The 67,805-nt window shown below is 41.8% G+C and overlaps 1 protein-coding gene across 2 annotated transcripts; it reads left to right on the top strand.

The window, feature by feature from the left end:
- The first annotated feature begins 7,182 nt into the window (after window positions 1-7,182).
- DRD1 (dopamine receptor D1) lies at window positions 7,183-13,588 on the top strand. 2 transcript variants are annotated; one of them, XM_019478339.2, is made up of 3 exons: window positions 7,183-7,299; window positions 8,165-9,096; window positions 9,643-13,588. In XM_019478339.2, exon 3 carries the CDS (start codon window positions 9,846-9,848, stop codon window positions 11,199-11,201), a length of 1,356 nt encoding a protein of 451 aa, XP_019333884.1. In that variant the 5' UTR covers window positions 7,183-7,299; window positions 8,165-9,096; window positions 9,643-9,845; the 3' UTR covers window positions 11,202-13,588. The 2 variants fall into 2 exon arrangements, with proteins under 2 accessions (XP_019333884.1, XP_019333882.1); XM_019478337.2 differs by having other exon boundaries at window positions 8,165-9,103.
- The last annotated feature ends 54,217 nt before the right edge of the window (window positions 13,589-67,805 follow it).

Raw genomic sequence — 67,805 nt, 5'->3', positions numbered from 1 at the left:
AGGTAGGCAGAAGTGTCTATGGTTTAATGTTTCATTCAGAAAATGGCTGCTTCTGTCAATTGGAACAGGGGCAAAATTACCTCACTCACTGAAGGTTAGGAACAGATAGGTGAAACGGTTATATTTGGTTCAGCTGCACTGTAGCAGGCCTCCCTATTTTACAATATGTTTCATATCTCTATGCTCTTAAACATCTAGTACCTAGGGGCATCTTTATTAGAGCCGCTCTAATTAAGGTACCTGTAGCATCTGGGGTACTCAGCATCCCACATTTCAAAGTGGCAGTGGGGGCCCTTTAACTAAATTTGTTCAATAAGCTTTAGTTATAGTGCGCCCGCTGCTATTTTGAAGTATGGGGGATGCAGAATACATGAGATGCGGAGGCTGCTGGAGCACACTAATTGGCACACTCCAGCAGACTTGATTAATTGAGTCTGCACTGACACGCTGTAATTACAGCGCGTTGGAGCAGCCTCCCCACATGTCTACAGGCACCCGTGTTCTTATCAAAAACCCCAGTGTGCTCTGTCCTGGGCTCATTCCTTGAGGCAAAACAGAAGAACAGCTTCTGTAGGGTGAGGCAGGGGAGGCAGAGGAGGGAGGGAAAGGGGTAATAGCTACAGATTTCTCTAATCTTTATTCAGCAGATCCTGGCCCCAAGAGCACTTATAGTCTTTGTTACAAAGGGGTTACAGATATTTCATACTGGCAAATGCCAGAGGTTTGATATTGGAGCCACTATGGTCATTCTCTGCCATTTGAGGATCCCTCTACATAGACTATGTTCTTCAGAGGTTGGAGGGATCCACTAGGTTTAAATTCCATTTTGTGTTGGATCCATCATCCATTTCCTACTCCATTTTCCCAGCAATGGAAACAATTACTAGCAATTTCAAAAGGTGCTCTTTCTGGAATCAGAAAATGGCTAGAGTACTGCTTAGGATAGGGGTAAAACATCACCTCTGGTGTTCAGAGTGCTACCTACAGTGCCATTTTTGGCAAATTGTGTTACTGCCAGATAGTCCATCCGCTGTGGCTAGGAATCAATAGGATACTCATCCACATAAGAAGGGGATCCTTACAAAACACCTATGTATTTGTATTCCATCTTTATCGGTCTGCTCATGCCTCTAATTAATTTCATTCTAATGAATTATCCTGTACCTTTGGCTTTGTTTCATTTCATATATACTAATGAATATCCCAGAGACAGCTTTACAAGAAGTGTCTGACATTTGATCAATTACTTTCTCTTGATTCATGTTTCCACCTTTCACTTCTCAGAGGGCACAACAGCATCACCCAGCTGAGGTGAAAGCAACAGAGAATCCCACAACAACTGCAGGCAATAAAATAAATCAATAATATTACTCTTGGTCCTAAATCTATCCACATGAGGAAGGCACTGGAACCCGTTCAGTATTTGTTTTCTGATGTGCTAGTTGATTTGCCAGTTACACAGTAAACACGGTATCAACGGTATAGCCTGTCATTTGCAAATGTGCATCTGTATAAATGAATGGATGGTTTTCTTCCTTTTTTATTGTTTTATTTTATTTTTACTATTAAAGAAGGGTTGTAGGCTGTTGGATTTCTGGGTGTGGTTTTGTATCGCGCTGCAGACAGAGGTCAGGAACCAGAGGACTGGGGTATAGGGAACGCTGGAGGAACGTTGCACTGTTGTACTATTTTCCTCCCAACAGTGCTCTGACTATTAATGGGTAAGACAATGCTCTTCCTATCAGCTTTTATTCATTCAGGTTCCCCTCTGCAGGTTGATATCCCCCTTTACGTCCTTCAGGAGCTGGGGTGGAAGCAGGACAGTCCTGGTTGGAAAACTTCTGTAGATCTATTGGTAGGGGAGTGAGGATAGGCAGGGACCAGGTGATTCCCCAGGGCCACCCTATGGATGCCTCCGGCTTCCACTGATTTCAGAAGACCCAATATTTTTAAGGGCCAAACCCTATCTTTACTCCCTGATGTAGGGAGTAAGTGGAGCCTCTCATCCACTTAGGAGTGATAGCATGGAAATTCCCGTAAGGTAGCTTTATGGAGTTACATGAGGAGTTTCCAGGGCGGTTTAGGTTCTAGCCCAGAGCAATTTTCTCTGATTTGACTGGGTGGGATAAACCTTAATCTTAGTTTCAAAGAGTTCATTATGAAGGTTTTCTCTGTCTCTATAACTGGGAAAGGGGTGAATGAAACCTAATAATGACCAGAAAAGTCACAGTGTACAACCTGCAAGCTAAGTAGCATCATTCTCTTTGTGTTGATTTGGGCTTCCAAGGGCAGGAAGGATGGCAAATTGTTTTGGTGGCATTGACTCCTCAAGAGTGCAATACATGGGCTCTGTTGTTTCGGAAGTGCTTTTCTCCAGTGTGTTGATCTTAGAAAAAAATCAATCTGTTATAAAGCACAGCTCATCCTCTGTTTGTGTTTATCTGAAAATGTGGAATGTGGCCGTTGGCACTTTCTTTTCCATGAATCTCTTTCACAGATTAGCAAGCTGATACGCACATTTAAAATAAAAAGAATAGAATATTAATTTTGGTCTCTGAGCTGTAGCACATCTGCAGTGCTCTGAAATTGTGAACTATCACTTGTATATACAAGAGAATTAGGGCTTTCCACATGTAAATCATTTTGCCATGTCATGCCAACAAATAGGTCACGTTCTGAAAATCTGTAGCTAAATCTTCAAATAATTGAAGATCCCATTAAATAAAGAAATAAATGCAGATGGCATAGGAGGAATTTACAACCTGAGAAGTAGAAATGCTGTATATTGATTAGAACTGAGTCTGGTGAGTTATACCTCAGTTCTCCCACTGCCTCGGACAAGTTTGGGGGGTTTTTTGCTCAAATTTTCATAAAAGCCTTCTATTTTCTAGTGCTCAAATATAGATGGGAGTGCTGAACACATGCTTTATGAAGTAGCATGATTCCTACAGGTATTTCAGCTACCAGAAATACAGGCCCCCTTTTAAAATAGGAACACTGCATGCTGAACCTCTCTAAAAATCAGATCCTAAACATCTATAGGTAGGCACTCAGAAATGGAGACAACCACAATTAGATGACTTCCACATGTATGTACATCTCTCTGAATTCCAGATAAACTTCTGGCATAACATCCATGTAACATCCACTATTGTGAGTTATTGTAGGAATCCTTGGATGCAAGATGCTTTATAACTGCAAAGCAACAACTTTCTGTCTCTGTCATACATGATCCATTATTCTTCATTGTGTTCTCTTGCATTGTTTCCTACCACTTTTGCTTTTGAACATCTGAACAGGATAATGTCAATTTAAACAATGTAGCTCATGGGTCTTTAAGTGAGTTCAAAGCATTTGTTCGATGTGCAACAGTCATTGATTTTCAAGTAGGGTAACTCAAACTAAGGTTGTTTGAGCGTATTAATATAACCATTTTTTAGGAACTTGACAGCTTGTTTAGACATTATCTCTGCTAACAATCCCAAGCTGATTTCATGTCTAATAAATTTTATGCACATGGCTTCAAATAGTTATCCCCAGAGTGACATGAGCACAATATTTAGCTACACACTGTAAATAATCTTTGTAAATTAAGCTGCTTTTTCTCCAGTGTTAGTATGTGTGTGGCTCTGTAGATAAGAGCACATTTATCTCTGGATGAGAAATTCAGACCTCATTCAACCCTGACTTGGCCTTCCAAATGCAATCCTGGATTGAGACCATTTACGCCAAGGTGCTAGACAGTATGGGCAGAAATGTCTCTTTAACTCTTCATATGTTCCATCAAATAAGAGTTTCTTTTTTTGGAGTATATGGGAGGTTGCTTTTTCAGGGATTTGGTAATAAAAATATAAAAGATTTTACCTCCTGGGCACTGATTTGATTCTGGAGTATGGCAAGCCAAACAGCTGTTACACTGAGTAGCCTAAGTGAAACGAATATGGTGATCCTTGTGTTTGTTGCTGAATCTCAGGAAACACTATCACAGCTCCCTCCTTGTTTGCTGTTTCACTACGTCTGGAGCTATAGGAGAGAGAGGCTTCTTCCATAACTGGATAATGGCACATGGGGGTGGGGGAGAGGGAAATAACATAAGAAAATTCAGCCCATGCTGTGGACAAATGGTTTCCAGGGTCATGTCAATCCACTACCTTCCACCTGCACTACATTTACTTAAGTTATAATAATGGGGTTTTAATGGCTTTCATTTTTATTCCTCACCTGGGTAAAGTACTATTCAGTCATAAAGGTTTTAAAAGCCTGCAAATTAGCCACTGAGATTTATGAGTATCACAGAGCTCCTGGTATAAAATGCTAGAAGTTAAAACCTACTTTGCTATTTACAGGGCTTTGTAACTCCATTCCAGCCTCCACTAAACCAAGCATAATTTTCATCCATCCACTGGCCTCTCAAGAGCATTTGGGCCTCCACTGCACATAGGAGAGAGAATTTCTGCACTGAAAATCATACCGAGTCTGGCTTCTGAAACCAACTGCTGAATCACAAAGCAGGCAGGGGATGTCACAGTTTTCACTGTTGTTGCTAGCAGGAGGTTAAGAAGCTTATTGTTTTAGATTTAAATAAAATGCACAGCTTTAGGCATCCTACCAATCAATTAGACTTCTCATCTCAAGTGAAGACCACTCAGCAGCAACAAATATTCACCCACAAATAAAAAATGAACTCAGGCAGCCAATAAAATAGAGCAATAAAACAGTCCCTTTCACCTCTGCAAGAATATGCCCTCATCTTTTCCCCCAAATCCTGTCAAATAAATGTCTTCTACAGAATGCTTAGGAGGGCAATGAGTTTTGACTGTTTGGGATTTATGCTGACTTCTGGAATAATCAAGGGCTGAAGGGTGACTGTGGTAGCATGTCCAACTGGGTGAACTACTCCAGATTTACACTAATTTGGCCCCTACATTCATGGTTTCCTGTAGCAATCATATTGTTCCAGATCTTCTGCTACAAGATAGGATTTAGAAATTTTAAGGAGATATGAAAGGTTAAATATTATAATAATAGAAAAATAGGGGTGGGAGGGAATTCCAGAGCATGTACAAGTGGACCTTGTGTAGCAAATATTTTGAGTTTGGTGCTTTGAAAAAAAGAACGCACGTTTTAAAAGGAAAAAAAGCACGCACAAGGAGTTTCAGTACAGAAGCTTTGATTACCAAACAGCACAGATTTTTTTCTTGTCTCTCTTATCTCTTTTTCGAGGATGAGCGATGATTAGAGGACAGGATAATAAGAAGTGGGAATAAAGCTTGTGAAAAATCAATTTAAGGAAGAGAGGGAGAGAAAGAGACCAGGAGAAATAAAATAGACATTCCAGTCAGCTAGTCAAGGTTAGCTTAGATTTATCTGTTTTAACTGACATTATGAAAAATTATAGATGTCATGAAAGCAACTTCACTAATGGTAAAACCCTAGGAAAATTTATCTTTGATTGTGCTTGGCAGTGCAGTGATTTTACTTGTTCTTTTATAATATTTTAACTTCCTCATCTCTGATGTTGTATATCTTCACTTATGGACTTTGACGAATTAGATTGTTTTACAAAAGAGATCAAATTGCAAAGGAACGTTTTTACCGTCTTTCACTGCATAAATTATGGCTAAACTAAAAAGATACTAATCCTAGGGCAAGGGGGGCTCCAGCTGTAATACCGTTCTGTTCTTGGGCAGAGCTCTGCCTTCTGAGAGCCATCCTACTTTGTGTTTTCTCCCTGGGAGCTTTTTGCAGGGGAAGATGTGGTGGACAGCAATGGCAGATTCTTACACGAAGGAAAATGAAATCCATTGGATTTTTTTTTTAAAACTGATATTAAAGTAAATGACCAAAATTCAACCATTTGGATGATGTTGACAGTTGGAGAAGGGGGCCATTGTGTTTAAGACAGTGTGAATTGAGACTCAGGGGATCTGGGTTCAGTTCTTGGCTGTGTCACAACTTTTCTGTCTGAGTTGAAGCAAATCCCTTAGATTTAGATCCTCGAAGAGATTAGGCACAACTGGAGGGAGATGCTGAAATGCCTTTGAAAATCTCAGCCTTAATGTTTCTTGTTTGTTCCTATCTGTAAACAGGTGGAAGGAAATCAGCACGAGCCATTTCCTTTCAGCTGTCCTCTGTATTCAGATCCAAGCAGGGCAAGGGCTGCCTCTTACTACTTGTCTGTACTGCTTGCTGTGCTCCCGGGCTCCAGAAGCAACAGTGTGGGGCACGGGAATGGAATCTGCCTTAATGCAACTGCTCCATTCAGTAACAGCGAACACATTCAAAAGGGCTGGATACCATAAGAAGAGTCAGATGCAATATTATGAGGAGTCAGATGCAATATTTTGAGGAGGTTTGGGAAACAAAGTCATTGGCTTTCATACCCAGCAAATGCCAGCTTTGATTGCAAGGGACCTTGCAAGTACCACCCAGCTCACCACTGCCCCACGAGGCCTGCGGGTCAGTATCAGAGCTGTTGGGAAGATAAGGAGAAAAAAAAAAAAGGAAGATTGATTTTAAATGGTAGAAAAACTGCGCACATGTGTGGGTTAATCTTGCATGTGTTTTAACCTATAAATACAAGCAGGTTCCTCGCAGGCTTCCTTGCTGTGATAGGGTAAATCTGTGTTTGCTTGCAGTGAACCCTGTGTCACTGTATGTCCCTGGGCTATGACCCTGGCCTCCTGCTGTATTTTGGCAGTGGAGTGCAAGGGGACATTTAGGCCAAAGCGTTCTAATGACTGGCCTGATGCTCCCATTTACCCTGGAAACACCTGGACCGAGCCAGTTTCTCAGTCTCTTTTGCATGCCAGTCTCCAGCAAGCAGGTAAAGCTGTGCAGAGCTAGAAAAAGGAATTCACTTGCCTTGGGAGAAGGTGGTCTACATGGTAGTCTTGATCTGTCATACCTGGCCTGATTGTTTAACTAGCTCTTAGATTAAAGTCCTTCTCCTGCCATAAGGTTCTTGGAACCAAGGAAAAATCAGCATCCTCCCTCTCAGTTCTCCTTTTCATTGCATGTTCCCCTCTGCACTTCGCCCACACACGAAGTGCTTGCTGTCAAGTGATGTGCAGTGCACAAGGCTGGGCTCACCCAGTAGAGGGAGCCAAGCTCCTACTGGCTGTGGAGCTGTTGGAAGTTGGTGAACAATGAACTGCAAAGGGAGAAAGTGAAGGGGGAGAGGGGGGAAGAAACGAAACAAACCAGCAGCAAAAGATGAGTGTGGTTCCAGCTGGATCTCCGTCTTACCTGCACCCAGGACACTAAGCCTGTGGGATAAATGACTTCTCCCTTGTGTTGGTAAGTACATGCCACATGGGGAAGAAACATGGGGGTCAAGTCCAGTGGGATGTGTATGTTCTGTGTGTTTTGTGTACTTCCAAGGCTGGTGAGCGTGAGCGTGTGTGTGTATGTGGTTTGTACGTGTATGCACGCCTTGTTCATAGATGGTTCATTTGTTCCTGGGGTTTGTGTTTTTCTGTGACGGCATGTGTCTTCTTGTGCATCTTCAGGGATGTTTGAGTCTCAGATCCAGTTCTGTTCCTACCTGTGTTTTTCTGACTGTTTGATATGTGTATCCCGTTCTGTGCATGTGTGAATATTGTGGCTGTTTGATACCCACCTCTATTTCTTTCCATGTGTGTCCGTACTTTTTTGTAGCTCTGCAGCACTGGTGTGTGCGTGTGTGTTTTGTGTGTTTGATTATGGGTTTTGGTGTAATTATGTATCATCTTTATTTGTGCTATGTATGTGGCTGGATGTTATCATTTACATTTTAGGAACTTTTCACAATGACAGGTTAATTGCATGCATTTACTTGTCATGTAAATTAATTGACCCTGTCTAGTTTTAAATAGTGAGATACTTTATGTTATCCCACGTGTCACTGAGATAAATGTGGTTTAGGACAGTTTATATTAATACTGTTTGCTCAAACTCGATGCTAGCATTTATTCCCCTTTCTGTGTCTCCCTGAGTATTCACCCACTAAACTACATAAAAATACCAGGGACAGTGAAACGGGATATAGCCCTTCAGGTTGTCCTGGAAATGCTTCTCTCTGGAAGAGTTTCTTAGATGGAGGGGATGAACAGGGTTGCTTATGCTGCTGAGCTTGCCCACTGCATGGTCCCATGTCTGCTTTTCCTTTTTCTTAATCCTTTAGGAAGGAGATTCGAGTCAACCAGACCCTTCTTGGAGAGGCGATGTTGCCAACTCCTGCCCCAGGCAGAAAGAAGCTTTTGGTACTAGGGACCCCCTCTGAGCAAGACGGAGGGAAAGTCACTGGGATTGGAGATGTAAATCTCAGGGCAGGGTGCAGGAGCCCCTGAAGAGCCTGTTGTACCTGGACTTTTGTCAGAGGGAGAGACGTGTCTGAGCTGGACCTGATTCCTGGAATGCAACTGTAATGAGCCGTAGCTGGAATTATTCCTCAAGAATTATGGAGAGTTAGCATGGCAGCAAAGTATTAAAGCAAACTCTACCCCTTGGGAACAGGAACACACTCCCACTGCTTCTGGTAGCCACTGGCCTCAGAAGGACTGGCTGAAGGGAGCTCCACTCAGGTCTTTCCCATTTCCTCCTTCTCCTCTTCCGCTTCTTTCTTCTTCCAGCAACGATCAAAAGATAGCAACATCACTCAGATCCTGCTAGAGTGTTGGAAATACCGTGCCTTGGTTTGGGATGATTTGTACTGAAGTGCCACTTCAATGGGATATACTCAATGGGATATATAAGGTCCGACTTGGGTGATGACCACTCAGCTGGGACTGACTTGGTTAACAAAGTTTGCAGGCTGCTTGCAAGGACCAGGTGGAATGGAATTGCTGTGCTCTTATAGGACTCTAGTGTTAAACAAGGGATCTTCATGCAGTGTTTGAAAACCAGAGCTATTGCTCATTTGAAAACTAACTCTTGCTGATCAAGCTACTGGCTTTTATTTTTTCCCCACCTGCACCTTCACGAAAAAAATACACCCGATGCAATCGGTGCAATTGTTTCTAGGTTGGTGTCATGTTTATGATTTGCTATGCAATTCAAATGCTAAATAAGGAAGAATCACAAATCTTCATCCCAGGACAAACAGAGAATCAAAAGGTAAAAGGTAGGAAGCAGAATTTCTCATTTAAGTAGAAGTAAACCTGAGCCATTCCTTTCTGAAAATCTGTAGACACACACACACACAGACACTGTATATTTATTTTCTTGTCCCTAGGACTGTGAGAGTTAAACAATGTGGAATTGGTCTCTGAGGCTGCCCATACGCAGAGAGCTGATGTATTTTGGAGCAGAAATGCACTCATTGTGAAAGGGGGGGGGAAGGGGGACAAATGTCTCATTTGTTGGAGATTTGAGAAATTAAATTAGAAACAAGAGTACCTAATGTAATATGCTTCACTAGATCTGAAGGGCTAGTCAAATCGGCACTGGAAACACTAGATCAATAGCTGATTTTAGGGGGAATATATGCAAACTTAAAAAAGTCACTGCATTTCTGTTTGTCGGGTATATTGGCAGGGGACTCGAGCAGGACAGTTGCAGGTGGCCTGTTTCAATTAAGCTATTTTCTGCTTGAGCAGGACCGGGTAGTTGAGAAGGGATGGCTAAAATGAATCTATAGTTGACTGTGTTTGTAACTTTCAGCTATTGCCACAGAGCTGTTGATACCTCTTAATGAGAGTCTTGAGGATGGCGTCGACCCAGGGATGAAGAGACTGTAGCACAAACCTTGGGTTTTTGTTTGGTGATGAGTAATTAATGGACGCCTGATATATCTGTAATCTCTGCAAGGCAAGGAGCTGATGTCATCATGAAAATCATGATATGATTTCCCCCCAGGAGAAACTATGACTTGGAACGACACCACAATGGATGGGGAAGGGTTGCTTGTGGAAAGGGACTCCTCCTTTCGAATCCTCACCGGCTGCTTCCTTTCTTTGTTGATACTCTCCACGCTTCTGGGGAACACGCTGGTCTGTGCAGCTGTCATTAGATTTCGCCATCTGAGGTCCAAGGTGACCAACTTCTTTGTGATCTCCTTGGCAGTGTCAGATCTTTTGGTGGCGGTCTTGGTCATGCCTTGGAAAGCTGTTGCTGAGATAGCTGGTTTTTGGCCTTTTGGTTCATTCTGCAACATATGGGTGGCATTTGATATTATGTGTTCCACAGCCTCAATCTTAAACCTGTGTGTCATTAGTGTGGACAGATACTGGGCCATTTCCAGCCCATTTAGGTATGAGAGGAAAATGACTCCCAGGGCAGCCTTCATCATGATCAGTGTGGCATGGACCTTGTCTGTGCTGATTTCTTTCATTCCGGTGCAGCTGAACTGGCACAAGGCTAAAACAACAAGCTTTTTAGACTTAAATGTCAGTTTTCAAGGTATGACCATGGAAAACTGTGATTCCAGTCTAAACAGGATGTATGCCATTTCCTCTTCTCTAATTAGCTTTTACATACCGGTGGCCATCATGATAGTGACCTACACAAGGATATACAGGATTGCTCAAAAACAGATAAGGCGAATCTCAGCTCTGGAAAGAGCAGCAGTGCATGCCAAGAACTGCCAAAACTCCACTGGTAACAGAAACAGTATTGACTGCCAACAGCCAGAGAGCAACTTCAAAATGTCTTTCAAGAGGGAAACAAAAGTTTTAAAGACTCTGTCAGTGATCATGGGGGTGTTCGTATGCTGCTGGTTACCCTTTTTCATATTGAACTGCATGGTGCCCTTCTGCGAACCTACTGTACCATCACGGGGAGCAGAACCCTTTTGCATTAGTTCTACCACCTTTGATGTTTTTGTTTGGTTTGGATGGGCTAATTCCTCACTGAACCCCATCATTTATGCCTTCAATGCTGATTTCCGCAAGGCGTTTTCAACTCTATTAGGATGCTACAGACTCTGCCCCACCTCCAACAATGCGATAGAGACTGTTAGTATCAACAACAATGGAGCAGTTGTTTTTTCAAGTCATCAGGAACCCAAAGGATCCAGCCCAAAAGAGTGTAACCTGGTGTATCTGATCCCACATGCTATTATCTGTCCAGAAGAAGAACTTCTGAAAAAGGAAGAAGAGAGTGAACTATCTAAGACCTTGGAGAAAATGTCTCCAGCACTGTCGGGAATCTTGGATTATGAAGCTGATGTGTCTTTGGAAAAGATCAACCCCATTACTCAAAACGGGCAACATAAAACCTGAACAGCAAGGTTAGCTCAGTAAAATTGAATCGTCAAAAAAGATATACAAGATTTTTTAGTAAGAAACTAAGCTATAGTGAGAATTATACCACCACACGAAGTCCAGAGTTGATTATTTTCTCTTCAGTCAAACATAGCGTTTAAAAACAAAGAAAGAAAAAAGAAACAATTAAAACCTAAAAGGTATTTTTGTATTGTTCATACTGAATAAAACTGAGATGCAAGTTTAGGTAGTGTAATGACAAGAAAAATGTTTCTTCTTCTCTGTAAGGACTTAGAGTTCATCTGGATGCTTGCTTAAAATGAAGCAAGCTATAAACCACGAACCATTTAATGATTAACCCTTACTAGCAGAAAAATGAAGTTCTGTTTGTCATTTCTAGTGCTAGTGGGTGCTAATTGGTTCTCAATAAAGTGTGAGGGATTGTAAAGCTGGGTAGATGCCTTCATAAATTATTTCTGAAAAATAATTGAGCCTTATAATGAGAATGGGTATTTTTAAAGATTTTGGAGGTAATAAGTTGATGCTGGCTTTATTTATTTATTGTTTTAAATGGATATTTTTCATATGTTATAACAGATCTAGCTTTATTTATCTTATTTAAAATGTCTAAATAATGGGATATTTGTAGGGTCTCACAACTACTTTTTGACCAGTCAACTTGTCAGCACTTTATAAATGACTATTAAAAATTCTGTTAGCCTGGATAACCAATGAGGTAAATAAAGATAATATAACTTTTAAAGTATAGCAAAAGGTGTAGGGGAGTCAGTGAAACTGAAATTGCAGAATTTTTTTGTGGGTTTCTTTAAAAATAGGACCAGAGTTGACTGATTGATGAGTTGTGAAAGCTCTTCCCTTTATAGAAATAAAAGGACTTGCTGCTATTTATTTTAAAGTTTCATGTTACAAAGACTTTGCTAGAATGTCAGTTTGTGGATCTGTAAATACCTTAAATATGACTACAACCTTAAGAAAAATCCTATTTGAGAAGAAAAAGCTTCTTAGAAAACAATCATTAGTATATACTGTTTTGTATTTATGTAAGATAAACAGTTTTCTCAGACCTTTCTTATTTCAAGTCTTGGATATCTTTTCTGAAGAAACACACCTGATTATAATGGTAGTAAATATGACAAATCTTGTTACCATCTGTATTACTGCAGCCACACCAGTAGTCAAAAATCATGTTGTTTGTCTGCTGCTGTATCACAGTCTCAATTAACTTTACAAGTGAGGTACTTTATTTAGTGCTTTACCTTGGAAGCTAGAAGGACAGTAATTTTAGTCTTTAATATGTTAATAGTACATTGAATAATGAATAGTGCCTCATTTCCATTTTGGATTAAGACATTTCTAAACATGTACGGAGCTGCAGTCCCCATTTCCAAATGTCCTGTGAGCTCCAAGAAAAGTTGCCAATGTTTGTTTTCACAACTGCTACTTTTTCATTGTACTCGGAAACCAAAATCCTTGCTGCTTTCCCTTTGTAATGTAAAAAGCAGTTAGTGAACATTAGCAACACTCGTCAATATTAATATACAGCCACATTCCAAGAAAACCCTTTGTTTTTCGGAATGTTACCAAAATACCCTTTGGAGAATCCCTTCACCACATTTATCACAGGGTATTATCAGGAAAAGAAAAGTGAAGGAGTAATTAGAAGTCGAAAGACATATACATCCTGCATCAGGTCTGTGTTATATATGTATTGTGAATGTTTTCATAATTTTATTGCCTGTATGCTGCTTTCATACATATAATAAAATTATTTTGTGAACAGAAGGTCAAATAAAACAATCTACATTGCATTTATTAAATAGATTCTGGACTTTGTTTGTTGTACCAGTAAAATTAAAGACAAACACATGCTAATGGTTTTCCACTTGCCCTAATTTGGAACCACGCCACAGAGGTTAATAGGAATTTTCAATACGAGCAGGAGAGCTTTGTATCAGGATAGCAGCACGTCCCTGTTTAGATTTGCGACTCTCTCCATTCTGGGCTAAAATTTGAAAGGAATAAAATGTCTGTTCTGGAAATGGCTGCATTCTGCGTATAAATGTCTAAGCTGTTTAAATACATGGGTCCTGCTTCATAACTGATTTTGGGTTCAGTGTTGTTGCACTGGTTTAACTCTGAGTTAACGCAGCGGAGACCGAGGCCCACCGTGTTTGTGGAAGGGGAGGCATTTAGTGCAGTGCTACTTTTTCAGTGATGTTATAAAAATAGCATACACGGATTTCATCATTAATGTCTCCCAGTGTGTTGCAGAACAAAAACGCTTGCTTTACAACTTCAAAAGACGGTGGACTGGCTTCTCAGCTGGTGTAGAACAGGACATGCTATTACTGCAGTAGAGCAATGTGGAGTCATACCAGCTAAGGGGCCACCTTTCTATAGTTTTTATTGTAACCAGTGTCAGACATTAAAACCAGCTGATATGATTCTGAATTCACCTACAGTCTCATCTTTTAAATTGCCTTTAGCTAATAGGCCAAATATTTCTTTTGGATTTGGGGTTGTGCCTGCCTTGGGCCCGACAACTTGAGGAATGGAAAGGTTTGGCTTCCCTTTCAAAGAGTACACAGACAAAAGACCAACTGCTGTGGTTTAAGCAAACCTCCCCTTAAGAATTCATCCCCTTGGTCTCAAAACTCCCAGCTGTGGAATAATTTGGACTGGTATGGAAAGGCAAAATGCAAGTTCAAATACTCAAAATAACCCCATTCATTGTTGTTTTAATGGTTAAAAAACAGTATCTTGAAGCCCCAGCATTTTCTCTGGATACGAGAACCCAGACCCATTCCAATTCCTTCTGGACTGCAGACTAACCACATTTTCTGCCTAAAAATTGAGGCCCCTGGTGGCTTGTTCTAGGCAATGCCCACCTTGTCTCTGAATTGGATTCCCACTTTCATCAGGGTAACCTTGCAAAAGGTGTAATAGTGGGCATATTTCTCCTGAGTCTTACTTATGTTTTTACTTACTTTCCTGGTTCCCTCCATCCAGATAACCTCTTTATTGAACACTGCCATTTTCTCCATTCCTCTCATTGACCAGCTTAGTTCGTCCTCTTTTGTTCATTTGCCAGTCTAACTTCTGCCCCTCCTAGCTCTCAATATCCCTGGCCAGCCTACCTCCATTAAACCCAGGTCCTCAGAAACTCCTTCTCTCTAACACCAATGTTTTCTCAAATGCTATTATAATTTATGTAGTTTCTCAGTGCCTTCTATTGTAGTAGGCTTAGGTCAAAACTCTCCCCTACCCCAATCTTTAAAAAAAAAGACAAAAACAAAAAACAGACAAAATTACCCTTTCACTGAGCAAAGAAATATCCCTCTTACTTTTTGCAAAGCCTGGAGAATAGGAGTAGAGGTAGTTACAACAGGCAGTGATAAGTACTCTGCCTTTGTGAAGATAATCTGAATTAGCTTCTCAGAAGCCCGTACCACCTTCTCCTTAGCTGCAAAAAATGAATGTTTTTCAGACTGCACGTGCTTTAAAGCTGTTGATCCCTGCAGGCACTGGAGAAGTTCCAGCCTTGCACAGGTGAAATATTACTCATAAGGCTCTGACTAGTTATGCCCCGCCAGATGCATCTTTATTGACTTCAATGAAATGCTAATGGATAGCAGAAGCTTGGTATATTAGAGGACTAGGTTTAAAAAGTTATCTTCTGAATACCATAAAGCACACAGCACAGGACAGTTTTTAAGTTTCCTTTGCCTTGACTGTTATTATGACATGTAGTAAATCCAGTCTTCTATGTGAAATAAAGCATTTAACTGCATTTGAAATGTCCTACAGGAATGCCTAACCTGGTGGTAGTATTCTTCATTGTTTCATTGTCCCTGAACGTAAGAGGTTAAAATTATCATAGTGGCCTTGAAACTAGATGAAGTGAGTATGCAGTTGAGAAAACCTGCCCTTGAATGATCAGTATTCATTTTTCTGCTGAAGACTAAACCATGAATACATTTGTGCATTCTTCTGAAGATTGAGAGCACCACACTGAGCTGGATATGTCATCCAGCAATACATATTAAAGATAGGGGGCAGAATACTGTCTTTTGTTTATATGTAGTGTTAATAACATCATTTTTGGGTCCTTTTGCCCTGATTTTCAGAAATACCAAGCACCTACAAAGCCTACTGAACTCTTTTCAACAACCCTTGAAAATCAGGCAGCTTTAAATGTCTTGTCATGGACTACAATGAGATGGGAGTTTGTTGCTGTAGATAGCATTGATGGGGTTATACAAAGAGGTTAATTTCTAATTACATGGCAAAACTATGCCACCTCCTTTATAAGTCTTGAGCTAAAAATATCACAATAACATTTTTTGTAATTGTGTAAAGACAGAGATGGGCTCAGCAATACAAGTGGGCTCAGACTCCAGGATCTGGTTGCAATAGGGCTAATTCATCTTTAGAAATGGATAATTCTGGCCAAAAATTTGCCTCTCATTTTCTATGTCCCCATTTGGGTGTCTTGAATTGCACGCTTTGAAAATGAAAAAACTTGCTATTTTCTAAAAAGTTTATGCTTTGCAATGTCTCAAAGGATGCACAGCTAGGCAGGTATGGGACCCAGGAGTCCTGTCCGCTGGACACCCTGCTCTCACAGGAATATTTCCTCCTAGAACATCATACTACTATAGTTAAAACTTTATTTTCCAGAAGTCTGATGATGCATGTTTTATGCATATCTGTGCATTTTACTAATGAGCATCTCAGTTGTAATTAGGATGAGAGTGAGATGATAAAAACGTACTTAACAATGTCACATTCATTTTCAGCTGGAATCTCTGGGTGACATGTATCTGAGTGTCGGTTGTGTTGGTAGTCTGATGGCTTTGGTTTTTCTCTTTTGAAGACATTTCCCTTTAAGGTCTGGTCAGGTTGTAGCATTTGCAGTCCAGAAGAAAAGTTTCTAATACTCTGTTCTTTTGCAAAATAGCTGGTGAGTTTCTCATAACCAGCATTATGTCAATAGTGATGGATGATGTGGGCTGTATGGGGCAACAACTATTACATGTAAAGCAGGAACAATAAACCATGGCTCTAGCCTTCTCAAAAAACTATGGTTGCTTGCAGATATTACTCCCTCCCCCCCCTCCCCCCCATTGCACTTTATTTTAACTCAGTTTGCTCTCGTGCTGAGCCTAGCACATGTCCAGAAGAGGCAGCAGCATGTTAGTTGGACCTGGCTCGCCCAAGATCTGCACTTTAGTTGGGCTTTTTGGAGGCTTTTAGTTTTAGATAAAAGCACCAAAAAGCCCCACGAAAGCATCCAATCTATACAGATGCTACAGAGCTGGGTCAAATTAATGCACTGCTTCTTCCCTTAAACCACATCTTTTTTAAACATCTGTAAGCAGCCTTATAGTGACCAGATGGGGTGTTTTTGTTCTGGTTCATTTGAAAGGGGTTGTGACAGTGTAAGTAACTACAGGAGTGGCTGGATAACTGTCAAGGCAGCCAAAACTGGGTATGGTTGGTACGGATACAATGTACTAAAATGTTCTAGGATGAGATCATCATTTTAAAGGGGATGTAGGAGAAGGGTAGGCCTTCCCCCCGCCCGAATGTTTGTGGGGCTTGTATTGCAGACAGCAGAGTTAGATCCATGAATGTTTGCAGAGGAAACATTCCTGAGCTGGCTGGGGACGGAGGAGGAACCGCGCCAGTTTGGGAGATGAAGGTGATGTGTTCTGAGCCCCTGTGTGCTCAGTAGGCCTGTGAAAAGCAGCTAGTATTCGCTTTGGATTTGGATTTGGATGATTCAGGGGACAGAGATTTGATTCGATGATTCGAATCACTGTCCCGAATTGATTCAGAGATTTGGCCATGGCCGAATTGGCCGAATCTTCAAATCAGACAGGCCCCATCCCCTGCCCGCTCTCCCACCCACCCTGGCCTTTTTATTGGTCTCCTGATTCAGTTTGGATTTGGAGATTCGGCCACTGAATCAGGCCGAATCTCCTCCAAATTGAATCAGCACCCGGAGCTTCACACAGCCCTAGTGCTCAGTTATTTTGCTTCTCTGCTACACACCCCAGTAGCCAGTGGAGCAGGCACATAAAGCAGAGCAGCTATCAGACCTGTGCTAGCCTGGACCAGGTGCAAAGTTACCTCCACTCTGTCCCTTCAGCAGTGCTTATGCTCTAATTGCATAAACCTGAGACTGGCCCCCTCTTACTGTGGGCCCAATCCTACTGAAACTTAATAGGGCTGAGCACCATCAGAAGCAGGGTTGCCAACCCAAGAATTGTTGGGGTTATTTAACTGCAAACTTTTTACAGACAATGAAACTTCCTACTGATCTGTGTTTTTACTGACATGTTTAACATATTATAAATGTAACCCTTCTGTTAGGCCTTCCCTGGATGTCAGTGAAAAGGGCCAGATTCAGATTTAGGGGCTTAACACCAACTGGCTTGAGTCCCAACCCAGAATAATGTCTTACTTCACTTTTGCAATGGTTTAACACTGTGCTGCCCCCACCTCAGGGGTCCCCTACGCATCTCCACACCCTGGTACCCCCATTGCACCCCACAGTGTGCTGCTCCCCCCCCAGCCTGCTTCCTAACCTGACCCCCACAGGTCCTATTACTCCCATCCTGGCCCTTCAGGTCTGTCCCGGCTGCACTGCCCCCCGCCCCTTGTCTCACTATGTGCCTCAGACTGTCTGAAGCCACATGGCCCTGCCTACCGTCCAGCAGCCATTACAGGCAGGTGATGGGATAGAGCAGCAGCAAGTAGCTGGAGGTGGGTGGGGGGTAGCTCCCATGAGCTACAAAGCTCTGACAGAGAGTTCCCTGAAGGATGCCGAGCTGTACTTCTGCTCAGACACAAGGTGGTGCTGCTCTGCTCTGTCTATCAACACTTCCATCCAGCCGCAATTGAGCTCACTTTTCTAAAGTGTTTATGGAAGCTCAATTTTTTTAAATCAATTTTATGGATGAGTGTTTTTAGCCTTATTTTTTATGGACTGTCTGTAAATTTGCCTTGATCACGAGACACTCAGCACAAGTCCAGCAATAGTCCTGAAGCTAAGGCAAATTTGGGGAATGCCAGGATTCTAAGACTAGACCCTGCCGAGAACCATGTAGCTTGCCTGGACTTAATGGCCAGATCCAGACATGACAGCACATGTGATTTGTGGTGCCACAAACCTCTTTGCAGGGCCACAAATGGCATGCCTGGCGTGTTAAAATGTGCCCAGCACTGCAAATTTGCAGCATGGGGGCAAAATTTGCTGCCAGGAAATGCTGGTAGCAAAAAAATATGCCCCCCCCCAAAAAGTGGCATGGAGTATGCCGCAGGAGTGCGTGCTGGCAGACAGAGGCTGGGTCCTTCTGGGAGATGTTCTGGCCAGAGCGTCTCCCCTCCTCTAGTTGTGCCTCAGCTCTTCCATCAAGCCAGGAGCTGGGAGGAGCAGGGAAATGGCAATTTCCCTGAAGCAGGGCATTTTGCCCTGTGCCAAAGTACATGTGCAGGGGCATGCATAGCAACAAAAGGTAGTGGCACAAATTTGTGCCACTACTTTTTTTGCGACTGAGAGCGCATATTGCTGCATGTGGGGATGTGCTCAATAGGAATTGAAAGTTCTTACAGAACCGTGCATTTACTTGGTTACTTCTGCAGTCTGAAAGGAGGGGCCAAAACATTTTTTTCTTGGTATCAGGGGATTTTTGCTACTTAGTTCAAGACAAAAAGAATCAAGTGAGACCGATGAAAACAGATTCTTTACAAATGCTAAAACTTCTGTAGAAGATAGTGGTCACAGAGATACAAATGGATAATTTTCATCAATTCCCTAAAAATCAGTTATACAAAGTCATTACGCCAGGGTCTCTTAAGGTAGTAGCTAATATTATTATTATTATCACTGTAGCACATAAGGTCCCACTTAGGATTGAGGCATCACTGTTTTAGGCTCTTTATGAACACACAGGGAAATGGACTCAGTGCTAACAAATCATCTTACAATTTACTTTAAAATCCAGATACTGTTTATATTGGGAAAATGTGTAGTTTGTACAATCAATGGTGAGTTTTTTCTTTCATTTTCATTCTTCTCTGAAAATGTTTTCTTATATCTTTTATATTAGTTATCCCAGAAGTGTTTCCTTTCACTGAAGTTAGTAGGAAGTCCAAGCGTCTCATTATAGCTGCCTGATAATTTTTTGAAAACCTTTCTTTCAAGAGAAAATGTAAATCTATGAAAACCAATACTGTTTGGAGAAAAGATTTCCCATTTTGAAAACAAATGGGAAAAAAGTGTCTGTCTTGTAATTATTTTTATATTTTCAAAATGAAAATACTACTGTTTTTCAAATAAAACAGTCTTTTCATGTAAAATTTAAAGTTATTTTCTGGTAAAAAAGTAAAAAAAGTTAAAGTCAGAGGAAAAATTTGACCTCACCCAAGAGAGATATTTAGATTAACCAGGTGCTTCTTTTCCCTGAGATTTTTGGTTTACGAAAATTTTAGAGATTTCATATTTTCTCATGATTTTAGACAGGAAGAAAATTGAAATCTTGAAAACTCCCATGGAATGGAAAAAATATTTCCTGAAGAGCTCTGTTTTTCACTGGAGTGAGTACAGGGGGCCTATAGTCATCTTACTGAAATCAAGAGCGAAACAGCAAATCTTCTACAAGTGGAGACTCTCAGAAACATGCATAGAAATATTTTCTTTAGCTCACAACGTTTCTATCATTAGCAAGTTTATGAGAATGTTATGTCCCCCTACGTTCTTCATTATTAACAATTAAATATTTAAGAGGTTGTTAATGAAAAGCGTCAGAGAGCATGCTAGAAAAATTAAAGGAAAATATTCAGTGATGGGTAGAAATTAAATTTTTAGTACTCTATGATAGAGGGGAAAAAAAGCTTCAGCAAATAAAGTAAGAACACAGGAACTACCTCACAAGGGCAAATTTGTCAGGACTGGTAAGTCTTTAAATTTATAAATCCTTTGTATGGGATCCAGTACTATGAGAGTGCTACAATAACAAATTAATTAATGCAGTCCAGCACCCACAACTACCTGTGCCGCAATAACTATTAAAATGTGTATCTGAACAAGTATTCATTACCATCGCACAATAAAAAATATGTGGGTTTGTGATGACAGAAACCAAAACCGGTAAAGAAAACAGTCATCAATAACATGCCTTGAAATGTTTCTATGAAGAGTTCTATGTAAGTACAAAGGATTGTTATATTTATTGGCTACTTATTCTTACGATTTCAGCTTTCAGGTTTAACAAGGTTTATAACAAACAGTAAATAAAATGATTTTGAACACACAAATAATAGCTTAGTATTTTCAGTGATCTTTACACTTCTATAGTTCTTTAAGGATTTTATAGCTATTCCTATAAATACATATCGTGGTTATAAATTCTTATAAATATATGTGCTTAACAGACTTGCTGGAGCAGAATTCTTCTCAACACACGTCTAGAACCTGATCCTGAATTCTTTGTGTACCTCAAGCTCCATGCAAATTTGTAAGGGAAAGTACTAGAAGGTTGAGTCCGTAAAAATGCTGTTGCTATATAAAACATGGGGAAATGGTTTTATGAATAAAAAATCAAATTTCAAACTTCTTCCTTTTGCAGGATGCAAAATGAATACATGTTTTCATATTTTTTCTTGATATATTGTACAACATTTTCATTTTTTAAATTAAAATAATCTTCTAAATGCTTGGTTTAATGAAAATACCAATAAGTGTTTGGTCATTTAAAAATCATTTTAAAATTATTTCAAGTTATATGATTAAGATTTCCCCATAAAATTGTAATTAAAATAGTAGAACATTCTCAGAAAAATAGAAAATTTCTATTAATGTTAACAATTTCTTTTGCAAAAGAAATCTTTAGAAAGTAAAAATTAGCCAAAAAGAGTCTGTACAAATACATTCAATGGTCTCCTCAGTATTGTCTTGGAAGAACAAACTATTGCTGATATGTGACAATATATAGAATGGAAGTACAAAACGAGGAGCAGTTGGTTTGGGACAATAGTAAGAATCACAGGAAGAGTTGTTCCCCCTAAACCTAAACAGGGAATACTTTTACTAAACTATTGTAAACTGAATTATCCCCAAAACTAATTCCCTCAAAAGTTTTAGAAACATTCACTCAGAATCTTTGGTTAACAATGTACCCCAGTTTTCTTTTTGTTTATTAGCAAAACAGCATTTTTTCCCCACAGGACTTTAAGAATATGTGCCCCTTTCCAGGAGACTATTTGCTAGGATTTTCTGGATTTTGGTCCTCTCTTCCAGGAAAATCATGTAACATACCTATGACTGATTTTCTCCATCTGTAAAATGGGGCTAAATGTATGAACTCTTGGGGGTGCTGTGAGAATTCAAATCAAGTTTAGAAAGTAATCTGCAAAATAAATGACAACTGTTATTGTTATGACTACCCTAAATGTATGAAATATTCTGCATTACTGATTTTCACTTGGCTTTTTTGCATGTCATCTGGGTTTACAGGGCATGTAATAATACAAATTGCATTATTCAGTACAATTTTCTGTCAGGGGAGATCTTAAAATGCTAACTTAATTTTAAGAAGTGACTGAACTAATAAACATATCCAGTAGCTTTCACCGTAATAAATAGCATTAATTGGCCCCTGGCTGGGAGTCTCAAAAAAACTGGCAAAGAGTGGAACATCAACAACTAAGTTGTATTCTTGGGCTAAGGACAGACATTCAAAAAGCCTGAACTGATTCAATCTTTGCAGGTTAGTCTAACCTGGCTAGGCTGAACTGGTTTGTAAATGCACAGACATCCACCTCTGGACAGAAAAAAATGCAGGCACATGCCTGCAGTGGCTCAGGCTAGAAGCCAAGGGGTGGTAGAGCACCCCTCCCTTCCCTTCCACATTACTGAGCTGAGGGGGAGGGGGGGGGGCATGGCCAGACTATGGCAGGATGCTCTCATTAGGGAGGGTGTCCCCCCACTCGCTGTTGATAACAGAGCATTGAGTTACATAGCATGGAGTTGCACAGGGAATTGTTAGCATTTATCAGCCCATCAAACAAAAAAAAACCCTTTAATCTCTTCTTACACAACTTTTTCAAGGAAGGAACAAAGGGACATTACCAGCTACCTGTTGATTAGCTCCAAAAAGCCCTAAATCAACAATGTCTTATCTGCCTTTGTCCCCTCTCCCACAGCATGGACCATAGCCAGCATGTGTTCTGCTAGCTAATGTTGAGAGATGTCTGTGTGAGGCAGAGGGGAGGGGGGAATCCCTGATTGAGCAGAGAGGGGGTGGAGGGAGCAGGAGGAAGCCAGGCAGATACCGCTGTACCTGTAGTCTCTGCTGGAGCTCCAGCCAGGGAGCAGAGGGGCAGGACCCTGGAGCAGAGAGCAGAGCCCCAGCCAGGGTTAAAAGGCATCTGGGATGCTGGGGGACTCTTGTTTAACTTAAACCAGGAGGGGGTCTGGGGCAGACATTGTATAAACCAGTTTGACCCAAATCAGTTAAGTCTGATACTACATTTAATCAGGTTTATCTCAAACTGGTTCAGCCATTTTCAAACTGGTTTATGTGCACTGCACATCTGTTCTGTTACAGGTTTAAACCAGTTTCTGATAATTTAAACTAGTTTATGTGTAATGTCTGTCCTTAGTATTTGTCCTATACATTGCATCTTCACATCATGTGTAGGAAATACACCAGATTTCATGGAGGAAGTTTCCATTGTTGCTGCCCAAGTCTGGTCTTGTCACCTTGTGCTAGCACTAACCCTTTCTTTCCTTCCTCAAAAAAAAGAACATTAATGTACTCTGTGAATGCTGACTCCTCCTTTTAAATATTTTTTAACAATGAGGAAGTAAATGGATGTAAATTTGATTTAAATGTTGTGTCCACACACAGAGTGCCCTGAAAATCACATCAGTTTCAACAGTCCTAGTTTGCTTCTACATTTTGCAGGCACTTTGAACATCTTCCCTTTAACCAACAAAGGAGTATTTCTGGAATTTATTTTATTTGCAATATTTATACAGTGCACACACAGATTTTAACTCTATCAGTGCAAAACTGCACCTTTAGTTAAACTGGCAAAGTTTGGGTGTATTGATAAACCCAAGGCCCTAGTTTAAAATTTGTCTCTAGAATTCCTTCTGGTAACCTCAGTTGCTAGAATGCTCATAAACACACACACACACATGCACGCACACACACATGCATAAATAAGCAATGTTTAAAAAGGTGAGAACATAGCCAAAGAAACTCTATTATGAAGATATTTGTTATAAATGTCTGAGGAGTTTAGACATACAAAAAACTAGAACCCTTCCCTTCAAACCATGAAAGAATATTTCTGGAATTTATTTTATTTGCAATATATATACAATGCATACACTTAAGACAAAGTTATTCGGTACAAATGAAGCAGAAAATAGCTTGTTACTAAGCCTGGCACTTGAAAAAGTAATCATGAGATATAGGGCCTGGTTTTCTTCCCCTGCATGCTGATGTAAACCTGCAGTAATGACACTAAAAGATACTCTGACCTGATAATGGTATAAATGCAGAATCAGGCTCAAAGTGCCTTCTGTGCTATAATGTTACAGATCATTTGCAATGGGTATGTATTTAAAAAGATAAAGGAAAAGATAAAGGAAACTCTTTGTGTTACAAGTCACAATCAATGGAACATTCAAAATTTCAGTTATTTCCGCTTCCCAAATTACTAGTATTTCCCCCCAAATGACTAGTGTTTCCTAAGTATAAGACCTGTCAGATTTACAACACAGTTGAACTAATTATGGAGCATGTGGGATAGGAATATTTCTCTGAAGAGCTTAACAAAATGCAGATTTCTTCAGTTGATCTGTTTGAGTTTCAAGGATTCGGGAGGAGGGTGGAAAAACAGTTCTTGGTTTTCTTTGAATCATTAATTCTCTCAAGTTCTGTGTAACCTTTACAAATGCGTGTATGTGTGGTATTCACTCATTTGTGGCTTAAGTGGAAAGAGAATATACAAAAATGCTGTAATAGACTGTCCTTGCTGTTAAAATAAAGAAATGGCTAGAAAAAAGGGAGATGAGTATTACCAGCATCACATGATCAGCCCGTTTTCTGTAGTCTATGAAGTGCTCTGTTGACCACCAATGACCTAAGTCATTCAGCCTTTTTTCTGCATTGTACAAAATGCCATGCTCTGAGAAGAATCACGGTCAGGAATAAAAGGAGTGCTACGATTTAGACCTTGATATGAAGATGAAATAGAATGAGTGAAGCCTTGGCTTTCTTTATCTTTGTGAACAACCAACTGGGACTCTAATGTAAGCTAGACCCTCTTCTTCTAGGGCTGAATTTATGATTTACAGCAGCGTTTCTCAACCTGTGGGTTGCGACCCAAAAGTGGGTTGCAAGACTACATGAAAGGGTTGTGAACAAACTTTAAAAATGGATTCTCCTTTAAAGGAGAAAAACGTGGGAACCTGTGGGTTCTTCCTTGCAGGCCAGCAGAGTGCCAGCCTGCAAGGGGCTGCTTGGGACCTGCCATGCCCCACACACACCCACCCCTGCTCCACACACTGAGGGGCTGGGGCCTGGGTTGGGAGTAAGGGGCACTGGATCAGGACTGGCCATCGATGTATACAAATGCGTCTTGGTACAAAAAAGTTGAGAACCACTGATTTAAAGCATGAGATTCTGTTGCTTTGCCTCTACATCATTCAAACATTTTTTTGCTGTCATTCTGATTTCCTCTAGCCTCTCTGGCCTGATGCAGGCAATTTTATAACTTAGTTATAATGCTACCTTCTTTAATGCGTGCCAGTGGATTTACAATTCTATCTAGAATTCAGGTGCACACAAATTAAATAGACCACAGTCATTCATAAATAGTGACATGGGATTTATTCCATCAAAATGGCCTCTATATTTTTATTTCTTAAGAAACAAAAATGATGTGACTTAGTATTAGCTACTTAGTGAGCATGTCTATGCGAGGTGTTACTGCGCAGTAGCGTTGGCAGGCACTAACTGTGATGCAAAGCTACTGTGCAGCAGTTCGTTGCCACTGCCCAGTTGTGTCTGAAAAAAAATGTGCAGCGATGCTATTGCACAGTTGTGCTGGTTACTATGCAGTCATTTAGTAATTGGTTACGCAAGTACTAAATGACTGCATAGTAAAAACTGCGCAAACCACCACTCGTGTAGACGTGGCCAGTGTATAATAGATTCTTGGAGTTTTGACTTTAGCTGTTAAGTACCTATGAGTTATAACTTGCAATCTGAAATGTGGTACATAATTTTAGCATGACTTGTCAGCAAGTAGGTGCAGACAGAGGCTGTCAAAGATCTGTTTAGAAAAATGTAATAAATAAACAGACCTTATAAAATACAGTTCTGCTTCATTGCAGACAAATTTGAGGATATTTATAGTGCTAAGATGTACCTAAGCATAATGATTCCCATAATCATTACTTGAGCCAAGAGACTGAATAGGATATAGAGTCCATTGCTCAAAATGTCAAGAAAGACATATTTATTGTTTGTTAGAGGAGGTTCAGGGAGCAATGTCACTTTATACATTTAATTCTACTTTGTTCAGATCTATCACAGCATGTGCCAGCTGAGCTAGGCATAGGAAGGAGCACAGAGAGATTTTTTGTTTTTCTCCTTTGCCACTACTCTGTGGACCTCTTGGGAGAATTTTAGTTAATATTACCACAGCATAACCTTTTGGTGCAAATGGAGTTCACTAGGCATGGGAATTATGCCCATCCTCTTGTCCTCAGGTATATAGGACACTCGCCTTTCATCAGAACGGTGATGTTTTCTGCCCTGTTTTCATGCATCAAGTCATATGTTCCTCTTTTTTTTTAACTCAGTCCCAAAATCTCAACCTTATCTGGGATGCTCAAAATAAGGGGGTCACTTGTAAAACTTTCTCAGTGAACGCCACAGAGATTTAGATGTTTCTGTGAGACTTTCCTCCCAAGGCTGTCAGAAGGCTATTTTCTCTCATTGTAAAACTTTCTCAGTGAACTCCATAGAGATTTAAATTAAGTGTTTCTGTGGGACTTTCCTCCCAAGGTTCTCAGAAGACTATTTTCTCTCATTGCTGAGGAGTTTTTTATTTGGTTCCACTAACGTCAGCGGGACTGTTTATTATGTTAGTAACTGCTCACCAGTATAAATAAATGGTTCAGTTCATGGTCCAGGGCATGTGATTTGGACACCCTGGGCATGCCTACATGAGATGTTGCGTAATTAGCTCCACAGTAAATGTCTCAGCGTCTACACATGCAGCCCTATTAGGCTGCAGTAAACTAATAAACTCCACTGCAGGACAGTACTTGTAAATACCTATGGTGGAGTTTTTTTAGTATGCAGCAATGTATGTGTAGACGTTGACCTGGCTGGCTGGGGTATGAGGGTGCTTCAGCATTATTAATCCTATTTTATACATGAAGAAACTGTAACCTGGAGAGATAAAGGCTGGGATGTTCAAAGAAACCTAAGAGAGTTTGTCATCCAAATCCCATTTAGGGATTCTTAAACCCTTTAAATTTTTTAGAAAATCCCTGCCTGTGTATCTTGCTTGATGTTGTACAATAATTTGGTGGCAGAGATAAAGCACATAGCAAAAGTCCTGACTCCCGAGTGGCTGTTTGAGTCACTGGTCTACGTTGCATTCGTGACCATCGGACCTCCTCATTGGAGACATAACAGGAATTAAAACTGGAGATAGATTTTTGGCATAAGCTCTGACTTTATTTATTCTGTGAGCTGAAATCAGGCCATTAATGCTGCCAGGAGGCTTTATTTTTGGTTTGATACACAGAAAATACATTTTTAATGCTGTAAGTGCTGTTCTCCAGCAGAGCCTCCCCCCGTGTGATAGATAGCGGCAGACAGAGCCTCTCAGTAATGCACTTTCACTCAAGGCAGACAGATAAAGGAACAACAAAGAACATTCTTTCATTGAAAGAGAAAACACAGGAGCAAAAAAATAAAGTTCTAAAAGGCCAATCTTTGCCTTTTCTCAGCTGTAAGCCACTGTCTGCTAATACTGCCCTTTTAGGCCTACCGCTGAAGAAATATCTATCTCAGGGGTGGGCAAAATGCTGGCTGGGGGCCAGATGTGGCCCACCAGGCCATTCTATCTGGCCTGCAGGGCCCCTAAAAGATTTAGAAAATTAATATTAATCTGCCCTGAGCTGCCTGTCATGCGGCCCTTGATGGCTTGCCAAAACTCAGTAAGCGGCCCTCTGCCCAAAATAATTTCTTGCTTCTGGTCTATCTTATAACAGTAAAAGAAAAAACATCATGGCAAAGTTAAGATGCCTAAACATTGGCCCAGATCTTCAGCTGCAGGTAAGGAGCATTTGGCAAAGCTGAAGAGGGAGAACACTCTTCTTAATCTTGAGCTGTGCATTTGCTAGGCTCCTCTCCCCTTTCATATGGGACGAATAGGAAGGTTACATTAGCACTCAGGTTTCATAGCACCAGACACTTCTACATGTGTCCCTATGGTGCCTTTGTTACTACACTGTCCTAGAGTACTTCCATTTAGTACATTTTGGAAGTATTGAATAATGGTGCGCCAGGTGCAGTAACAGCCTGTACTGCGCTGTGCACGGTTATTTTTAGCTGCTACATCGCCATAGCAGTATGCTATAATGAGCGAGTGCATTGCTATGGCGACATAGCTGCGGAGTCATGGTTTGTGACTGCCAATGCTACGTCATCGTAGCACATTGCTATGGCGACGTAGCATCCCATGTAGATATGCCTACTGAGTCCCAAGGCTTTTAGTTGATTAGCGCCAAAAAAATGTGCTAATCAACTGAAAAAAGTAGCAAAAAACCCCTCTATTTAGAAACATTTGTCAGAGTAAACTCCTCGTCTTTGCTTGCGTTGTGTTCATAATTGCTTTTCCATGCTTCCTGTGAAAATATGTGCAGTTCAAATCCTGTTGACAAAAATGTTAATGGAAGGCAGTGGCAGGTTTGTTCTTGCCAATAGGTAGTCATATTCGCTAAGGGCTCTGTTGTGAGCGTGACTGAAGGCCGAGGTGAGAAACAAGGTAGTGTAAAACATCCCTTGTTACACTGCACAGGTTACCCACATAAACAGAGTCCTTGTGGGATGGGAGCACAGTGACAAAGAGTAGGTGGAACCTTTCGCCGTCTTCCTTTCCCAACATACCAGTGCATCTGAATTGATAGCATAGCACTAAGATATGCCGAAAAAGGACCTATGGTGATTGCTTCTCCCATGGAGAAACAGAAAGAAGGGCCAAATGGTGATGCTAAATCACAAGTGTATCCTCTCCTTGCTCCTGGGGTAACACATCTATGTGCTGTTCCTTCATCGGGCTGGATTCAAGTGTGTCAATACTCCAGTCCTCTGGAAGTGGCTCACAGAAGACCTATGTGTGGGCAAGGGAGCCACCCAGTCAGGGAAAAGAAACATTTCTGTGCAATTTAAACAACAAATCGTGCACCCCAAATGGCAAATTCTCAAAGCAAGATTCATTCCAAACAGTTTGTGAGCAGCTTGTAGGTTGTAATACAGTAACATAAACATTACGGTGAATAAGAAACACTTAAAAACCTCAGTCTGTTCATAGAGTATTTGTGAGCAAAAAACACAAAACAAAATAAAACTCCCTGTAATAAAAATGGCTAAACTCTCTGAATACATTCCTCTCTGAAGAGAATTCACTCAGCTGTGCTTCTGTATATCATTTCAATGAGCAGCACCTGGGAGCAACTTCTGGCTGAGAAAGTGTTAGGACAGAGCATCTAGAAGCCTCTCTTCTTTGAGTAACAGTGCTGTAGATTACAAGTGTTTTGATTCAGTGTGAAGCCTTGCCCAGGTATGGTCCCCATATATGAAATGCTACTAGTTAACTCCACTGTGGATGTGGGCACATCTATACGTGTGTATTGAGGTGAAGCAATAAACTCCGGCGCATATCAGAGTTTACACATGCTCCTGGGACCACAGCATGTTGAGCTGGGTCAGAGCAGCCCAAGTTGGCAGAGGGCCCAGGGGGTCAGCCTGCCAGCCCAGGGCTGCTCCGACCTGGCTCAGTGTGCTGTGGAGGGGCTGGCTTGTGAACGAGGGTGCTCCAATGCATGGCTAGCTGGCAGACAGCCCCGGCACTGAAGCACCCTTGAGCCCCAGACAGCTGAGTCAGCGTCTACACATGTGTTGGTGCACACAAAAGAACTCTGCAGCAGGAGAGTATTTGTATTTACAGGTACTAACCTGCTGCAGAGTTTATTAGTTTCCTGTGGCCTAATATGGCCACATGTGTAGATGCTGAGACATTCACTGTGGAACTAATTTGTCTACTCTGCAGTAAACATCTTGTGTAGACATGTCCAGTGAGATCTACATAATTGATAGCAACAGGATTAGAAGCAACTTGATGGCAGGCCCAACCTTGCCTGAGAATACTTTTTAATCAGCCAAGTCAGGAAGAGAGTTTGGGGCAGATGAAGGGAACAAGTGATTGTCTTCTGATGCAACTGGGTATGTTTGAGGGAACCTGGGGCTAATGATCTTGCTTTGGTTGAAGATGCCATCAGAACTTGTCTTTCCAGGAGACAGCCTCGAGTGTGAACTGCCATGAACTTTGAGGAAGATGAGATCCAAAGCTTTGCAGCATGTGCCTGTTACTGATTTCTAGCAGCATATCTTTGGCAGGGTGGGGAAGGCACAGATCTGAATCCATCTAAGACATGAAGCTTATGTTTTAAGTGTTCAAAATGCTCCTGCAAAGAAAATGCAATTTGTTGCATCCCCTGTTGTCTGTTTAAAACAAAAACTGCTCCTTCCCCTGGGGATGCAGAGGAGGGGAGAGCCTGCTCACATAGGATAGAACTTCTGGAGTCATTCTGGGACAAAGTCTGAGCTCAGTTATACTTGGATAAATCCAGACTAATATAATTTATTTCATTGCTCTAGATTTACACTGATGGATGCGAGTTCAAAATTAGCCCTGTTTCCCTGCCCCTCATAGTGCAATACGATGCAGATGAAAATACAATCCAATATTAAAAGTTGGGATAGGAGCACTGTATATCACTAAAGTTGCCTGACACTTCCCATCAAATGACCCTATTTTCAGTTAGGTATAACATTGCCATACTCTAGCCATTAAGACGGAAATTCTCCATGCTGAATATCTGCCTCAGGCTGATTTTTTTTTAAGTTTCATCTAAAAAAAGTGAAGCTGTTTCAGTGGACAAGATTAGGGGAAAATATGTTTCATCTACTTTAAAAATCCTGATGGTTAGTTTGTTGAGAAGCTCTAATGTTTCTATTCTTTGGAGCAAGGGCTTAATATTTTGCAGAGGCAAAGCACTCTCTGTGCCTTTGCTGGGATGTGCTCTTTAGGGCTATGCGAAGCTTTGGTCCCTGATTCGATATGGCTGAGATTTGGCTTGATTTGGTGGCCAAATCTGAATCAAATCAAAAGACCCTTTAATCTCTCCAAATTGAATTGGAGCCCTCCAAATCAATTTGGCAAGATTTGGTGATTTGGACATAGACACAGCTTTAAAAGTTTTTCTACATACCTCAAGGCACTGGGCAGCTCATGAATGCTCTGATGATGGGGTGGATGGAGTGTCCCATAGGGGCTCCCCAGTGTGCTCGGCAGCAGACCTGGAAGTGGACCAGAAGCACTTCTGGTCCACTTATGGGTTTGCCAGGGAGGACGTGTGGGCTCCACCCCTGGCTTGGTGCATGGTGCCTCCTAGGTCTGGGGGGACACTTGGGCTAATCTCCATGGCTGATCGCCAAGCTGGGGGGGCATGGGAGGCCACCCCTGTGCATTTAGTGGCAGACCTGGAAGTGGAGTGGAAGTACTTCTGGTCCACTTCCGGGTTCACTGCTGAGCACACAGGGGGCCACTCCATACTCCTGTGGGATGCTCCATCTGCCCCAGCATTGCAACATTCAATGAGCCGGGCCTGGTACCTCAAGGTATGTAGAAAAAACATTTTCATCTGTGTCTATGGCTGAATCGCTGATTCTCTGAATCAGCATCAAATCTTCAGATTTGGATTCGGCCAGAATGAATCGAATCACTTTTCCTGATTTGAGTCGAATCCAAATTGAATACGACCCGTTTCGCATACCCGTAGTGGTCTTTGCTGTGCAAAGACCAGTCTAGCCCAGGGCAAGGGTGAGCCCTTGGAAAATTTTGCTTTGCATACTCAGTAGTATATCTAAATTTCATCTATGCTGTGTATGTTTCAACTGTCAACAGAGCTATGCATGTCTCAGCCTCACAGAGCTACTGAGCATGCTTCAAGGCCAGAGCTGCAGGATAAAGCAGGAAGTTCCCTTCAGTTACCCTTCCGGGGTGTGATAGACCATTCCAGAGTGGAGACCATGGGAGCATGCCTCCTGTAATCCAACCCTGCTAGCATGCACACAAGTGTCATGGAAAAACAAATTGCCTTTCCAAATACAGAGAGAATCAGAATTGCTGTGTGCATTGAGGGGATAAGAACTGCTATTTACATTGACATTTAAATGAGCAACTTTAAAGGAGAAAAGTCTGGAATATAGTTTTAGAATTATGCTCCACAGATTACTGATACTAAGTCTGGAATTGACCAGCTGCTGTCAGATTCAAGACCCAAACAATTGCAGCCCTGATCAGGATGCTGACTGAGGCTCATCCAGAACCAATTTTTCAAATTGGGAGAAAAAGTGCCATTTCCAAGAAACCTTGGGGATACCAGGACACAGCCCCAAAGAGTTGGCTGTTTTAATTGTGCTACACCTTATTCTGCAGGAAATAGAAAGGAAATCAATTAAATAATTTTTAAGAGAATAGACCACAGCAGGGGTACACATCTATACTCATGTGAAACCAAAAATAGCAGGCTAAATGAACAAAGAGGTAGTGAATTGCACTCTCTGAATGACTCCTGAACTCCCTTCTTATGTGTGCAGCCTCTTCCCTATTAATGCATCCCATGGGAAGGAACATTTTTGTGTTAGACAACACAGGGAGCAACACGCTGAATTCTGCCTGAAAGAAACATTTTGAGCACTTAAAGCTTGTTTAACACAATTACTTTAAAAGGGCTTCCTGTCTCATGTGGGTTCAGGTTTGTCCCCACCGCCCTCCCCCCAGGATATATGGCTGGAAATCAGTCACGGGCTCAAGTGGCAATAGGCTGAATCTGAACTTGAGTAGCTGCTCATGAGGGCTCACACCTGTACCTTTTAGTTGCAGTAGCTATAAGTTCCCTTATATCCACCTGGTCACCACTGCCCCAGGAAATATTGGGCTATTTACTTCCTCTAGCTGCAGCCCCTCTCCTTGACTTTCCTAATTAAAGTACTCTTAGGCTGAGCTGACATTGCCATAAAGTCCCTCCCCCCAGTTTCTATGGCATGATGTTTAAATTGAAGTAGTATATAGTATGCAGAGCTAGCCATAGGGGTGGGTAACCACCCAAGGCACCATGGTCAGAGGGGTACCAACACACACATGAGCAGCCTGTATTCACAGCAGCGCTCTCCCCACCCCTGACTAATCTCTGCCCCAGGCAGGAGGTGCAGTGCCCAGCCCAGTCCACCCTCCACCTTCAGCACCTGCTCCAGTCCACCTGCCTTGCTCCTGCATAGTAGCAGTGGTGCCTGCTCGCCCACCTGCCTGATGCGCCATGTTGTCCTGCTTCCCCACTGGATTGTGTCCTGTGCCCCTGCCCTCCTGCCTCTGCCTGCAGCAATGCTGCTGACTTGGTGGCAAGAAGTGGGGAGCGGGAATGTGGGGGGGGGGGGACGGGTGCCAAAATGCAAGTTCTCTCAGGGCACCATTTTCCCTAATGCCAACTCTGATTTGTATGCTTCAGACTGGTAGAAACAAGTCCAATAGGAGGATGGAAACTACAAAGATATTGAATTGCCTGTTCTTGTTATGATAGTACTTATAATGAAAATGAAGCTTCATTACCTGCCTCTGAGGTACTGTTATCCTCTTCAATAACTGGAAAAATGAGACATGTAGTATTTAAGTGGCTTTCATAAACTCCCATGGCATGGCAGCTACTGAATCAAGAAGGGGAATATGGAACCCAAGAGCCTTGACTTCCAGTCCCTTGCATTAATTATTATTACCACATTATTTTCCTTCTCTCAGAAGCCATTAAATAAGTAATCATGTACAAAAAGCAATTTCTTTAAGGGGAAACACCAACATGCAGGAAAGCCAAGTTACTTCTCTCTAGAGTTCATGAATAATTTTAATGGATGATTGTATGGCCAAGCTAACATTAGCTGTTGCTATCCAGGAAAGAAAATTTATAGAAGTGTTTTCCACTAATGCTGGCATGGTATAAGAGAGACAAAAAAATTTAAATATGAAAATGAGCAGCTGCCTCTCCACACGGCCTCTCTAGCCTGTGAGAGGAAGGAGGTGGCAGAACAATTTCTGAGATTTGGTAAATTGGGAAAAGACTATGGCCTGCTAGTATCACTCAAGCAAGAGCAAAGAACAATGTTGATGAGGTACTGGAGCATTCACAAGCTAGGGCTTGTTGCTGTGGCATACAACACACCAGTGTTTCCATGAATGGATGACTGGGAGGAATGCCAAGCTTGTCCCTAAAAGTGGATTGCTGGATGCACTAACTTCATGTCGTAGTAAAAAGCCATCGAGATATAGAATTCCCTATACAGCTTTTGCCTCATTTGAAGAACCATCTCTGGAAGCTTATGTCCACCCAGCTGGAACTAGTGAAGCTCTTCAGTACCTGGGCTCTCACAAGTGCAATCAGTTAGATGATGTATGCTATTAACAAAAAAGCTACCTCAATGCACTTCTTGGCTTCCCTAAAGGGCAGTTCTACTGCCAAAGGATGAACAAATTAGTTTGCAATAAAATAAAGAGCCAAGCTACATTTTAGTTCTGGATTGAAACCAATCAGACCTTTTGGATGTATTTAGAAGGAATAGCCCAGGCAGGAGAGGACACGTTGCTTATTTGAATTCGTTTTCATGTGCTTCTGGGAACCACAGTTAGACTTAATTTTTCTGAGCTGACTGAAATGAGGAGGTCTTGAAATCTCATGAAAGACCCTGTTTTCTTAAGCTACCAGCCAGATTTTCAAGCCAAAGACATTTAAAAAAGCAAGTGAATTGTTGTTGCCTGCCTTAGTCCCAACAAACAGAATTCTTTAAGATTCCTGCATAGGGGCCTTTGTACATGCCATATTTTTTGCCCTTTCTTGTGCTGCAGTGGCGTGAGAAGTTGCATGAGCTGGTTTTCTGGACACTTTCAAAGTTTTTCCGGTGCATTAAAGTAAAACTCCTCGGACATAGTTTAGTTTGGCTCACTATGAATTAAAGCGTTGCATCCATGGATTCATTGTTTGCAAACACAAAGGCACACAAAGATGTGTAATGAGCCTCTTTGTCCACTAGACAGCAATGCAACTTTTGATAGTTCCCTTTGAGTTGCTTTCGCTTCTGAATTGCTTCCCCACCTTTTTGTTTCTTGTGGCATTTCCTCGCTCCATGCTTCTACAGCTCTGTGGCAGAGCATGGGTTGGGGGGCAGTGCTGGATTGTCCTACTTTTCTGCAGTGCTGGCTGGGAACCAGACTTAATTCATTTGCTTAAACCAAGTGCATGTAAACACTGGTGTGATGCTCCAAAGCTGAACTCATTCAAAAACCTAGTGCATGCAAACCCTGATGCAACGCTCGAAAATAAATAAGTTTAAATTTTATAAACTTATTTAATTTAATGAGGATTAAATCCTGTGGTGTGGGCAGGTGCCTTACTAGAGTTGGTGTGCAGCAAAAACATGGCAGTTCCATCAGTGCTGCCTTGAGTTGATTACCATTACCAAAGACTGCATGCTATCTATGCCTGCTGTAGAATTAACATAAAGATACCTTTCATAACCAAAAGCCAAGGCAGATTAAAGCAATCCAACAGATCCGGCAAGTTTTCAACTGTAAAGCGAGGCCAAGGCTGAGCATACACACCTTTTAATGAAGCTTAGTTGAGCTTAGAGTAACACCTGGTAGAGAGACGGTTGTAGGTGAGCATAATGCTATAAACCTGGGTAAGCAGACATGCACTCAGGCCCCCATTAACATAGGCAAAGACCTGTGTTCTACCTATGGTCCGGTCTTGCCTCTGTTGAAGTCAACAGTAAAATTCCATTAACTTCTAAGTGTCTAGGATAGGAACTGATGCCCGCCGGCCTTGCAAATGTCATGAAAACACTGCTCCTCTTTCTGACCAATTCAAGAATAAAGTGAATATTTTGGACAACCAATAGCCATCTTGTTCATATTTTACCAGTTGCTGCCATGGGCTCATTTACATCAGGCAACTTTTTCCTATTGGTGCATGGAGCTGTCAAGAACATAGATTCTGTGGCTGAGCTGACAAGCTCCATGTGGTCAAGATGATGCCTTCTCAAAGATTCAAATCATAATTAAAAAAAAGCCTTCTGGGTGATTTAGAAAGTAATAAGATATTGTATCTATAAGACCAGGGATCTTGGATCAGAAGTAATCTTGGCTAAGGCATTCAGTCATTTAACTTCCTTAACTGCCTAGAAATCCCATGTAATGGACTCTCTTATATATTACTGCCTAGTCTGTGAAGCAGAAACAAATAATTTAGTCCTCTTATCCCTCTTCATTCTGTTGTCAGTTAACCTCCATTTTCTCCATTAAGAAATAATAAAACTGATATACATTTTACCATGTTCAGACATTGCTTTCTGGATGAGAGGAAATATATTTCAATTTAATCTTAGGCACCAGTGAAGGAAGAAATGAATAAGAAAAGCAAGTTCCTTTATGAAATACAGCTTCCTTATGAAATGTAGCTCCTAGCGCACAGTTTGCCATGTGTTATCTTTCTTCTGTTTTTACCAGTGTCTTGTATTATGAGGGCAAAATCATCACCTGATGTAAACTGAACCCTGTGGGCTTTGCTGATATTCACTGACTGGACATCTAGTTCTTAATTCCAATGGAGTTACTGACATTGGAGTGTGCCTGTGAGTACAGTCAAACATTACTAAGGATCCCAGTTAACCAGTGACCCAATACATGAAGATAAGATTTATGGATTCTTGGACCTGCTAGATCTTAAAGTAGGACATGCACCTTTCTTGTTATTTTGTCTCACGGCAGTAACTCTATCCCTCCATCCCTTTGGAGGTTTCCACCTATACCTTTCTACAACTCCAATAGCTCATCATCTAATTTCACTAAGACTAGTTAGGTAAGGCTGTTCTAGAGTCTGCTGGCAGCTTTTTTCACTGTACAGTTGCCCACCTAAAAAGTGTTTTTTTCCTACATCCAGTTTTTATTATTCATCTTCTAACTTGATGTCATTGTTTCATTAAAAAAAAAAAATCTTTCCATTTCAGCCTGAGTGATGGTGCCAGCCTGGACTTTGGGGACTTCCACTATCTCTAGCACAGGTACAGTTTGAACAATGGCAGTGCACAATTCCCTTCCCTAGACTCTCAGATTACCACATCCCAAACTGACTAGATTGTCCATGCAGGTGAGAAAGGAGATCAGTGCATCCATAAAGAAATACCAATAAATGCCAAAGGTGGGGTCATATACATGCACGTGTCTGTAGGGAGATAGCTTGACATTTGTCCAACAGACTGTTCCATTCTCTTCCTTTTCATGCATACTGCTAAGATTAATGGCTCTTCCTCTGCATACATTTATAGACTACATATATTAGGAGCCATATTCTGCTTTGCGTAACTTATGAGATCATCGAGACTACATAGACAAAACTTTGTTCAGAATTGTACCCTTATAGTTTCAGTCAGCCTGGTTACATTCTTGGCCCATATTCAAGTCCCTTTAGCTTACTTTATAAGATATATTTTATTTGAGTTTAGTTTGGCTTAGTATTACCCTCTATATTGTTATTTTTGTTAGCTATTATTTAGACTCTGGTGGTGCCAGCACATGTTTTCCAAACAGAAAATGGCATAGGTCTCTTTTTCAGCTTGTTGGCTTTTGGGGGATTATTTCCAAACATAATATGTAGATCTCATTTTATGGGACAAGAGACCAGGGTAACCTTCTGAACTAAAAGACTGAATAATAATTTGAACCTGCGAATAAAGAAAGAAAAACAGGTTTCAAATTCAGAAATGTATTTTCTTCAAAGACATTTATTCTTTCCATACACACTATAATTCCATCCTGGGGAGGTTTAATTAGGCTTTGCATAGTTGCTGAAATGATTATAGTATGAGATGTTTCACCGTGGTTTGCTCAGGGTCTGCGTTCTAAGATGTATTTAATTAATCTTAGTATGAATTCAGCCTGTCAAGTAAGAAGGAACTCCAAGGATCTACATGCTTATTTCTAAGATATTTTCTTCTCATTACTTTTCTACAGCACATTGACAGCCTATGAGGTTGGCATGTCTGAGGCTGTATTGTGCTTTAAAAATCAAATAGGCTGTTTGCTGGAAAACAAAAGCATCCTGTGCTGTAGCAGTTTGTCTCCTGTTCAGCAAGGGAGGGTGCTTCCCAGTAAAAAGTAAAGCAAAAGAGATATGGCTGAGTAATGTAGAAGAACTATCCCTTCATGTATGTAAAATAGATTTTACTCTAGGGCATAAATTGCATGCTTAACATGGAGAGCAATGAATCTGAGAGCACAGTTAGAAAATGAAAATGTCCAGTAAGGATGAATCAAATCCATATTTAAGTATTGGAACTGTGAGGTCTGTATTTAATTTTTCAGGAAACAAAAAAGAATAAGGCTTAAACCCAATGAAAGACCCATTCTAGTTTTTGATGAGATTCAAGGGAACTCAAACATTCAAACTAGTTTAAATTTTAACCTGTCTATCAAGATCAAAATGTATTAGGACAATAGATGTTATATGTTGATGATTTCAGGAACAAACCAGAAAAATTGCTTAGTTCCAGCTAGTGCAATAACTAGCTTAATGTAGAGTTATGAAAGTATGGCTTTATATTCAAAGTTCCTTGTCTTAGAGTTGCTGGTTGAGAACAGGAAAGAAAGACTCCCATGACAGGCTAACTTTAAGTTATTTATTTTTAATGAGTTGTCACTGCAGCAAAATAGCTTTTTTTAAAGCTTAATAATAGACATGAGCCTAATTCAAAATTCTGATCTTTGGTGGGGTTTGGAATTCAAATCCAAAACAGGCCCCAGACTTTGTGGCTGGACCTTGTATCTATAAGGGCCTTTTTATGTTTCAGTGCTTTCAGGGGTTGACTGAGACAAAATCTTGATCCATATGGTAAGACTTTTGTAGTTCAGGCCCATCGGTAACTACTTACTTTGCTTATCTATTCTATAAATTATAAGTATTGCATTACTTAATCTGTATTTATTTAGGCCCAGAACATCTGCTAGTGCAAATCAGTGGGCACATCTACATGTGCGTTAAGGAGCTTTTCCTAATGCACATTAGATTTAGTACCTCCAATGTGAGGTACTAAACAAATGCACGTCAAGCTGCTTTACTGCGCAGTTATGAATGTACATGGCTTTTAAGTGATACTTAATGTGCAGTAGCCTATTTTACTGCACATTAGGGTAATCACACTGTTTTTTATGTGACGTTTTAATGCACAGTAAAACAGGCTACTGTGTATCAAGTGCATGTGTAGATGTACCCAGTGTCATGCCAATGACATCAGTGAAGTTGTTCTTATTTAAATCAGCAGAGCCTAGCCTAGCACGTATGTTTTTCTGACATAGAAATTCCAATGATTTTGTATCAATATTTGTGGCTTTCAGAAGAACTTCACTGTATGTGCTCAGCAGCTTTCATATGGAATATCTAGCCCCAGAGACCCACCTTATGGAAATGGAAGATTCAGGAGTTGTTACATTGCTGTTTCTGCAGCTGTCACATGCAGAACTTAATTTTCTGTATTGTGTTATATATTCTTGTGCAATGAAGGTGGGAGTTAGGGGTGGACTTGTAATTCTAGTACAATAATTACAAAGTAAGTACATTAGGTATTTAATGTTAACAAATGTTCTCAACCTTGGTCAATTAAGAATGACAGCGTGACTTGGCCCAAGACTGCTGCTGAGTGGGAAGTAAAACCCTACCCCCTGGGTGGCCTTTTAAGGGTTTCCACATTATGGATCTGAGTGGGATGGGATGCACATAGTACATAGTATGGGAGGTCAGGGCTGAAAAATTAGGCTTCAATTACTTTATTATACAGTCAAATGGGAAGAAGATGGTGGATAGAGAAAAAAAAAAGCCCCTCATTTAAATACCAGCATCTTTAGGGCTATACAAAGTCTTTAAACTCAGTACTGTAACATCCCAGGAGGAGTGCTGGGGTACAGTTCCTTCCCTGCTCCCTAATATTCCTTTATTTACTGTGGCCTTGAAAAAAAAAACTGCTTAATTTCTCTTTCACACCAACTAAGCTCATGTGGCTGGTATATTGTCTTCACCTGACACCCACCCACTGTCTGTAAAAGCATTAGACATACTCCCCAGCTCACCCCTTCACATTGAGGTCCATAATATGGGGACCCCTAAAGCAGCCAGAGAAAGAGTCAGATCTCCTTTTCCATTATGAAGTAGTGTTTGGTTGATCAGTAGCAAGAGCTGAAGCCTTTCTAATTGGATGAGAATGCTTCTTAGCATAAACTAGATGCTGGGAGTCTGATTACATTTAAAGTTTTTTCACCAGTTGCTTTTCCCCAAAGTCCTTTTACAATAAGAGGGTTTTTTTATGTGTTTGAACAAAGAAAAAGTGCTGTATTATATCATTTCTGCTATTTTTCAGATTGTAAAAGCCACTGGGGAAAAAAGAACTGGGGGATACATGTTAAGTCAGGGAAACATTGTCACTGGTGATCCTGAGCCGAACCTTCTGCTTCAAGTCATTCCAGAGACTTTGAGGCAGGCTTCCAAATCTGGAATTGCATGAACTGTGCCCATATCTTAGTCCAGTGTTTTTTAACCTGTGGTCCACAGACCTCTAGGGGTCAACAGCGTATGTCTAAGAGGCCCACGAAAGATGACTATGATCAATCAAAAGTATGTGAATGCTCACACTTACAATTCAAAGGGGTCTGCACCTCCATTCTAACATTTCCAAAGGGGTCTGCAAATGAAAAAAGGTTGAAACCACTGTCTTAATCAATATCCTCACATGAGGGCTTCATGATCAGGAAACTTGGGAGGGTTTCACAATCAGGTTCCCTGTCTAGATCATGCCACTCTGGCTTGTCTCTGTCTATTGTGAAATGCCGTTCCATTTCCTGCTGATTTACTTATATTTGGCACACACATATAGGGGGTAGGGGGTGATTTAAGGGAATATCCTGAACCCTGTAGGAGGAATGGATTAGGATACAGTTAAATTAATTTATGGGGAGTTTTAGTTACTAATGGTTTACTTTATACACACAAAAACCAAATGAGCTGCCTGGGTTTCCTGCTAATACTGCATTTTCGTAATGCTAAAATGAAAAGATCAAAGATTAGCTGATTGTATACAATTCTTTTTAGGCTCTGAGTTTGGACGAAGAAATTGTCTTTATACAGAATACACAAGAATAATAGAGCTGAACCAATCAGCAGGAATTCCTATATTATAGATGAATGACCTTCTGACCAGGGCAACACTGTGTAAGCTCATTCTTCTAACACATGTAACTACTAGCAGAGTTTGATAATCACCTATTTGATTTTACTGTTTTTCACAAAAAAACATAAAGATTGATGGACTTATTTAACAGTCTGAGGTGTATGGAGGTTTTGCAATTACATATATAATGCTTGACATCTGAGCATTTTTAATTTCTGTGTGTGCCAAAATTGGGCTATTTTTGCACGATTTTGAGCAATATTTTCATAGCAATTATATGTGAAAACTGTCTGCTTCATGTGTTTTTTAGCAGAATGGTCATTTGCACCAATGAAAAATGTCAAGGATGTGAAGAGTAAGCAAAATAAAGTTGCCAACATTTCACCCTACAAATGGGAAATAAATAGCATAAAGAAAAGTAAAAAAACAAACAAACAAAAACCCAAAAGAGGATGAATGAACATTTCACAGTCTCCTATAGTTTTAAAACAAATTGAACCAAGACTATGCACAGAAAGAGCAACATAAACCAATTGTATGTAAACTGACATCTGCTGGGAGACTCAGACAGCAAAGTCCCACCGTTCACGCAGGTTCCTATCCTGTGTACAGGACTTCCATCTGACGCAGGAGGTACAGGGTCCCACTAGGGGGAATGCCTTACTGGACCTGGTATTGGCAATGGGGGATGACATGGTAGAAGACTTACAGATCAGTGGTCACCTGGGGAACTGTGATCACCAAATAATAGAATTCATGATAAGACATTGAGTGGGTAAGGTAACTAGTAGGGTGAAAGTGCTAGACTTTAGGGAAGCTGATTTCAATGAACTCAGGCGTTTAGTCAAGGACGCAATGCAGAGTCAGAGTTTTGAAGAGATGGGAGCCCAGGAAGGGTGGCTGTGCATTAAGGAAATGATCCTTCGGGCACAGAGGGAGACAATCCCAATGCGGGGAAAAAGGGGGAAAGGGGCCAAGAGGCTTCCTTGGCTGACCAGAGAAATCCAGAGCAGCCTATGGGCAAAAAGGGGGGCATATAAAAAGTGGAAACGGGGAGAGATTACCAAAGAGGAGTATACCTCCTCTGCTCGTGCTTGTAGGGAGGCAGTTAGACAGGCCAAAGCTACCATGGAGCTGAGGATGGCATCCCAAGTTAAGGATAACAAAAAGTTGTTTTTTAGATACGTAGGGAGTAAAAGGAAGGCCCAGGGAGGAATAGGACCTCTACTAAATGGGCATAAGCAATTGGTGACGGACAGGGGGGACAAGGCTGAACTCCTCAACGAGTTCTTTGCCTCAGTGTTCCTAAATGAGGGGCAAGACAAGTCTGTCACTGGGACTGTAGAGAAGCAGCAGCAGGGTGCCAGACTACCAAGCATAGACCCTGAGATGGTGCAGAGGCACTTGGAGGAACCGGATGCATTTAAGTCGGCAGGCCCGGATGAGCTCCATCTGAGGGTACTGAAGGCACTGGCTGACATCATTGCACAGCCACTGGTAGGAATATTTGAACACTTGTGGTGCATGGGCCAGGTCCCGGAGGACTGGAAAAGGGCCATTGTGGTCCCCATTTTCAAGAAGGGGAGGAAGAAGGACCCAGGCAACTATAGGCCAGTCAGTCTCACCTCCATCCTTGGCAAAGTCTTTGAAATAATTATCAAGGCTCACATTTGCGAGAGCCCGGCAGGACAAATTATGCTGAGGGGAAACCAGCACGGGTTCGTAGCAGGAAGATCATGCCTGACTAATCTAGTCTCTTTTTATGACCAGGTTACAAAATACCTGGACGCAGGAGTAGGGGTAGACGTTGTTTACTTAAACTTCAGGAAGGCCTTCGATACGGTATCCCATACCATACTGGTGAACAAATTAGGAGGCTGTGACTTGGATGACTGCACGGTCTGGTGGGTGGTGAATTGGCTAGAGGGTCGTACCCAGACAGTCGTAGTGGATGGATCGGTATCGACCTGGAAGGGTGTGGGCAGTGGAGTCCCACAGGGCTTGGTCCTAGGACTGATACTCTTCAATGTCTTCATCAGCGACTTGGACGAGGGAGTGAAGTGTACTCTGTCTAAGTTTGCAGATGACACAAAACTGTGGGGAGAAGTGGACACACTGGAGGGCAGGGAACAGCTGCAAGCAGACCTGGACAGGTTGGACATATGGGCAGAAAAAAACAGAATGCAGTTCAACAAGGAGAAATGCAAAGTGCTGCACCTAGGGAGGAAAAATGTCCGGCACACCTACAGCCTAGGAAATGACCTGCTTGGTGGCTCGAAGCGGAAAGGGATCTTGGAGTCCTAGTGGACTCCAAGGTGAACATGAGTCGGCAGTGTGATGAAGTCATCAGAAAAGCTAATGGCACTTTATTGTGCATCAGCAGATGCATGACGAACAGATCCGAGGAGGTGATACTTCCCCTCTATCAGGCGCTGGTCAGACCGCAGTTGGAGTACTGCGTGCAATTCTGGGCGCCGCACTTCAAGAGGGATGTGGATAACCTGGAGAAGGTCCAGAGAAGGGCCACTCGTATGGTTAAGGGCTTGCAGGCCAAGCCCTATGAGGAGAGACTAGGGCACCTGGACCTCCTCAGCCTCCGCAAGAGAAGGTTGAGAGGCGACCTTGTGGCTGCCTTTAAGTTCATCACGGGGGCACAGAAGGGAATTGGTGAGGTTTTATTCACCAAGGCACCCCCGGGGGTTACAAGAAATAATGGCCACAAGCTAGCAGAGAGCAGATTTAGACTAGACATTAGGAAGAACTTCTTCACAGTTAGAGTGGCCAAAGTCTGGAATGGGCTCCCAAGGGAGGTGGTGCTCTCCCCTACCCCGGGGGTCTTCAAGAGGAGGTTAGATAGGCATCTAGCTGGGCTCATCTAAACCCAGCACTCTTTCCTGCCTACGTAGGGGGTCGGACTCGATGATCTATTGAGGTCCCTTCCGACCCTAACATCTATGAATCTATGAATCTATGTGTGCAGATTATTAATATGTCTGGTATAAAACCTGTTTTAAAAAAACTTGGAAGTTCATAGTTAGAAGCAAGATTTGTTTGGTGATATCTTTTATTGGCCCACAACCTTTCAAGCACAAAATGCCCTGTCTCAGATCTTTGAAAGAAGATACAGCTTAGGCCCAAACCATCACAGTTACAATAATGCCACAATGCTTGTTGGAGATTTATGTTAATTGTAGCTTGTGTTTTACTTGCTTCTGTTCTCTGCAACAAAATAAGACTTTTCCAGTTCAGTTCTAAATGGAAAACCTTGGTGCACAAGGTTCCTTTTACATATCTCAGTTTGTTTTTAGTTCCCCTCATTTTTTTACCATAATTCAGATAACAATCCTGCTCTATGCACATACCAGTAGCAAAGGAAATATATAAGGCTTGTGTTGTATTTTACCACCAGGGTTGCTCTACTGTTGTGTCCAACATATTCACAGAGTGGGAGTCTGTGACTACGCTTCCCTTGAAAATTTAGCTGTAAAACTATAACAGATACTTGTGTACTAGGGGTGTGTGAAGTGGGCCGTATTTGATTCGGATTTGGCCTGATTCAGGGGACAGTGATTCAATTCATGGATTCGGATCACTGTCCTGATTCGATTAGGCCAAATCCAAATCTGAAGATTCAATTCTGATTCAGAGACATAGCTTTAAATGTTTTTTATACGTACCTTGAGGTACCAGGTGTGGTTCATGGATGCTGAGATGGTGGGGCAGATGGCGTGTCCCACAGGAGCACAGGGGTTCCCCTGTGTGCTCAGTGGTGGACCTGGAAGAGGATCGGAAGTACTTCCTGTCCACTTCTGGGTCTACTGCCAAGTGCATAGGTAATTCCCCCCCATGCTGTCCTGGGTTGGCGATTGGCCACAAGGGGACACCAGGTGCCCCCCCGATGCAGAAGGCACCAGTTGCCAAGCTGGGGCAGGGGGAGGCGGGGGACTCCCCTGCATGCTTTGCTGCAGACCCAGAAGTGGACTGGAAGTACTTCTGGTCCACTTCCAGGTCTGCTGTTGAATGCACTGGGGACCCCCCCCATGCTCCCAGGGGTGCTCCATCTGCTTCACCATCTCACTGCTCATGAGCCGCCTGGTATCTTGAGGTATGTAAAAAAAACATCTAAAGCTCTATCTATGTCAGAATTGTTAAATCTCTCTGAATCTCTCTGAATTGCTTCGAAGGGTCCCGATTCAATTCAGAAAGATTAAAAGGTCTTCTGATTCGATTTGGATTCGGAGATTTGGCCACCAAATTGGACTGAATCTCTGCTGAATTGAATCAGTGACCAAAGCCCTATTATGTACCATTTGTGAGTTGAATATCTAATGGTGAGCCCTAACAATTAAAAACGCTCCTATCCCAGCATACACACAACTCTGCTGCCTAACGTACTCATTCAGGTTCCATTAAAAGAATAATCTTCATCAACAAATGTAAGCATATGCTTTACTTCAGGTCTGGGGATTCCAACTTTGGAAACTGTAGCTCTATCTTTGGGCCAAGAACAAGTCCAGTGTAAACACAGTACAACCTGGACAAGAGCTTTCCCCTTCTTAGCAAACTTTGAAGTACCACTCAGATCGAATAAGTCCTGTTGTACTCCAATTTTATTAAAAGACCAGCCTAATTATGTACATTTTTTTCCCTGTCTTAAGACCATTTTCATTGCATCTTACATGTCAATAGCTCCTTTCAGACCAGATGATCTTCCAAACAATCTATATAGACAGGAATAACTTCATCCACTCATTTCTAGGTAGCCACTTCAGGTGTGGAGCATAGCAGGCATTTCCTAGTGCACCCAGTCTCTACCAGGTTGTTGCAGTGAGAGCAGAAGAATCTTATGTCTCATTAAAGCTGAAATGGGAATTTGGGGAATGTGATTGCTCATTTGGGGAATGTGATTGCCTGGAGTTAACTGGAACATTGGGACAAACTCTCCTGTCCTTAGAAAAAATGCTGCAGGATCTTTAATAACCACAAACACTGAGGACCTTGATTTAATATTTCATCTATAAAAAGGCACTTTCAGCAGCACAGCCACCGCTGAGAGTGAGCTGAAGTGCTGGATCGGTACTGATTGAAAGGGATAGAATGCCAGTTACTGAACTGTCAACTCCATCTGCAGCAACCTGGATTTCTTTGACGGTCTTGCATGCAAGTACTGATCAAGCATGATCCTGCTTAGGCTGTAAAATGTGATGAGATGACAGCCTGAGGGTAGGTGTGCATATGAAATGAAGATGTTGAAAATGTCAATAACCAGACCAAATGTGACTCTAATGATGTTACAGAATTGTTCCTCAGGATCACTTGAACACAAATGAACCTTATTTGCATTCTAGTCACTTTGAGTAAGGTGCTAGGGTTTTTTTTTAAACATATTTATGTGGTTTTAATTTTCTTGTTTTTGCCCTCTCTTTTTAAATAAACTGAAATATGTTTTGCCTATGGTTCCTGCTTCTTCCTACGTTGCTGCCCTCTTCCTACCTAGTTGCTCCTCAAAGATTTCTCCTACATAGTTGCTTCTCAAAGAGTAAACATGAAAATGAAGGAGTGAATTAATGCACAGATGAGCTTGTAGTGTTGGGCAAGTTTCACTGAAATAAGCCTCCAGTTGGAGCTGAGTCACCGTTTGGAAAGACTCCATAGTTCATGAATGTCTCCTGCCTGATGAGCAGTTGGCCGTGTTCCCCAGCACTCTCATAACAGCATGCATGGGCTGGTGGCATGTGGCTTCCTTTAATATCAATGAGTCTCACATGGCTAAATACTCAGGCACCAATTTGAAAATTCAGTGGATCTTGGCAATTTCCATTGACTCTGAGGTTTGTAAATTACCATATTCTCATGTGCGACCCTATCTGTGCTTATTAATCCTCTAGGTTTATAAAGAGTATGGATTAGATTTTCCGGAGAGAACCACAGAGTAAATCAGGAGTATGCCTATTGCTTATAGAGTACCTCAGAGTAAATCAGGAGTACGCCTATCGAAATCAGAGGGGCTACAACCATGTAAAGCAAATGTCAGCAAAGGAAAAGTCAGGAATGAATAAGGCTTTCTTATTTAGGAAAATGTATGCTTTTTCTTTACACATCCTGTACCTATATCTGGCAATAGTTACCCAAAAGGACCCAAATTTAAGAGCATTTATTACTAAGGCCTGAGCAATCATAATTCTGATTAGAAATACATAATAGTGCACCACTCTTTACAGCATCTCCTCCTTAAATTATGATGTCCTGAGCTCTTGTACATCACCCCATTACATGTATATCATATTGATAATATAAAATCTCTATAACTCAATGCATTTGAAATCAGGCTGCCTCATACTGCTCAACCTTGTCAGGGCTCATATTACAACAAAACTTCATTTCACACAAAATGCAACATAAATATTTCCTGGAGTTACAGGCTTCTATTGACAAAAAAGCAAATCAGACAACTAACCAAAAAAATAACCCTGAAAACAAACTAAGGAAAATGTCTGTCATATATTTTTATGAATATTATGCGTGGTTCTAGTTTCTTGTTCTATTTTCAGGCTGCTTATTGGAATACGTAATATTAAACGGGCTTTAAAAGGAACCCACCAGAAAAGTTAAAAATATGGCCTAGATCAGCATTTCTCAACCTGTGGGTCACAACCCAAGAGTGGGTCACAAGAATACATGAAAGGGTTGCAAGCAGACTTTAAAAAATGGATAAGCAAACTTTAAAAATGGATTCTCCTTTAAAGGAGAAAAATGTGGGAAACAACAGGTTTCCCCTGGCAGGTTGGAAGACTTCTAGCCTGGAAGGGGCTGCTTGGGGCTGGGGGGCAATCAGGCACATACACTAGCAGATGTGCAAATGCACGCATGCATATGGCAGCCAGGCAGCGTGGAGAGCAGCTCCTGCAGCTCCCCTCAGGTAAGTCTATGCGGGGGGCATAGCTAACGTGTCAGCGGGGAGGGGTGCACAGGCGACACTGCCTACCACCCCACCTCTTCTCCAGATTAGAGCCATGGTCTGAGAGTAGTGGCGGCAGGAGCCAGGGCTAGATTAACCCTTTGGTGGGCCCTGAGCAAACAAACTCATGGGCACCCAGCTGAAGATCACATTTTTAAATTTTTATATTACTTTTTTTCACTCAATAATTTTAATATGTAAAATAAGCACAACTGGGCCCCTTCTTCACTTAGGCTCCTAAGCATGTGCCTAGTTTGCCTATGCAATAATTGGGCCCTGGTGGCAGCTGGGCCATGGTGGCAGGGTAGAACTGTGGGCTGGTGCACAAGTGGTTGGTGGCAGGAGAAGGTAAGGGCAGCGTGGCCCCTTCTCCCCCTTCCCCATCTGTTGCTGCTCACAATGCTGTTGGCATGGCTGGCACTGGGATTCTGGTGACAGTGGCAACAATGAGTCTTGCCCCCCTGCTCTGTCCTCCCACGTTGAGTCTTGCCCACTGGGCTGTGGAGGTGTCTCCTGTCCACGCCAGTCCAGTCAGGCTGCAGCCCTGTGCCCACTGTGGGTGCACAAATCTGGGGGCACATACCCCCCCCCATACCCCACACACCCCTTTCCCTACATGTCTACCTTCTTCTTTATAAGCTGGGGGACTGGGGGCAGGGGGCACAAGGTCAGGGGTGAAGGGCAGCATCAGAGCTGGAGACATGGGAGGCTATGGATCACAAGTGAGGGGCACTGGCAGGGCCAGTTTTCTACTTACATTATTTATTGGGTCTGTGTTGGCTTGAAAATGGTATTTAAAGGTCTGTTTTTTTGGGAATTAGCTTATAGGTATAGATATATGTATTAGAATGGTTCAAGATGGACAGTGGGGGTTAATTGATTTGTAAAGTTCTTGGGTCTCACACACACAGTTCCACATAGCCCTGGAAGCAGACAGGCTGTCCAGCACAACAAGGCCAATGGATGGACACAGCCTGAGAATGGAGGGGAGCATGCCACAACATGAGATCACAGCCTTCAAGGCAGACAGGTTGTCTAACACAACAAGAATGCAGGGGCTGGGAACCGAGGAAGTATATTCCATACTGTCACATAACATGCTATAAGTGACACCAGCTACAAGGCTCCAGAGCAGCAGGGGGGTTGAGTCCTGGTTTTAGGGGAGCAAACCAAATTAGGAGAAAGCCCAGAAGGCTGTGTGGATGTGTGACCACACGGAGACAGCAAACCAGAGATAGCCACACATGAATAGTCACCAGGAGTCATGAAGTGGGAAGGAGAATACAAAAGCAGAGATTTGAGGGTCCCTCCCTGTTCCTTCTTGTCCCTCCCTTGCTTCCTTGCTGTCCCTCCATCTCTTCCTTTGTCTTATCCCTCCTTGTTTTTCCTCTTTCTCCTCCCTGAGAAGGGTCCCCATCCCTGTTCCTGAGACCACCATGGACAGAGGGCATACCAGCAGCCCATGTCATGCACCCTACTGGAGCGGGGCTGTGGGCCTTGGCATCCCACCTCCAGAGTGCTGACACCTAAGAGAAAGAGCCTCAGAATGGAGTCTGCATCCTGACCAGATGTACTTTGACTCTGATGACAGCCCTAGGATTGGTAGATATAGAATTGTTTGATTGTTTGTATTGTTGCTTTTCTGTTATCACTCTGTATCAATAAATTTGCCTAATATCGAATGGAAAGGTCGTGGTCAGTCCGAGGGTTGTGTTGACCCAGAACAAAGGTATAAGGGCTGGGTCCTAAATCCAGTGCCAACAGTCTGGACTGACCATCAATGTTTACAGATGAGTCCTGGTACAAAAAATGAGAACCACTGGTTTAGATCCAAAGTACAATACCAGTTTAACAGATGAAGAGGAAGTCCTCAGCTCAAGTACTGGGAAGCAAGAATGTTTCACCAAGACTGAGAAGAGAGCCATCAAAACCATTCATTTGTTAAAAGACTGGTGATATAAAAAGGGAGGGGGGATTGGGTAGGGTAGAAAAAGTTACTTGGGGTATATGTCATTGTACCATTTGCAGCTTGTTCGCCCTATTTTTAACTGTATCTTCCCTCCTGCCAGCTCTTTTCAGAGGTAGAGAATAACTCAGACTTGTGTCAACTACTGCTAGAGATAGTTGTAAATGTCAATACAGAAGTAAGTGTGCAGAATTCTTGGTGTGTTTGATACCATGAACCTGTGTTTTGCAAACTTCAGGTAAAAGAAGAAATAGCTCTTTGTTCTGACCTTATTTTTCAGTCACTATAATTGGGAACAAAAGGGAAACACTTGCAGGGTGAAATCCTTGTCAGACCCACAAAGAAGCAGTTCTGGATGATACCCAGGGCTCTGTGACCCAGGAACTCCTTAACAGGTGCAAAGTACTAACTTCTAGGAAATATAAAGGACTATAGCCTGATACCTATAGAAGTACCTATAGAAGGTGAACCCCAAAAAGATGGAGGAAAGAGCTATGGAAAAGGTGGTTCCTGCTTGGTAAATGCAAATTCCTTCCCACAAAAAAATAAAAGTTTGAAAAATGTTCTCATCAGAAAGAATTTCCAGAAAAAGGCCACTTGGTAAGAACCAAATCAGAAGTGTTTCCTTTGCCAGAAGCCAACTGGAAGGCTCTTGTCAATTCATGCTAGGTCCAATTGACAAGATTTGTCCAAGCTGGCTTCCAGAAGCTGATTGCCCAGGCTCTTTCTTTTCTTCCCAGCTTCATAACAGTCTCCCACCTTTCCCATCCAGCGTATGTCTTTGGCTGTCTGTCTGGAATACTTTGTCAATTTTGTGTTTTCCCCAAAGACAGAGAAAGATTGACATGAGCCTTCCAGGTAGGCAGCTGAAGAGCTCTCTTTTTGATTTCCCAGCCAGGAACTCAAAACCTTTTCAACAAAACTGAAAATTTATTTCAGGTTTAAACTGGGAGTGGTTTCTGTTAGATGATTTTTCAACAGAAAGGTTTTGGCCAGCTCTACCTGGCCTGAGAGAAGGAGGTAAAATGGTTTGAAGGCAGAGAGAAGTTGGTATTAGTTGAATAATATAAGGTAGACTGCAGACAAAACTACAGACAGCACTCAATTTAAGTTTTGATTTACAGTGTTTCACACTAACAATGTTTATACCTTGACACCCTGTTTCAAGTGTCTGATGTCAGTTTCAACTTTACAACAGTTGATCTGATGCTGCGCCACACCAGCAAACAAGTTCATTACATCACCCATCTCACTGGAGAACATCTGTCCAAACTTCCTTGGACACTTTCTTTAAGAAAGCAGACAAGACTCCAGAAGAACTTGCAGCCAGGACTCCTGAGAAGACTCCAGCCAAGAGCTCTTCAAAAAGTCCAGCAAAGTCACCTCAAAGAAGTCCTTCCAAATCAATATGATTGCTATTTACAATATAAATGTATTAATGTAGCTATACTGCTAATCTATAATCAATTGAGTACAAAATTCTGGGTTATTTTTTATTAAAATAGGGTATCGGGCCTTGGTTCAGGAACCAATCCCCCATTTATAACATTGTTTCCTATGGGAAAATCGGTTCCGAGTTACAACGTTTTGACTTAAGATGCGGTTTTCAGGAGCCAATTGTGTTGTAAGTCCGAGGACTGTTTGTATAGGCTTTTAAAATAAGCATATAAATCAATGTAGCTCCAGTGGCATTCAAGGGTAGGCACTACATTGTACTCCTACTTTTGTGTGTTAGGGAAAAACATTCTATGCATACAATACAACAGGCGTGTGGGCAGTCCTGACCTATGGTTAGGGCCATGGCTAAGAGGTTAAAACCAGGAATGAACCAGAGATCTGAAGCCTGAAGTCAGACATCAGGAGCAACCACAAGCAAGAGGGTGAGAGTTGTGCAGCTTATGGTCAGTCCCTGTAGGAAATAAGGGACCTCACTGCCCCCAGAATTGTACTGGTATAATTTCCCAGTACCATACAACTGGAAAATGGGAAATTGTTATAGTACTGATATCTAAGATGAATAGTGATCCCAGAAACTATAGCCCAGCTAGTCTAATCTTATTAGTATGCAAGACTTTTCCTTCAAAATTTGTTCAAAAACATAATAAAAGACACAGTATGAAAAATGGGATAAATTCACCATGGGTCAACTGAACATAGATTGTGCCAGACCTGATATCTTTTTTTTTTTAAATAAGATAAATAGATTTTTAGACTAGGTAAATATAATAGTTCTAATCTATCATGATTTCAGCAAAGCACTTGATAACAGTGCTACATATAAAATTATAAGTGAAACTGGAGCTAATGGTTGTTAGTAGAACAACTATAAGTCTCCTAACTATATTGGGAGACTTTAACTACCCGGACAGCTCAGGGGATAAAAACTCGGCCAAATCTGATTGGTCTCAAAGCTTCCTTACATGCGTGGGTGAGCTCTACCTGTCTCAAGAAATTTATGGGCCAATAAGAGGTTAGGCACTGCTGGACCTGGTACTGGCCAAAGGAGATGATCTAATCAGCGACCTAAGAATTAAAGGGAAGCTGGGTGACAGTGACCACAAGTTGATCACTTTCACTATCCATCGCAAAGCTGGCAAGTCAGCCAACAATGCAGTAGTCCTGTACTTGAGGAAAGCTGACTTTCATAAGCTCAGAAGGCTGGTTCTTGAGGCCCTGAAAGGCCTGGTTTGACAGGGAGGGGAGTTCATGATGAGTGGTTGCTCCTTAAGAAGCAATCCTAGATGCACAAGGGGAGTCCATCCCAACCTGTAGGAAAGGTGGTATAAGGGCTCAACCACCCTGTTGGCTCAACAGGGAACACATGGACCTCCTACGTCTAAAAAGAGAGGCTTATTAAGAATGAAAGACAGGAAACACCACTAAGGAGGAGTATTCTGCACTGGTCCTCACTGCAGGGAGTGAACTAGGAAAGCCAAGGCTGCAACTGAACTCAAACTGGCTGCATGATACCGCAGCTGGCAAAGTGAACAAAACTCTGGCTTGCATCTAATGATGCATCTCAAGCAAGACCCAGGATGTCAACTTCCCACTGTATTTGGCTTTGGTGAGGCCATAGCTGAAGTACTGCATCCAATTCTGGGCTCCACAATTGAGGAAGGACATGGAGAAGCTTGAACGAGTCTAGAAGAGAGCCACGCGCATGATCAGAGGACAAGAGAACAGGCCTTACGAAGAGAGGCTGCGAGCTATTCAGCCTGGAAAAGCGCAGGCTCAGGGGTGATTTGGTGGCAACCTATAAGTATATATAAGTACATAAGGGGTGTGCATCAGGAACTGGGTGAACATCTGTTCACCAGAGCACCCTAAGGGATGACAAGGTCCAACAGTCACAAACTCCTGCAAGACCGTTTTAGACTGGACATAAGGAAAAACTTCTTTACTGTTGAAGCCCCCAAGACCTGGAACAGACTCCTCTTTAGAGGTGGTGCAAGCACCTACTCTGGACACCTTTAAGAAACATTTGGATACTTATCTTGCTGGGATCCTTTGACCCTATCTGACTTCTTGCCCCTTGGGCAGGGGCCTGGGGCTGATGATCTTATGAGGCCCCTTCCAGCCCTAATGTCTATGAATTCTGTAAGGTGGGTAAGAAACTGGCTAAAGGTGGGAAGATAACAGGTACTTAAAAGGGGAGTTACCAAGCACTATTCCTCAAGGATTAGGCTTTGGACCAGTTTCATGTAACATTTTCCATAGTAATCTAAATGCATAATCTAGCAATATCCTAATGAACTTTGATGATGACAAAAAGTTGGAAGTTGTTAATATCAGGGAAGATCAAGATATCATACAGAGAAAATGGATGATCATAAGGCATAGAGTAATAGAAATGGAATGAAATGTAGTAATACAATTTGAGCACTTATCAACTAAGAATGAAAATGCCTGTGATAACAATGGCAGAGGAAGAGAAATGTTTAGATGTACTAGCTGGTCTCTCATAATCATCCTGTGGACTGAGATGCAGCTTTCCAAAAAGGTAAACACAGTTTTAGGGTGTATAAGTTGCAATATAGCCAGCAAGGAGAGGTCACTACTAATGCCATTCTTCAGGGACCTCCTCTGGAATCTTGAAATACTGTAGACAGTTTTGATTGCCATGTTCAAGAAAAGTGAACTCAAAGTGCAATGGGTGCAAACATAGCCTTTGAAGGTGATCAAGGGAATGAAGAGACTATTCCAAGAGAAGCTGAAGAGAGCTTGGCTTGTTTGGCCTAGAAAAATTAAGACCAAGGAGAAATGTGACTACTTTCTATAAATACAGTAAGTGGGTAAGCACCAGAGAGGAACAGCACCATAATTGGCACAAGAAGAAATGGATATATACTGGCCATGAACAATTTAGGCTGGAAATGAGAAGATTTCTAACCACGAAAGGAGTGAAATTCTTGAACAGCTTCCCAGTAAAAGCAGTGCAGTCAAGGGAAGAAAAAAAGGCTGAAAAGCTGAGACACAGCTTGATCAGTTTATGACAGGGATTATATGATGCATTTGCTTGTGGTGTCATGGAATTGGACTCCGTGCCTGAGGAGGCCTCCTACATTCCTCTGTTTATTTGTTCTTGTCTATGAAGGTATTCCTAGGTTTTTTCTCATGATCATTTATTTATCTGTTTCTAAAAAAACCCCAAACCCAACATTTCTTTTTTATCTTCAGGTGGACCAGTTCTTGTGTTAAAGTACATGGGGTTGTTGGGTGAAAGGAGACAGAAACCAAATATCCTTCACAATTCAATTCAATTCAATTCAATTCAATTCAACTCATTAAGGATTCTGGCTAAATGCCATGCCCCCAAAATGACATAACACACATACAACCATAATATAAATAAGTTTGAACAAAGTAACCAAACTACAAATTTTATACTAAAAATAGAGCCCACCAACATAAAAACATTATTAATATAAATATAGTAGTAAATCAAGACATGAATCTATAATATTGTTGTACATAGATCCACAATTGAGACAGTAAAATCAAATCTAATGTTAAAATGCATCACTCATATCAATAATAAAGGCTATTTAACTCTAATCGCCTCAGCCTTATAAGCAAAAATTGCAAGACGGTTTACTAAATTTGGATCTATTTGCTGTTAAAGCCAGATTAATTTCTCTCTTTTTGAAAATATCCTTCTAACACCACCACTGTCAGAAATGGTTTTCATTTTATTCCAGACTAACAACAATTCATAAAGTATACCTCTGTTTTACAATTGTCACTTTCATTACAACTGTATTCAAAAGACACACGGCATTCTGGCTGTTATCTTGGTTACTGTGGATGAACAACGCCTTCATCCACTTCAGATTTATAGCTGTTTTTCAGATTTTATACATGGAAATTTTAGAGATTTTTAGATTTGGAAAACTCAGGATTGGACAGAATCTATTTGCTCCTCATCCTTCCACCATTACATTATATAAATAAATGGTGAAACATCACTTGGAAGATTGTTCCCAGTTCTGGATATTGTGGACATACAGGGTATTGAAAAAATGAAACAAAAAGAGTCAAGGCCTGGAAAACAGATACTGGGATTGTCTATCTTAGAAATAAAATGATGGAAGTATGTAAAATACTGAATGATCAGAAGCAAATGAAGAACTTCTGTACTCCATGCCTCATAAGGTCAGAACAAGGGGGCGGTCAATGATATTAAGAATTGATGACTACTAATAGGAAAGCTGTTTTCACCCAAGATGTAATTAAACTATCTCATTGTCACAGGAAGCTCTGAGGCTAAGAATCTAACAAAATTCCAAAAGTGATTGGATATTTATATGAATATTAAGAATATCCAGTGTTATCATAATAAACTGCCATAAATGTTTTGGAAAGGAAGTTAAACCTCATATGCAATGCTTTAGACCGGAACTTTGTCAGAAAGACTTTCAGTTCTAGGTCTCAAACTTGACACTCAGCTCAGGTATGACCTGAAGCTCTTTTTCTTTGAATCCCTGATCAGTGGCCTAGGTGAAATAAGTTGTTGGTCTCATTTTAGTTCCCAGAAGCCAGCATTGCACATTAGAGAAAATATAATTGCCAATTTGGCTTCTAATTAGTAGTTCAAGTGAAAAGGTGAAGTACTGAAAGGTCATGGAGACTGTTAAGATTCTGTAATCTCTTAGAAGTGGTCTCTTGAGGTTGGCATGTGGGAAAGCTTGCACTGCTGCTACCCTTCTGATACCATTTTGGGGAACAGGGAATTTAAATCTCATTTGCAAAAGGAAAAGAAAGCAAAACTAGCTAGAACCTTATTCACCTGTGAACACTATTGCTCTGGATAGCCTTCTTCTGTAAACCCATTTGTACCTCCCCCAAAGAAACTGTTAAAGATTGAAAAAACCCTCAGACAATAAAAGGAGGAAATAAAGGGCATGAGAAAAATATGATTTGTAGAGCTAAGTAAAACTCAGAATTTCTGGTTTATGAGCAATGTTGACATCCTGCTGTTTGTTTTCTTTCTGATTTGGAATGAATAATGATTTTTTTTAGACATTTCATGAAACGTTTGGTTTCATGGAATAGTAGAATCCTGGAAAAATAAAGTTAGAAGGGACCTCAGGGGCACATCCAGAAGAGTACTCACATGTGTTTCCCTGGGCACAAATAGCAGCTACTTGTCCCCAGGGAACGCTCCCGCACATGTACTCTGCTGCACAGCAGACTGCCCTCAGTGGGGTAGAGAAGGCTGGGCCAGCACCTGGGCTGGCCCCAGCAGCTTTACCTGGGGTCCTGGGGGCCTCCTAGAGCTGCAGCAATGGTGATCTGGGCATGCAGAGCCTGGCTTCAGTTTCAGGTGGTGCGCACTGCAGCCATGTGCGCCTCCCCACTTTTTAATGTGTTTTTTTAGATACCAGGAGTTCCCAGTATCTAATTTTGAACCTTTCATGTGAACCTTTCATGTGTCCCATGTGCATTTTATGGTGCCTCAAAAGCCTTTGGGGAACCACAAAGAGTGCATGCATGATCATCTGGATACACCCCAGTTCATCTAGTCCAAGCCCCTGCTCAAGGCAGGATCATCCTTGACTAAGCCATCCCAAACAAGTATTTCTCTAACCTGTCCTTAAATATTTCCAAGGCTGGATTCCACAACCACTTTAGGTAATCTGTTCCTATGCCTAACCAATTGCATGGTTAGAAAGTTCTTCCTAATATCTAACCTAAATTTTCCCTTTTGCTCTCTACCTGACTTTCTTCAATTAGTCCACACCTTTCCTGAAATGCAGTACATAAAACTTGACACATTATTCCAGGTGAGGCCTCAATAGAGCTGAATAGAGTAGAAAGAAACAGAAACGTTCAAATTACTCTTGAGTTTACTGTTGAGTTTACACATCAGGCTTATATTCCAGCTCTTCAAGGTGCATTTCCCTTATCCCCAAGTACATTTCAATGTAGAAACCAAAGCAAGTACCATCAAACATCAAGAAAATCTATCCCTGTAATTTGTGGCTTTGATCTATTCTTACATAACAGAACTTCCATCTTACTCTTTCTGAAGTCAGTTCTAAAACTTAAGGCAGAAAAGGACTGGTTCCTAAGCATATGGAAATGGAATATGCGATCTCGCTATGGAAATATGGATGTAGTATGTACACATTTTTATGGAGCGAACTTTATCCTCATTTTTAACATGTTTTTGTGGATGCAACATAAATGAAAATTAACCTTATTTTGAATGACTTCAGAATACAGAATAAGACATTTAAACAATAAGTCATAAACAGCAGTGGTATTAAAAATGCTGGAGGTTGTAAACTTCCTAAAGGAGGCTAGATTTTAAATCTTCCTTCTCCTGAAGTAAGTGATAAATGATTATTATATTTGTATAGATAGCTCAGTGGTATATCCCATGTTTTATTTAGCAGAAGGAAAATTCAACTGAACTGCTACATGCATATATTCTAAGACGAGAAGGGGCCATTACAATAATATACTTTGATCTCTAAAAACATGAGCAGAATTCAGAAGGATCCCAATAGATTGGAAAGTCGGGCTACAGCTAACAGGATGGAGTTCAATGTGGACAAATGCAAGGTGCTACACCTCAGGAGGAATAATCAAAAACACAAATACCCACAAACACTAGGGCTGTGTGAAGCTTCGGGTGGTGATCTGATTCGGAGGAGATTCGGCCTGATTAGGTGGTTGAATCTCCGAATCCAAATCGAATCAGGGGACCAGTTTAAAGGTCTGAATAGATTCAAAGCTCTCTGAATCTTTGGCATAGATTCGGAAAGCTTTGGTGATTTGGGCAGTCCCCGGTGGCTGCAGACTCTGAGCTGGTAAGTACTAGGGGTGGGGGAGGGGCCCATGGGGGAACCTCTGCCAGCCCCCTTGATCCCCCTGCTCCCCCAGCCCCTGTGACCCCCACCTGCTCCCTCAGCCCCATCATGGCTGCTCCCCATCCCAGCTCCTAGTACTTTAAAGAAAAGCCCCAGTACTCACTGGGTGCTGCTAGGTGTGTGTGGGGGGGTTATCCCTGCTACCCCCCACTGCCCCACGCTGCATGGGGAGCTCTGCACAAGCCCTCTGATGCCCCTCACTCTCCCAGTGCCTCCACGGGTGCCCTGCCCATGCCAACTCTGGCCCTTTAAGAAAAAAAATAATGGAGAAAAACCCTGGGACTTACCTCTCCTGCAGTGGCCTTGGGGTTTCGGGGGGCTCGTGCAGAGCCCCCCATGTAGCATGGGGCAATGGGGAACAGTGGGGATCGCCCTCCGCTGGCAGGAGCGGTGAATTTGGGGGGGGTTTAGTTTGTTTTTTTTTCTTAAAGGGCTAGAGCTGGCCCGGGCGGGGCACCCGTGGGAGGGCTGGGGGAGCAAGGGCAGAGGGGCTCGGGGGGCTCATGTAGAGTTCCCCATGCAGCATAGGTAGTGGGGGGCAGCAGGGATCGCCCCTGCCTGGCAGCACCCGCTGAGTCGGGGCTTTTTTTTTAACAAGTGCCAAGAGCTGGGGTGAGCGGGGCAGCCATTTCTGGGCTGGGAGAGCAGGTGGAGGATGGGCCTGGCCTGGCTGATTGGGAGATTTGGAGATTTGGCAGCAGCCAAATTTGCAAATCAGATTTGGCTGAATTGAATTGGGACAGTGATTCGAATCACCGAATTGAATTACTGGCCCCCGAATTGGCCGAGTCCGAAGTGAATACTAGCCGCTTCGCACAGGCCTAACAAACACACAGAATGGGTGGCACTTGGCTGGATAGCAGCATTATGGGAAAGGACTTGGGGGTCTTGTTAGATCACAGACTCAATATAAGTCTGCAGTGTGATGCAGCTGCACAAAAAGCAAATTTGGTTTTGGATGCATAAACAGAAGCAGTAGGTGCAAGACATGGGAGGTGATAGTGCCTCTCTAGTTGGCACTGATTAGATCTCATCTGGAGTATTGTGTGCAGTTATGGGCTCTGCATTTTAAAAAGGACACGGAGCAGTTAGAGCAGGTACACAGGCAAGAAACAAAGATGATCAACAGCTTGGAAGACAAGTCATATTAGTGTGGTTTCAGACCATCCCATGGGACAACTAACATGATCTCTGCTGCCTTCCAGATCTAAGAAAAGTGTCAGCAACAATATCAGTACCTGTATATGGCCTTCATTGACTGCACTAAGGCTTTTTATTCCATCAGTTGTGAAGCCTTGTGGAAACTACTGACCAGATATAGATGTCCTGAAAAGTACATCAAAGTTCTGAGGCTTCTTCATGACAAGAAGACTGTGACCATCCCATGTAGTAGCTCAGAGACAGATTTGTTTTCTTTAGAACGGGGGTCAAGCAAGAATGTCTCATTGCCCCAGCTCTGTTTTCCATTTTTTAAGCCACATTGGTTTTAATAAGGGCCACCTTCCTTTTGAAATCGACATAGAATACTGAACAGATGGAGGGCTTTTTAATCTGGGGTGTTTTTGGTTGAAGAACAAAGTACTCAAAACAACCATCCTTGTCCTTAAAATTGTCTATGACTGTGCCATCCTTGTGCACACTGAGGGAAACCTCCAGACCACACTGGATCTTTTTAGAGAAACCTACTGAACTTTGGGCCTCTCTCTCAACATTAAAAATAGTAAAGTGCTCTATCAGCCTGCCCCAGGCCATGGATTTGACACCCCCCTCCCTAAACTACCACTGAGAGAAAGACCCTGGTGGTAGTTGAGCACTTCCCCTACCTCAGTAGCTACTTCATTCAGAGAGTGAACATTGATGAGGAGATCAAGCACAGGATCTAGTGTGCAAGTGCCTCTTTTGGGAAATTGCTTCAGTGTGCTTTATTCATTGCAATCTCCAGAAAGTCGCCAAGTCTACAATGCCATCATCACCCCCAGTTTCCTCTATAGATATGGAATGTGGGTGACCTACCATTGTCATTTCAAGAGCCAGGAGAGGTATCAAGAATGATGCCTCTGGAAAATACTCCACAAAGAATGGGAAGATCACTGTACAAACACCAACACCCTTGCTCAAATCAATATTACCAGCATTAAGTTGGTGATCCTCAAGCACCAACTTCGCTGGACTGGACATTGCATGTAGATGCCTGACTCTTGACTCCCAAAACAAGTGCTCTATTCCTACCTTAGTAATGACCTAAGATCTCAGTGGTCAGAGGAAATGCTACACAAGGACACGTGGAAAGCATACTTAAAGAAAATGAATGTCGACAGCAAGAGCTGGGAGGAGCTGGCTGTCAGCTGACTCCAATGGCATCTAAACCTTAACCTCAGCCAAAGGATAGCCTATTTTGAGGTAAAGCATCTTTGCCCTCGACTCAGAGAAGAGAGAACGGAGGAAAGAACAAGAGAGAAATCCTAGCCTATGGCCTACTCTCCCCTGCAGAAAGACCTGCAACTTCTGCAGATAGGTCTGTAGGTCAAGGATTGGACCCTTAAGTCCCATCAAAAAGGTGCTGAATTGAGGGGTGGCACTACTGCTGTCACTGCCAATTATATTAGCATACCCAGTTTAGTCTGACTTTATAACCTGTCAATGAGGTTTAAGTGTCATTTTTTTAAACTTAAAGCATTTTTGCAGTGGAGCATCACCATGTATTTGCTTGTCTTCTGCGGTGTCTTCACTATTATATTCTTTTCCACTTTTAATCCCATACCTTGATTTCATATTCTACTCTCCTTCTGTTTCCACCATTTATCTTAAAATCATTCCATTCTACTCTTGTGATCTTTTGAAGGTCTCTCATATCTCTTACCTTCAGCCTTTTGGAGAAATGTATATTAATTAGAATGCTGACAAAACAATGTACATTGAAGACCTAGAATGCAAACCCTGATATGTAATCCCAGAATCATTTCCATTTGCCCTCTGTGTGTGTTGACAGTGCTTAATAGAAATGAGAGAACAGACACTCTCTTGTTTCTTTCAATGTATTGTTGACTCTCATTATCTGTTCCCTGAAAAAATGGGTGTCAACCTGTGAAAAGATAGACAAAGATTTTGCAAAAGGCCACAGCATGAGATTCTTTGTTAATGTACATCACTCCTACATTTTCATTTCTTCCTCTGTTTCTTTGCTCCCAGATGGAAGCACCATGCAGTGTGCAATACTTATTTTTACTAGTTACACTTCTTCAGAATGTCATTTAATTCTTTAATGTTTTGGTTTGCTGGTATATGTAAACATAAGTGTAGCTATATGTAAATGAATCTTTTGAAATTGAGTTTGGGCCTATTTTATATTTGTAAAATCACTGAATACTTACAACCACTGCCACAACAAGAGAGAAGAATTAATAAAACTTGAGTCAAGGCCAAAGAAACTGCACAAAAAGATCTCTCACCTAGGAAATGACTGTAAGCAGTTTTCAAAGGACTCTATGGGAACAAAGTACTCAAATCCTATTAAAATTCAGTAGACCTTGGGCATCTAATTCCCTTGGCCTTTTAATAATCCCATTCTACATTTTAAAAAAAAGCTATTCTAGAAGCAAGTTTTTGGAAATGGATTATTTCATTGATTTAAGGAACAGCATGTGATTTGATTTCTTCATGAGAAGAAAGATTGGCTTGTGGACTGATTTGCTGAAACCAGTACTTGCAACCTTTGTGAAAAGGATGTTCCATTGCTCTGGATGTATATTAGGGCATGAAAGGCGTGCTCCAAAGCCCATTGGAATCAATGCAAAGACTTCAATGAGTTTAAGAATAGGCTGAAAGTGCAGCTCTGGCTTGCACTAGCTTTTCATTTCTTAAAGTTATCTCTGAAGACTTTCTCTGACAAAGCATTTGAAAGCTTGCCTAACTTGAGTCTATCCCAACTACATAGTTAATTCAATATAATATACTGCCCTAAGAAATCCTTGACTTGACTTATAAGTTACAAGCAAAACTAAAAAACCCAAATCCATATATTTTAACTCATTTTATTTTATTTATGACTCATTTAGCATTGCAATCAGCCCAAGCCAGGCCAGAATAAGATGTTTTGCTATTTGTGATTGCAGACTGTAGGACTGGTATAGGAAGGATATTAGCAGCATTGAACATAGGTCAGAAATGAAAGCAGAAGTATAATGAAGTCTATGTATTTGGGACCTCAAACTACAAACCTCTATGCATTTATATTTGTGAGCACTCCTTCTGATAAATTTATGCATCTGTTTAATTTAAAAGTTATACTGCTTTAACTGTACCTAGTGTAGATACAGTTTCTTGAAGAGAGCTATGTGAATAACTAAATTCTCAATTCATTGGCTGAACTAAAAATTTCCTGGTGAAATAAAAGCCTCAAAAATATTTAGTTTTGGACAGAACTAAATCTTTCCTGGAACTAAATATCTTGCTTAATTTCTTTCTCCCCTTCTTTTTTGAAAAAATAAGTTGAGCTCAATTTCAAAATAAAATTTCAAACATTCAAAATAAAAACCAAAAACATTTGTTTAGAAAAAATTGAAATGAAAAGCAACAGTTTTTTAAAAATTTCCCTTTTTTTTTTTTTTTTTGGCTGGAACACATCAACAAATTCTACATGAATAGTTTTGGTTAACCCAAATACTCATTTTCTTTTTTTACTAGGAAGTGTTAGATCTCAGAAATGTTGCTTAGCTCTGGATGGGACTATACAACAGCTATCTGTTATCTTAGGTAGTTAATGATCTGTGTGCTAGACTGACATCCTAAAGTTGAGCTTGGTAACTTCCCCGAAGAGACACTAGGACATGTGTGCTACTTTAAAATAGAAAATGCTGTGCTGTTTACCCTCAGTTGTAATAGATGAGTTTGTAGAGGATACAAACAGAACCACAAACACAGAACACTAAAGCTAAAATACTAAAAGATACCTTGATATTTTAAAGTCCATTCTCTTCTTTGCCAGAATTATTTGGCAGAATCAGACTGTTAAATATAGCTGAAGTGGAAAGCAAAGGTTCTTAAATGTCAAAAAAAGATTTACATAGCCTTTAAGTATGCCAGAGTCTGACATTAATTTCCTAGCAATCAATTTTTCACATGTGATTTATATTCCTGGTTGTCCTTGGTTTTCCTAGCATCTGCATGGAGAAATGGTTAAGTTGAAAGGGTTAAGTCTTAACCGACTCTTTTAAACACTAAACATATGGTTATAAATGCCAGGAATTTTATTAATGGGCTGTACAAGCTCAAGGCCTGGCATTAACTTTCTATCTGTCAAAGACAACTCGTATTCCATGACATTTATCACATGCTAGTTTCCTCAATATTATTACAAACTTGCAGTCCTGTGTGTGCATCATATACAAAGGAGAAATGTCTGACACATGTTATGTATTATTTCTTGAAAATAATCAAAGTATCAAAACACTTTGGTTTTTTTTAGTCACAGATATCCAATGGATTTCTGCAAAGTCTGCCAAGTGAAAATCAACTTGACGCCCACCTTGCTGGGGTCACCTGGTCCCAGCAGTCTTTCCTGCCCAAGTGCAAGGGGGCTGGACCCAATGATCTGTAAGGTCCCTTCTACTCCCTAAAATCTATGAAACTATGAAACAGTTCCCCCTCAGCATGACAGAAAATCAAGGGTCTCAATCGGAGGACTCAGGTGCCTGTACACTAATGACAGGGGCATGGGAAACAAGCAGGAGGAGCTAGCCCTCCTACTCTCCAATGGGCATGTAGTAGGGATCATGGAGACCTGGTGGGACTCCTCACATGGTTTGAACATAGCCATAGAGGGCTATACCCTGCACAGAAGGGACTGAGTAGGGAAGAAAGGTGGAGGTAGCTCTCTATGTGAGGGAGCAGTACACCTCTTTGGAGGCCGATATTGGCTCCAAAGAAGAGCAGCTTGAAACCTTCTGGGTCAAACTACCAGGGTTTGGGGTGGGGGGGGAGGGGAAGGGAGAGAGAGACCTAACTGTAGGTGTATACTATAGACCACTAAATCAGGGTGAGGAGCTCAATCTGAAGTTCTCTTGAGAACTGGTAGAGGCTGCACACACACAGGACATGGTCATCATGGGCAACTTCAATTACCCAGACATTGCTTGGGAGGAAGACTCGGCTAAGTCAGATCAGTCACTTAGCTTCCTCGCCTATATCGAAGAGCTCTGCCTGACTCAGGAAGCGCATGGGTCAACCAGAGGTAACACTCTTCTAGTCTTTGTCTTAGCCAAAGGAGACAATATGATAAGTGACTTGAATATAGAGAGTAGCCTGGGTGACAGTAACCACGAGATCATCACATTTCCTGTTCATTACAAAGCAGGCAAATCAGCTGGCAGGATTGAAGTTTTGGACTTAAAAAAGAGAATTTCAAAAGGCTCAGGGCAATAGTAGGGGAAGCACTGCAGGACCAGGGACTGAAGGTAAAAGGAGTGCATGAAGAGTGGTTATTCCTCAAGGATGTGATCCTCAAAGCACAAAAGAAAACCATTCTCGTGTGGAGGAGAGGTAGCAGAAGGGCTGGTAAGCCCTCTTGGCTCAATCAGGATATCATGGTCCTCTTGAGAAAAGAAGAAAGAGGCATATAGTCAATGGAAGCTTGGGACAATCCCCAAGGAAGACTATACAACAACGGCCCACAATTGTAGGGAGCAGATTAGAAAGGATAAAGGCAGTGATAAGGCAGTGCCTGAATTTAAGCTAGCAATGGGAATCAAGGACAATAAGAAGTCCTTCTTTAGGTATATAGGGAGCAAGAGGAAAACAAATGGAAGTGGGGGGGGGCACTGCTTAACAACTCAGGACAGCTGGTTACCAACACTCAGGAGAAAACTCAACTCCTGAACGACTGCTTTGCTTCAGTATTTCACTGGACTAAGGGACAAATCATGCTAAATGAGAATGGGCATGGTGGGAATGACCACCTTTCTACTGTTGACGCTGAGCTGGTGCATGATCAGTAAGAAAAGTTAGACATTTATAAGTCAGCAGGACTGAATGAACTTCACACGAGAGTGCTGAAGGAGCTAGCCAAAGGCATCACGGGAACTCTGGCTAAACTCTTCCAAAACTTGTGGTGCTTGGGGGAGATCCTTGCAGACTGGAAGAGGGCCAATGTTGTGCCCATCTTTAAGAAGGGGAGGAGAGAGGACCTGGGCAACTATAGGTCAATTAGCTTAACTTCTATCCCAGGGAAAATCCTGGAAAAATTCATCAAGGAGTCTACGTGCAATACACTTGCAGAACATAGGATTCTGAATGACAGCCAGCATGGCTTTGTTGTTGGCAGCTCTTGTCTTACCAAGCTCATCTCCTTCTATGATCAGGTAACTCCCCACCTGGACAAGAGAGAGAAGGTTGACATTATATACCTAGACTTCCAAAAGGCCTTTGATCTGGTAACCCATGATGTTCTCACAGGAAAATTGGAGGATTGTGGGCTTAACTGCTCAACAGTTAGGTGGATAAGAAGCTGGGACCCAGAGAGTTCTAATGAAGAGACCTGTGTCGTCCTGGCGAGAAGTGGCCAGTGCTTGGTCCCTCAGGGGTCCGTGCTTGGTCTAGTGCTTTTCAACATCTTTATCAATGATTTGGATGTGGGGGCGAAGAGCTCACTAGCCAAGTTTGTGGATGACACCAAGTCATGGGGGAGTGTGGTCACACTTGAAGATAGGCTGCAGATACAGGTGGACCTAGACAGGCTGGCAAATTGGGCAGATCAGAACCAGATGAAGTTCAACATTGAGAAGTTAAAGTGCTCTATCTGGGGATGAACAATTCCCAACTTACAGACTTTGTGGTGCCAATTTGACTAGCACCATGACTGAAAGGGACTTAGGGGTAATAATAGACTATAATATGAACATGAGCTGCCAGTGTGATGTTGTAGCCAGCAGGGCAAACCATCATTTGGCATGCATCAACCAATGCATCTCAAGTAAAACCAAGGAAGTGAGACTGCAGCTGGAGTACTGCATCCAGTTCTGGGCACCACACTTCAACAAGGATGTGGAAAAGCTTGAGAGAGTCCAGAGAAGAGTTACCCATATGATCAGAGACTTGCAAGCAAGTCTGAGGGACTTGGGCCTCTTCAGCCTTAAAAACAGAAGGCTGAGAGGGGACTTTGTAGCAGTTTACTGCTACATCAGGGGAAGACATGAAGGGCTCGGTGAACAACTGTTCACCAGGGCACCCTTGGGGAAAACCAGGAGTAATGGCCACAAACTCCTGGAAGACTGTTTCAGGCTTAACTCTAGGAAAAAACTTCTTCACAGTCAGGATGTCTACATTGTGGAATAAACTCCCTCCAGCAGTGGTGCAATCACCTACCCTGGAAATCTTCAAGAGAAGACTGGATGGTCACCACACCGGAGTCACCTGATCCCAGTTGTCTTTCCTGCCTGGTGCAGGGGGCTGGACCCGATGATCTTCCGAGGTCCCTTCCAGCTTCTTACAATCTGTGAATCTATGAAACATACTCTAACAAATCTGTGGCCACCTAGGATTTCCCAGTTCTTGCTATGTTGTATTCAGCACTGCACAGCAACAGCATGGACAGCTCCTAGACTCCCTGCTCTAATGAAACATCCACTTCCCCTTGACCTAAATGAGCATGCCCATTTTCCCCTAGGAATTCATGGACTGTAGCACGTAGTTAATCTTTTCTGATTTGATCCGGTAGAGGGCAGTGACATGGGTCATGGTCATAGGAATGATTCATTGCAAGGCAAAAGGGATCATTACTGCCTGTCAGATTTTCCATGGTAACTACCCAAGTGTATGTTCTTACCCTGTGGTGAAGGGATGGCACCCTGCCCTATTACTGTGGTATTAATTTCTTCAGATTCCCATTAAATAGCTAAAGAAACTAGTAAGTAATTGGTAACATAACTGCTCCTTACTAACAGCCACAATCCTCCCACCTTTGGATCCCCAAAGGAAATGGATTCCTGTTTGAAGTAATGTTTATCATCATCCTTCTGCAGGGTACAGGGCACAGTCTTGGCTGTCACACAAATCAGTACAGAACAGATGTCACAGCAAATTGATATAAAACCCTGGGCTGACTCGAGTGATGTGAATATTTGCTCCTGCTCTGGTACATTATTGCTGAAACTGAGCAGGAAAAACACATAGGATTGGTTGAAGTAGCATGAGATTTAAAACAAACAGAAATAAAAGCCCCAATTTGCAGGGCTTTTTTTTTTTTTTTTCATTTGCCTTTTGATTTTTGAGCCTTGAGGGAAAAGTATGCTGAGCACCTCTCACAAATTAGTAACACCCAGAAGAGCAGCAGGGATGATGTCTCACTTTAATGGAGCAAGGGCTATCGATCCCAAGGGGATCAAGATCAGACTGGCACAAATGTGAGCAATGTGGGACTGAGCTGTCCTTAAGCTCTTTTTGGGCTCCCTCCATTATGAGATGCTGCAGGCTCCCAGCTTTCACGTAGCCTGTCAGTGCTGAGCAGAGGCACTGAAATGGCATGCGCTTTGTTCCTCATCCTCCTTCACTCTGGTCTTTCCCTTTTTCTCTCATCATTTTTGTTCTTGCACATCACAACTCAGACATTGCTCAGGGAGCCTCATGCTTGTCTTACTCATTCCTTGTCCAAGGGAAATGCTCCCT

Source organism: Alligator mississippiensis, chromosome 9 (assembly GCF_030867095.1).
Source record: "Alligator mississippiensis isolate rAllMis1 chromosome 9, rAllMis1, whole genome shotgun sequence".
Lineage (NCBI taxonomy): Eukaryota > Metazoa > Chordata > Crocodylia > Alligatoridae > Alligator > Alligator mississippiensis.
Note: the sequence above shows the minus strand (reverse complement) of the source record. Positions and strands in the feature narration are given on the sequence as shown.

What these genes read in the sequence shown, in the direction of transcription:
- DRD1 (XM_019478339.2), top strand. Translation starts at nt 9,846, where the DNA reads ATGACTTGGAACGACACCACAATGGATGGGGAAGGGTTGCTTGTGGAA.